A 72089-nucleotide genomic window follows, 5' to 3' on the forward strand; every position below is an offset into this window, starting at 1 on the left:
AAAACGAAAAGATATTCTAAATTTAAAAATATGGTAGAAAAATAACATTTAAAAGGATAAAAACATTTGCAAATTTAGACAAGAAAAACAAGTTTGAAAAATACAAAATTTGCATATTTATTTTTTGATAATAATTAAAATCCCCAAATTAACTAATATAAAACAAAACGAATATTAAAAAAACGCAATATATTTCATACCTAATTATACTTGGGGGGGGAGGAAAAGAAAACTTATTAATCTAAATAAAAACAACACTTGAAAATTATGGAAAGGAAACAAACGATATTTAAAAAAGGCACTAACATAAGTATTAAAACCTCGAAGAGACAGAATATTATAAAATAAACGGAATTAAAAAAAAAAAAAGCTTAATGATGAAATTTTTGAATAAAAAGAATGAATTTATTGAGTACGAAAGTTATCCTAAACGAAAAAAAAAAAAAAAAACGCAGAGGAATCANAAGAAAAAAACAACGCAGTGGAATCAGAAAAACAGAATCAAAATTTAAAAAAGAAAAAAAAAAACTGCTATCTTCTTTATAAAATAATCGCCTGCTTTTATTAACAAATAATTATATGCTTAAATTAATAAACAAACTTCTCCTTTTATTTTATTTTTTTATTAAAAGACTATTTTTAACGAAAGCAGATGTGATTGCACATCAAGAAAAACTTGCTAATGATATCGCATTTCTAAGAAATCAGAATTTATTCAACAAAAAAATATTGTTTTGCTTATTGATGTCAAATAGATGAATATAACAGGTGATTAAATAATGCATTATCCGAAATAATAAAACAATTCTCCATAATAAATAACAAAACTGAGTAACTGAAGTGGATGATTTAAAATAAATCTCACATTTCACCTTTAAAATCAATTACTCTTAGCCAGATGTTTCAAGTTCCTTAACTCAACATTCATTGCTATGCCTGTGCAATGCATTTTCCCTACCCCCATCGTAAATCAAAGAGAAAACGAAATCAGCTTGCCACTCCTTTAAATTTGATTGATGGCAGGTTATCAGAAAAAGAAAATAAACACAGGAGAAAATAAAACATTTGTCCCTTCCCTGCCCCCTCTGGATCTAATGATCTTCAAGGTCAGGGGAAGAATTGAAGTTCCTCTGGGCAAGTGAGGAGAATTCCCCCCTTTCCCTCTACTCACCTTTAAGGATGAGTCAAATTTCTGCTTTTTTTAAAAAAAATTTTTATAATCGTTATAGTACTTTAAAATAGAGGGAAAACCAAGCAAAATTCTTCCTGGATTTCTGGTTTCCCGGTTATCTGGATACCGGATAAATGGTTCTCTACTGTACAATTGTAATTTCACATAAATTTGAATTCAATTTTCAGCAGTTATTGTTATGCATTTCCACATGATTTTTAAATTCTCAATGTTTTTATTTCCCCTTTATTGGGACAATTAAGTTTCAAATTATGAATTTGAGCAATCACTTATTACACACCGGATCCGTTATTAATTCCAGGCAATTTTTTGTCGCTGTTTCTATAGTTCTTATTACAACTTTTCAAGGACTTTAAAAATTCGTATTTTGTTTATCAGTTTTTTCAGCAGTCAGCTATTTCATTTCCCTTGCCTTTTAGAATACCAAATTTAATACATAGCAACACACAAAATTAATAAAGGACTTACACATTTTTATAGAGAGGGAAATTTTTTTCCTAGAAATTATTTGAGACCTTTGATTTTTTTTCCTTATTTTTACTGTTCAGTGTGTTTTTAGCAATGTTTACAGTGTATATTCTTTTGTAATTGTGCATTGCTATCTCAAAATATGCTAATAAATTATAATCTGTATACCATTTCTGTGTTTATAATTGTGATTAGGTCACTTATCTATAATTTTTAATGCAAGAGAAGACTCTTTGCAAGTTCTGATGTTAACACTGTTCATATCTGAAGAGACTAGAGAAAAATCAGTTATATTTTTGTAGTAAATGAGATAAAGTAGTAAAAAAAATGAACTATTTAAGTTGGCTTTTGAGTGAAGCCCTGATTACATGTTTCTGAAGTTGTACATTATTATACTAATTTCAGTATTTTTTTAACTGCTATGTTATGTCGGAACAAATGAGTTTTATACAAAAATGTTAGAAGTACATAAATTTTAAATCCAATTACTTATGTTTTTCCAAAATAAAGTTCTCCATTTTAATTCAACAATATGGTGCTTCTTTTTTGGTTAATTTTTAAGTTGGAAAAACGCATCTACTCTATATAAAATGAAAATGTGGTATATAAGCTGTGTGAACACATTTTTATGTACATTTCTTTGGTTGATGAAAGTAATTTTTTAACTTTTCCTTGCTTAAATTTCTAGTTAATTTGTTTATTAATTTTTATTATCAGACTGTTCCTTTCTTATGGAGATCCCTTAAAACTAATGTCCCTGAGCTAAAACCCAGTGCTAAAAATAGCTATTTAATATTTTCAGGCAAAATATGTTTAAGTTTTAAGAGAATAAATTTTTTAATTGTCATAAATTTTTTACCTATTTAAAGATTTTAAGTATTAAGCATAGTTAAACTTACGCCATATTTTAATAATTTCAGGTAATGATATAGGCAGAAGTTCTTATGGAGCACTTAATGTGAAACTGGCGTTTGAATATGCTTATAAAATACTTAGTGAAGCTGTCCGTCCAAGCAACTTTACTCCTGATAACAAAAAAAGGTAAAATTTTCGACATATATTGAATTATTTTATAGGCAATAGGAGCAAGATTAGCGGAACCTTTTTAAAAAATGACCCTGAAAATCTTAAGAATAAACTATGTTTTTTCAGAGAGGGCTACATAAATATTATTTTCTTTTCTTTTCTTTTTTTTAGAAAACAAAGTCACATTTTGAGACTATTTTTTCAGGGACAGCATTTTTATGACCATAAATGCACTGAAACCTCAATTTTCCAAACCTCTTTTTTTTACTTTTTCAATATTGATAACTTTTGTAATTCAGTTTGAGACCCTCAAGATAAAGAACTATTTGTACTGCATGGCTAAACTGATCATTATATGTTATGTTAGGAAAAAATCATATTTTTAATTTTATTTAAACATAAATAAATATTATATTGTTATTTATATTTTTATATCCCCTCCTTTAATGATCCATTGTTATGTGCACAAGTTACTGATTTTAAAAGTTTTCTAACAAAATATTTTGCTGACATATATTTCTATTTACAGTAAAATCTCTCAATGATTATTTTGGATAACAAAATAAATAAAAGAAGAAACAAACTATATCAATTGTGTGTTACAAATAAGTAATTTGCCAGCTGAAGTAATTCTAGTAATTTTTAAATAAGCTGAAGAAATGGGCTTCTGAAATATGATTAAATATCTGCTTAGCATGCTATGTATACCACATAGTAATGCCTAGTATAAAAAGGTATATTGAACACTTTTTTTTTTAAATATTCAGCATTACAGTGTGGTATATATAAAATGTGAAAAGAATTAGAACACAATTTTGAAGTTCTTTGTCAAATAAATCCTTGAAATGTATTTTGAAAGCAGAAAATATGCCGTGTGAAAATTGTTGTGAACGTAACTAAACATTTTCCTAGAGCAGTAAAGTCTATGTATTAACAATTATTTTAGGAAAATTTCATAAAATTTTCAAACTAATTGTATTTTTGTCTAACTGGATTTATATTCTACCATTTTTTTGTCTGAGTCATCTTTTATTTATCTGATTTTCCCATTTTAAAGAATAGTTTCATACAATTTTTAAGTTTCAAAATGCTTTACTTGATATGCTTTTAAAAATTTTAATTAGCTTAAAATTAATTACTAGTAACAGATTGCTTTGAAAAATTATTATGAGGAGCCAGTGCTACTTATTTTTTTAAGTTTTAAAATAATTTAATAAATTTTTGAATTTTTGACCTCAAAAATATGTCTGCAATCTGGGTAAATATGGTCCCCATAGCGATTCAAAGTTTGGACCCCTTAATGTTAATTTAGCTTTTTGCATATTCCGCCATGTGTCAAGAACTTTTTACGCAAATTGAAACATTTGTGAATACAGTTATAAAATTCGTTTATTCAAAGATAATTTCATACAAAAAATAAATTTTAGCAAATGTTTATTATTTTATTAAATAATAGTCAACAAATATTTGAATTTTACGGTATACAAAGTTTTGCATCATGTTAACGAATATAATTTTGAGAGACAAAATACAAAATTTGAGCAAAATCAGTTGAATAGTTCCTGAGAAATCTAGTTTTAAATATCTGGACTTTTTTAAAATTTGATTTCTCTTATTCAACCGATTTTGCTCAGATTTTGTTTTTTACCATGTAAAATTACAAAAGTTGTTCAGGATGGTCTGCCTTTTTTTTTTTCGCATTCTGCCTTCAATTTTTTAAACCACATGCATAAACTGCATGTGTAATTAGTTCTTAAGGTAATATAAATTTTTTTAAATAATAACATTAAAGGAACCAAACATTCTACTTCTCTCTTGACTTAGCTATTATGACTTTGTTTTCAAAATTACTGCAGTTACTAAAGAAGAAAAAGTGTGTTTACTTAAAAATAGTTGTTTTATTACGCTAAAATCAAAAAGTTAGTCAGAACTTTAAATTGTTAAAATTTAAATCGTTAGGTTTCATTTTTTATACTTCATTTTTTTTTTCTGAGAAAAAATAATAATGAAGTTTTTTATACAAATTTGAGTCTGTGTTTATATATTAATAAAAAATTGATTTTCTTATGTTATTTAGCAGTTTTATATTTATTTTCCAGTATTTTGGGGCGCATTATCCAAATAACTGATGAAGTAATTGCTTACAGAAATTGGATTAGCAAAACATTTCCTGTGAGTTCGATTTCTATTTTGCAAGATTCTGAGTCGAACATTTCAAACAAATTGAAAGATACCCCGTAAGTAATAGCCTATTTTTTTTTGCTACTAGCATGGTTTGATAAACATACAAATTTTATTTAATTTATGCCTTTTACATAATTTCAGCATTGAATTTTTACGTGTATAACTTCAACTTTTTCAAATGTAGCATTTCCTCCACGCTTAAGTGTGTTTTCAACCCTTCTTTCACAATATTTTACTCTATTATAATTGTATCAAAAGAGTTTTTATCTTTAAATCATCGATGAAATGATTATTTGTTTTAGAACTTGGAAATCCACACGAGAAAGTGATTCTTCTTGTATCTCCTCTGCTTCTAGTATGGCAAGTGATACTGTAAGTCACTTCAATTTTATTTTTATAGTTCTTAGTCATTTTTCTATCAAAATATATATTTTGCACATACTTTTTAACATACCTTAACAAAAAATGAACCAAAGGCAAAGTTTTCTATTCGTAACTAAAAACTGCAACATATGTATAAATTTAATAGTGCTCTGGTAATTCTTAAAATAAAATTACTATCTCTTCACCTCTTCTTGATTATAAATATCCAGGTGGGAAAAAACCTTACTAAACTAGCAATGCCTACAAAGTTCCATATCAACAAACTCATAGTTTTAACAGTATTTATTCTACAATTTGATACATGAATGTGATCTCTTTATTTTTAAGTAAATTGACATTAAAATTCAAAAGTAGCACTTAGTTTTCGATGTAATCTTTTTAATTAAATGTTTACTTCGATGCAAGGGATAATATGCTATAGAAGAAAAATATTCCAAAAGGTGTAAAAGAAATTTAATGAATTCATTCTAAATGCTCAGATTGTAGCCACAAAAGTCAGTACGATTGCATGTCCCACCTCAAAATTTTCTTGGTCCAAATTCTTGAAATAATTTTCTGTTATTCTTTTTCCAACTTCTTTCACTCCAAATAATAGTTGAAAATTGGCAATAATTATTTACTATTTAAAATTGCAGTCTTTTTGTTTGGATCTAAGTAATTAAGTACCAAAATAGTTAGGTTTGAAACAAGCTAAAAATTAAAAGTATCAAAATATAATGTTGAAATTGATAAAAATTTACTACAAGTAAAGACAAGTGTTTTTCTTAAAAAAGATATTTAAAAAAGTCAGATATTTATTTTCCAAAAAGTGTCATTTTTAGCCATTTCCAAAAAGATTTTCCAGAAATGTTGAAAAATATTATCTAAATGCTCAAATTCAAATAAAATTTGTTTTCTTGTTTTATCACTTTGCTATGGACTGAGTTGGAAACCAAGAATTTCCTTACAAGCCGTAATCAAGGGTTTAAAACAATAATTTATTCCTTATATAGATTCCATGTAAAAATTTATGCTCATTTTTTTTTTTTAATATTTTCTCTAAAAACAACAATTTTTCTGAAATTGTCCATATATATTTTAAATGCTTGTTGCAGTATTACTGTTTAGAATTGAAATGTAAAGTAAGAGGCTTTTTAATAACATATATATTTTTTTCCAACATGTTTGGTTATCTATCTGTGTAAAAGTAGTGATGGACTGTGTTTTTATTCAGTATTCAGCTGCAGCTTTTATAACGTTCCCCATTATCCAGTCTTTTTAATGCTTCCAATTTCACTTTCAATGGAATGAATTTACTTTCACTTTTTTTAGAATTCATCTAAAAAAAGTGAAAGGAATGCTGATTTACAAATGAACTAAAAATTCCTATCACGAGCACAAATATTATATATACCTCAAATATTGTAATTAATTTGTGCAGGCGATATTCTAAGTTATGAAATCCGGCACAAAAACTTACTTTCTCTGAATAAAAATTTTTTATTTTTCAGATTTTAGACCCCTAAAATATGAGGAGAAGCTGCAATCTGGGAAATATGACATTAATTTTTAATCTTAATATTACTTTTTGCATATTTCACCATATCTCAAGAACTTTTTAAGAAAAATTTGAACAATTTTTTAGCACAAATTAAAAATTTGCATATACAAAGTTAGTTTCATGCAAAAATGATAACATTTGCTGCTTTTTAAGACTTTTAATTCTAAGTTAAGAATGCAATTAAATTTGTGACACTACCCAAAAATTTGACATTCAATGATCTGGAAAGTATGATAATATGAAGCACAAATATTTCAAACTTAAAATGTATAAAAAAAAATTCATTCGAATTAAAGTTTTAAATCAATATTTGGCATTTTATTATTCTCATAAAATTTCGTGAACGTTAATGAAATTTTGATTATTAAGCATTTGTCACTATTTTAAAGTGAAATCTGTTCACTATTTTGGTTTTTTATTTTGCATAGTGTAGTACTTATCAATATAATTAAAAGTGTGTGACTTCTTATCAATATGAATTATAATAACATTTAATACTTTATTGTATGGTACTGAATAAAAAAAGGAAATGCAGCCTATATGATAATTGAAAATTGTAGCAATTTTTTTTCACGGGGGCGTCGTATCTACCAGAAATTATTGTGATATAGTGTTAAATGCAATGAACTCTATTTCTTCAATTTTCAAATCAAAGTCTGTAAATAAAGTATATTTATCCCAATAATATTTTATTATAATTTGTTTTGTAAGACTCATCAATATTAACTTTTATTTCAGGATTCAGATGTTGATATATTTGTAAAGAGTTCTGAAACTGTTACCTCTGACTTAGAAACTATCAAGTGAAAACACTGATTTGCAAAGAAATCCTTAATGTCTCTAATTGAATGGTGAAGACATAAAAATCTTTAAAAAGTGATGAAAAAAATCAGAATTAATAGTAGTGGATATTTTCTTGTTTTAGCTACTACTACAATTTTACTTTTTATCCTGTACAACAGAATTTCAAATGCATTTTATATATATTTTATATTATAAATATATTGTGATACAGTCCTTTGCATATTTACCAATTACTAAAACTACTAGTAGCAAAGGTATTGCAGTTCTTATATTCTTTTTTTTATTGAAGATTATTATCAAGGAAATTTCACTTACATTTTTTTTAATTGACTCTATGGACTAAGTACTTTTCTTATGTAACGTTCAAGTACGTTAACAAGACAGAACATCACTGAGAAATTTCTAAGAAATATTTTTTTTCCTCTTATCTTATCGGTGTGCATGTTTAAGAACATTTTCTTGAAATTGTTCTTAATTTCTTGAATTGTATAAATAATGTTTAAGACAAGAAGGCTGTGACAAACTAGGCAAAAAAAAATGTGTTTTTAAATTATATAAATGGTATTGTTATAAAGTTTTAGTGTCTATTGCATTGAGGCTCAGATGGTTATGATAAGCCTTCTCAAAACACAGTCTTTCAACACAGTCTAAATTTACTTAATCTACCCCTTAATTTTTGCTTCAAAATAATGAGTTTCACATTTCTTGGATGCATAAGTCGATCAATGAATTTATAAATGCTAAAAAAGAATTTTTTAGCAATTTATAAAATTTTGCTAATATTATTTGTTTTTCTCTACCACCTTTATTATAAAATTAAATTTAAAACTTAACGATGCTACTGCAGACGAAGTGTTTTAAATTAATGCAGATAATATACTTTAGATTTCTCACTACAATGGTACTAACTTAAAAGATGTACTATATGGTGTAGAAAGTTTTATTTTTGTTATATTTAAGTTTTCATTGTGTTATTATTATATTTTTTGTGTGTGTTTGTATTTATTATATGGATCTGTGTTTATTTATATTTTTATTGCATAGCTGCCAATTCTTCTGGATTTTTCCAGATGATTTTATTTTTATATTTGAAGTGATAGTATGGCCTGTGTTTTTCTGTTTAATTCTTGAATTAAAGAAGTTAATTTATTTTAATTATTAATTTATTATATTAATTTTAATTACCGCAACAAATGAATGTATTAAACATGTATATAAATGCATGATAGTAGCTTAATGGTGTTCTTAGGCTCTGGTAAAATATGCCAAGATTTTTGCCTACAATTTATTTTTTCAATTTTAATTTCTTTACCACTTGGTAAAACCATGCTTGCTTGGAAGGAGCAAAAGTTGACAGGCATGATTCTTAATCTGTCTTCACCTGTCTCATAAAAAGATTGGGAAAAAAATCATTTCCTGGCATGTTGCCAGAGTTCAAAACGACCCCTACTATTATAGCAATTTAGGGTCAATAAAACAGACTAATTTACTAAAAAGAACTATGAGCATTTTGTTTTACTAAAATTCTTAATATGGTTTTAAACATAGAATATTGTGAATGTTTTTATTTATTTTTTATATAAATGAATTTAATCCCAGTGTTGCTTACCTTAAATTGTAACATGTATTACAAAAGAGGGGCAACTTTGTGATACCATTTTGTAACTCCTTTATACAGAATCAATAAATAATGCAATCTTGATGCTTTTTGTAACCAAGGAAGTATCTCCTTCTAAATAAAAGTTTTAATTTTAATTGTAGTTTCCTGTTTGAACATGATTTCTCGCAATTGTTATTGTTGCAAGAAGTGATATTTTTGTGGTTATTTGTTTTGATATTATATTAATTTGAAAATTGTCTAACTGCATGTTAGGATAACTATATCTAAGGTACGTAAATACACGGGAACATTACTTTTAAAATGTAACAAGTTAAGTACAAGTACTTTAGACGAAAGTAATGAGTAAATAGTAAACGAGAAAGTAACGAGTTTTGATTTTGAAAAGTACAAAACAAAAAAAGTAACTATTTTAAGGTATAGGGTGTTTATAATTTAGGTTATGATTTTAAAAATCGATAATTTTAAAACTACTCATCAGAATGACCTGATGTTTTTGCAAGACAATAGTGAGGCAATGGAATTTTGCTTGGCAAAGGGAAAAAAAATTCCAATGTCGATCGATAGGTGGAAAGACTAGAAATGGATTCGTTACACACATGAATGTTGTTAGTCTAAAGGAAATATAGAGTTCAGGGCTTTGCTAAAAATTTATTAGCGAAAATACCAGAATGTGTGTTTACAGCAATAATGCCAAACTGAAAAAAAAGAGCTTCAGGGAACTAACATCTTACTGATGATGAAGGCATAAATTCTTCGATGAGCCCCGGCCTTGTTCTGGTAACATATATATGTAATGTTCTGATTTGAAAACTTATATACTTCCCTTTAAGGTAATAAAATTCTTGATGCCTTCCTCAGTATCATTGCCTTTTTAATCTTAATGATATTATTCATGAAGAGAGCTGGAAATTTATCTTTCATATCAACCTGAACAACAACTATATTCTATTTATTGACTGTCTTATACAAATCAATGGTATCCCCATGGAATATAATTTTAGTATTTATGTTTGCAATATTTTCCCTAAGAATGTCGTTGAATCATTTGATAATCTTAAACTTCCTACAAATTTCTTCTTTCTCTGATTTATTAATGATCCTTTGGTTATTAATTTTGATGATTTTGAAATTTTAGCTTAGCAAATTTATCCATTTTAGCAATTAATTCTTAACAAAACTAATATTTTAAATTTTTCAGTAAATTTTCTAGATTTAACTCTTAAAATTAATGAAGGTAGAAAAATTACCTTTAAACTTTTTGATAAAAGAAATGATTTTAACTTTCCAATTAAAAGGAGTATAGATTTTAATTCTAACTTAGTCAATAAGGTTTTTTCCATGTTTTATTACAAATCAGATTTTTAGGTTTTACAGGAATAATTCCAATTTTAAAGACATTTTAAAAGAGACTGGTAAATTTAAAACAGATTTAATTAATAACCATTTTCCTTATTCATTCCTTCAATTTAATTTTTAAAAAAATTTAAATCATTTATTTTTTCTGATTATAGAATTAACTCTGCTTTAATTTTAAGGTAGGAACTAATTATTATAAGCTATTCCTAAAACTACTGGACGAAAGAGTTAGGATCTCTGACCTTTTATACCAAATCAATTAATTTATTAAGTGAATTTCTAAATGGTAGTCCTTATAAAATAATTTTAATTGTTCAGTGCAATAAACAACTTTTTTTAGTAAGTATGGATGGGGCTTTGATAATAAGCGTAGGCTTTACTGATACGGAAGAATGCAAGAATGAAGGATCCCTTAGGAAAATTTGCCGAATGTGTAAAATGTAAGAATGCTTAAGACAAATATCAACTTTTTTACGCTGCAAAAAAAAACAAAAAAGTATTTAAGTTCCAGATTTTTTTTCTCTGAAAAGACTCAGAGCTTGATTTATTGTGAGAACTGAGAGGCTTTTTAATAAATGTTTTCCCACCGGAAGGTAAGGTCGACTAGAAACCTAAGTTCGGTTAAAAAATGAATAGAAGGCCACTCCTTTGCAGAGGTCGCTCCGAGCTTCTGATTTCGGTTGGTAACGTCACGGCGGAGCAGCATCAACTTTTCTCTTTAAAAATAGTTTCAATACTTCCTTTATTTTGAGGAAGTTTTCTTCTCATCTGATTGCAAAGATTTAACAGTAGTAGTCAAATATAGCTAGCAAGAAATATTATACAACACAAAATGAGAAAGAGTAATTTTCCATGTTTTAACTCCAGAAGGTGACATCAAATGAATTATAAAATGTTTGATGAATATCTGTGAATAAAAAGCATTGTTTTTAGTTTAGACTGCTTAAGAACTTTTTTTTAATCGTTGAAATCGATACTTAGAACAACTAGAACAGAAAATGAAATATACAAAGAAAAGAAAATCCTGAACTTAAAAAATAGAAGGGAAAATTCTTCCAATTCCATGATGAATGTATTTTTTAATGTCATTATTCAAAATATTTATGCTTTTTAATTATAACTCCTTAATTTTAGATTCATGTGGGCAATATTTTCATTATTATGTGCTCAAAGATTATTTTTTTAGTAATTTGCATTTAAGGTTTTTGTTTCTTAGTAATAATGTATACAATTATATATATATATATATAAATTAGACATCCCAATTAATAAACTATTGCTATCAAACAATGTGTAACTATAAAAGTGCCTTGATATGCTTTCTTTTATTTAACAGCAAAAGTTAGAAACTGAAATAAGAAAACGATGACAATCATTGAGAAATTTTTCTAACTTTAAAATGTTATTTATTAATACTGTATGGAAATGTATGAACACTATATTTTTGAACAGGAATAATTTGTTAGCAGTGTAATGTTTGATAGCTATTATCAGAAAAGTGTCGAACATTCAACTAATTTCTTACAGCGAAAGTATAAACAGCAAAGTTTTCATATCTTTTAGTTGTGATTTTCGAGATCTGTGTGCGACGTGACGTCATGAGGTGGGGAATCGTAGCTTTAGCTTTGAGTAAGGAATGAACCAGTCCTTCTTTTCTCATTACCCCCTGGTTTCGGGCACCCGGTGAAAATACAATCGTTTACCCGGCAGGTGCCCGGAACTTGAAAAAAATTGTACTAGCTAGTTTCGGGTACCCGATAAAATTTGGATTTATTATCCGACCAGTACCCTGTCCGGAAATTATAGTATTTAAGCAAAGCAGTATAAAAATTTTATAACTTTCCATGAAACAAGTATTTTATTGTGCACCTAAATAAATGAAACACGTTTTTATTTTAGGATTTTTTAAGGCAAAAACTAAGTAGAATTTTCTGTCTTAATTATTTTTATATATATTAAATTGATGCATAAGTGCTTCAAAATATAATGAAATGACTCCAGGAAATTACGAAATAGGACCAATGAGCAATAAGCGAATCTTCATTATCAATCCATATGAACAAAAGGGTTATGACAGGTTAGATGGATTAGCACAGTTGGGCAGACTCCTAACCAAATAATATACATAGGGGAAGCAGGCTAGCTTCGGCAGGCATAATGTAAACCAGTCTACCAAGGTTTGATAAGGTCCCTTGGTATAAAGGAAAAAACAATACTTAGAGGCACAGCAGAAATTATAGACAGGGTTAGTCCTACGTCATCAACGACGTCACTAGCTCTCCTCGTTCCAAACAAAGTTCTGAACGGAGCAAACAATATGGAGTTTCTCATGTAGTTAAAAGTGGGTGAACTAAATCTTTGAATATATTAATATAGAGTCGAATTTAACCACTGACATGGCAAGAAAAAGTGTTGCATATATTAATATTACGTTAATCTCTTTTTATGATATTAATTGGAATAGCTTATTAATTGCAAATGATTATGAAAACTTTTTGTATATATGATTGAGAGAATTTGTATTTAATATTTACCATATAAATTGTATTTATAATCTGGAAATCGGAAATTTGTGAATTTTATTATTTGGAAAAAGTTATTTCTAATTTATGTTTAATTTTTCTTAAAATATGTATATTATATTAAATCAATTTTTTTTATAATATTGAGACAACTTATTAATTGTAAATAATTATGAGAATTTTAAAACAAATTAAAAAGTTATGTAAGAAGCATGAATAAAGTCAGATAAATTAGTGAAAATTATAAAGCATTTTAGATACACGTTTTTAAAATAGCTCAAATTAATTGGTAAATTTACTAAAATGATAGGAAGTAAAAAAAAAAAAAATTATATAAACAAAAGAGTTGACAGGTCTTAAAACATATTTACAACCAAATTATGAAATAAATATGGATGACTTGAATGTTACGTTCACTGCAACAAATAGAATATTACTATGAAGGTAATTTAAAAAATTTTGATTTAGACTGTCAAATGCAAATTTTATTCTATAAAAAGTGATAACAGTAACATTTGCCAAAATAAAAGCTGTATAACTAAATATGCATACATACATTAAAGAATTAAGTTTCTAAATTAAAAAATTTCTTAAAAATTTGAATTATATTTATTTGAAATGCATGCGAAATTAATATTATTAAATAAGTAAAATTTAAACATCTATGTGAATACATAGATTAATAAATATGAATGTTAAATAAAAGTTTATGTATGGGATAAGTATGTTTTAAAGAATTCTAAAAAAATTCATGTTGCACTTTCTTATCGAATAAAATAGGAATCTGAGATTTTAAGATAAATTCATATATAACACCTAAAAAAAATTGTTCCTCTCACATTTTAAAATGAAAATTAGAAATTTAAAATTCTAAAATAATTTAGCTATTCTATATATTAAAATTCTGGAAACTATACATAGTATTGACCCTTTTAACATAACACTACACTTTAACATAGCACTACACTAGTTACGTTAAGAAATAATCTAATATTAATTATTTAATAATAAGGTATCTTAATTTTTTCAAAAAATTAATGCATAAAACTACTGTTAAAAACTGATAAATACAAACAAGAAAAAATCTCAAGTCAAAATAAATCTGAGTTTAAACTAAAACTCTGTGCAGATTTAACTATATGTATACATATTAAATAAGTTAGTTACATAATTTATTCCTATTTAATAGTTAAAAACTAAAGCTTATGAGAATTAGCAGCAATAATCAGAAAATCTTAAGCAAACAAAGTTTACAATAACTACAAATTTAATCATCAGGTATAATTTAATAAACAGACATTAGTATTGATAAATACAATCTAATTATAGATTAAAAATTCATTTCTGAACGTTTTAAAACAATGCATGCCTTTCCATAACTAAAGAAAAAAATTAGATGTAGGTTAAGAATATGTAACAAATTCTAAATAAAATAAGGCATTATTATAAACATGAAACAAGAGTTAAAAATAGTACTGACGCTTAAATTTTTATACATCAAAATTAAAGATAACCATTTTGAAACTTTTTTATAGCATTTAATGCACTTAACTCGTAAAATCTACTGAATACCCCGTATAATGAAAACTACATAAATTAGGAATATGTCCCTTAGAAGCGCTATATAAATTTATTTATTTCAATAATTAACTAAAAGTCTTGCCGTCTTAAATTCACATAGGAAATGCCATTGAAATGGTTCGTCCGAAAAATTGTTTGGAACGCGTTTGGAAGGAGGCGGGGTGAAATACGTCATCACTGTCCCTGTCTATTGAAACGGGTTTCCACCCTCCTCCCCTCCCAACGAACGGGGAGAAGTTCTCTTTTTATTTATTATTGGTTTGTTCTACATTTCACGCTATTAATAAACGGTACTGTACTGTTAATAAATATTTTTTTTTTGAAAAATCGTTTACATCATTGATTAAATCAGCTAACATATTTTGACATAGAAAGAAAGAATAAAACGACCGTTGACGGGAGACAGCTTAACCAACCATAGATTTAGACAACCGGTGACGCACCTCCTGACAGTCACTTCACTTCTTACGCTCATGCACTGGATCTTAGTACATATAATGCTCTGTTAAATCTTCCAGTATTTTGCTCAGCCAGTAAGCTGTTTTCCTGGTATAGCATACAAAACCAAGCAGTTCCCCGCGTTAGTTACGTATTCTAAGAGCTGCACTTCTTCTCTATTCTATATACTTTGTCCTAACTATAGAGGAGGGAAGAATTACTTCTAGATACGGAGATACTTGGATAATAAGGGATACACCCCTTTTCTCTCGAAGATAGCAAATCCATTTTCGAATGATTTTGTCACAGCCCAAGCCATATGAGCACTGGTCTAATAATGCTTTCCTATAACATAATTTTTGTTCTCCTTTTCGCTAATTTCGATTGTAGAAATATAAAAATTAGTTAAGCAACGATTAGCAGCGTCGTTTTTATTTCGATATGTAAATCGTTCGCGATTGAGCCAAGATAAATGAAGTCATTGACAAGTTCAAATTTGTGTTAATAGTTTGAAATTAATTGAAAAAAAAGCTCTGCAATAGTAAAATTAAATGAAAACTTTGAAACTCATTGAAATAATTCAACATTCTAAGCGACATTTTGCAAAAATTAATTAAACCATATGTTCATAATAAGGAACATATGCTAGTAAACATGTTTTGATTCTAATCTATAATAATATCTGGCAGCCTAATTCTGTAAATCTTGAAAAGCTCTTAAATATCACCTAAAATATATATATATATATATAGTACCAATAAAATAAGTGAAAAATATAAAGAAAACAAGGAAAAAACTAATATATTTAATATAATACAGAAGAAAAATTCTTACTAAAAAATGTTTTTAAACAACGTTAAAAATTTTTGAAAAAAACCACAAAGCAATAAAACAAAATAAGGAAAATATATAACCTCGTCCTCAGATCACACAATTATATCCACAAAAAGAGTGCTTTCTAATATTGTATTAATATCGCCAAAGCAAAATATATCAATACAATATTGTATTACAAAATAATTAATACAATATTGTATTACAAAATATATTAATACAATATTGTATTACAAAATATATTAATACAATATTGTATTGATATATTTTGCTTTCGCTTGATACATTTTGCTTTGGCTAGATTAATACAGTATTAGAAAGCATTTTTTTTTTCCAGATATAATCGTGGGAGCTTACGAGATTATACCTTTTCCTTATTTTGTATTTCGGCTTTTTAATTTTTTTTCCAAATTTTTAACTATTTTTAAAACATTTTTTTTATTAATTATTTTTCTTCTTCTCTTTAAAAATGTATTGTTTTTTCCTTGCTTTCTTTTTTCTTTTTAACTTATTTTATTGGTTCTATGCAGGCCCGTAGCCAGGGGAGGACCGTCGGGACTAATCCCCCCCCCCCGAAATTCTGGGATTCAAACTTTTTAGTCTTTCTTTGAGCCTCTCAGTAAAATGAAGAACAAAAACTGTCGAATCAAACCTTTTTTTAACTAACTTTATTAAGCATATTTCGGGATATTCTGGTTTGTCCTAAAAAAGTAATCGAAAAATTTTCTTCAAATCCCCATCGCATGTCTTTGTAAACTTTGTTTACAAATTGATTATAATTATTATGTAATATTAATCAAAAAATAAGTATTACGTAATATTTTTTTAATTACTAGTGTAACTTTTGCAAACAACAGAATAAACAATATTTGTTACAATATTTTCCCCCTACTTTGCATGTCTGCAACTGTCCTTGCNCTTACCCCCCCCCCCCCCGAAAAAATATCCTGGCTATGGCCTTGGTTCTTATGTACTTGCAGCTCATGCGCAGTAAATAAAACCCATTTTTCTTTATTTTCTTCGTTATTCTTTTTTGCCTCTTTGTCTCTTTCTTGTGTTATATATATATATATATACATACATACATGCTCATTTTAATTTTTCAATAATGACTAGCGAGGCGAGTCACATCGTGTTACAGATTGGGCCATTCATATTAGAACCCTTTGACGCAGATGGGACACCTCTGTCCATTTTTTGTATCTTTTTAAGACTAATTACAAGCAAAAACATATTTGGTTCTTTTTTTAATTAAAAAAGCTAATCCAATAGTTTAAAAAGAAATATGTCAGATTATCGGTATTTAAATTTGTACTAAAACATAAAATCGAAAAACAGCAGTTGGAAAAAAAATTTTTTTTCATTATTCAAAAATTTATCAATAATTGATTTTGTAAATTAAAGAAATTTCATTCAACTGCCTCTCTTAGATCTAATTAATTGCAAATAAGTGCAAGTTTGAAGATAATTGTTCGGAAGTGAGCCGTATTTGGTAGAATTTATCTTTAGAACAGAAAAAAACAAAACAAAAAACACCTGTGCTTCTTGCTGTATTTTATAACCATAAATTAAATTGGTAAATAAAATATTTTTAACTTATTGTGACCTAAGTTAATGCAAAATAAAGAAAAAAGTATGAAAAATAGGAATAAAAATTTTGCGTCAAAAGGGTAAAACAAACGTACTTGATTTTATAATAAGACTTCTTAAAGAAATTGAAGCATGTGTTCCAAAATTTTTTTTGCACTAAAATTGAAACTGACTAGCTTTCAAACTATTATTTAATCTAATTTTTTTAAAAATTTTTATGTCAAGGATTGTCCATCCATATTTGTGCGAATATACTTACGTAATATTACATGTAGATTTATTTCATAAAAAAAAAAAAAAAAAAACGGAAGCATGTGCACCAAAACTTTTTTCGTGTCAAATTGAAGCTTTTCTAAGGAAATGCCCACTTATATTAAGCTATTTTGATCCCTTTTTTATTTAAAACTGTTTCCATTTCGTGCGATTTGTTCGACTTTAACACATCAAACGTAAATTAAAAATTATGTTTCCTCTTCCTTGTTACAAATAGTTTTTCATTAAATTCCCTCAAAAATGTTTAGAAAAATCTATCAAATAACGCTTTTATAAAATTTTAGATACTCTAAAACATTGTTTTCCTATTTTAAGTTTGTTGGGAGACTTTAATAAAAAAATTTTCGAATTGAAAGTTTACTCGCTCGCAACAAAAATTTTGAAAATACTTTCACAATTTTGTGGACAGCAATTAAATTTTTTTCAGCTGTAACAATTTTTTTTCATTAGATTTCATCCAAAAATTAAGAAAAACTTAATTAAATATAATATTATGTTATTAGAATTTCAAAAATGTTGTTTTTCCTTTTTAAGGTTTTTGCGAGACTTAACAAACAAAAAAGGAAAAAAATTGATATCGAAAATCTAATTATTCGCATTAAAAATTGTGAGAATACTTTCACAATTTTTGTAGCGAACAAATCTACCTTTTTTTAAATTTTAAAATTTTTTTTTATTGAATTTCGTCGAAAAAATAAAGAAAAAGTTAAATATAATGCTATTTTCTCATTAAACTCTCAAAAATATTGTTTTTCTTTTTTAAGATTTTTACGAGACTCTAATAAAACATGCAAACAGAACAAATTGAAAATATAATTGTTCGCAACAAAAAGCGGGAAAATATTTTCTCAATTTTTGTTGCGAATGATTTCATTTAGTTTTTGTACTTGATTCTCAAGTACAAAAAGTTAGTTCAAGTTAGTTTTTTTTTTACTTGATTCTCAAAAATATTGTTTCATCACTCGAGGTTTTTTGAGACTTAAATTTAAAAAAAAAATATGCAATTTGAAAACTTAATTTTTTTGCTACGCAAATTGTGAAAATAAAAATCGAAACTCCAATGAAAAAAATATGCAAAATAAAAATTTAATTGTTCTCCACAAAAATTCTGAATATAAAAATAGTGATTTCTATAAAAAATATGCAAATTGAAAATTTAATTGTTCGCAATAAAAATTGTGAAAATAAAAATCGTATGCCTTATTAATATTTTAAGATAGTGGAGAATGGCAGAGGGCGGTGATGTATCGATCGATGCAGAAAGGGATGCTGCCGTCCTCCATTTCTTCCTTTGATCACACACAGAGACATCATCATGTTGTTTTTAGTTATTGTTCTAACCTTTGGCAGAGGAATTACTTCCCATGAGTTATGTCCTGATTCGGACAGAGAACAACTTAAATGGAGAAATAACACAACAGAACTAAACTATCTTCTGCATTCACAAAATGTAAGTTCTTTAATATTCTCTACGATATAAACCGTTTTCTTTCAAGAAACTATCTTAGTTGATTGTAAAGAACAGACACAATGCAAAGAGCAGACACAATTTAAATGATAACATGTGAATAGTATTATTAGTATTGAGGCTTCTTTTAGCCTCTATTTATATTATTCAATAATATGACTACAGATTATAGGCAATAAGTCGAGGGTATGCATTGCTTGCAAATAAATAACTATTATGATAATTTAACTTTTTACAAACACCATTTCAACATTTTTTTTAAATAATTTAAATGTTTGAAATAATTAAGTTTAAATAATTCATTCAGAAAATGTAAGTTCTTTTATATATTTCATTCTTTAGTATATAAACCATTTTTTTTTAATGGAAACTCTTAGGTGATTGCTAAGAGCAGGCACAACCTCTGCAATTTTTAGTATTAATTCAAATACTAATTTGCCAATGTTATTTATGATTTTTTGTCATGTATTTAAACTATTCAAGAATATGATTAGAGATTATAGGCAATATATTAGAGATTATAGAAAAACTTTGCCTGTTGCGACAATTTAACCTTTCAGACCATCACCATTTGAATATTTTTTAAAGGACTGAAATCTATTCCTTTTTCTAGACTGTACACATAGTCTTTATATATGCTGATGCTTTAGAATATAGATTTTTTAAATATTTAGTAAACAGGTTTTTTTTTTAACAAAGGGACATTTTATCATATACATAAAGTAAACTTGCAACAATAACATTAAACGCATGACCTTTTCCTTGTTTATACATTTTTTATCAGATTGAATAAGTTTTTTAAAAAACTTTATTTTAAGATGTCTTGATTTGTAACTTAATTTTGACATATAACAACTGAAACAAACATTCAATCAAGCATTATTTCGATTTTTTAACAACCATTAAAAAATCGAAAAATGGTAAAGTTTTTGCAAAACTGCTAACTTAATCAACTATGTCACAATTGGCAAAAAATACTAGGAAAAATATTTTTGAACTATTGTGATTCTTTTAGTATAAACTACTCATTTTGAACATCTTTCTTTCATTAAGAAAATATTTAATCTTCAAAATTGCCAATGCTGAAAGAAAACAAAACCTGCATTAATAAAAAAGATCAACGTGAGTTTAAGTTAAAACATCTCCAAAGGCAACTTTGAAACAAATCTTTATTGACCATCAAACTTCAGATATTTGCATTTATTTTTTAAAATCATCTCAATTTTGTTCGTATCTCAAATAAATGTGATTTAAAAGGGGGGGATATTTATCTACATGTCAGTTCAGTCTCAAAACGTATTTTTTCGTAATTTCCTTTTTTTTTCTAAATGCATTAACTTAAAATCAATTTTTCCCATTTTGTATAAATGATCTTAACAAATATGTCTTGTAAATAAACTAAGCACTAAATATTCAAAATATTATTTTTTTATTTTACTGTCAAATTTTGAAAAAAAAAATACTTGCATTGTTTCTTATCATTTTTGCCATATGCCTTGCGATATTAACTGTTAATTAATTTATAACTAATATTAAATTGTTACAAATTTCTCGGAAAAATGATTAAATAATAATTTATTCAATTGTTATTTTACCATATTTAAACATAACTTTCAAATAACCAAAAATAAGATGGTATTCACTGTTAGAAAACCTGCTTATTAACTGCTTTCACCTAATACGATAAAACAAACAGAATTTTATTGCATCAACTAGGCCCACCTAATGAAGATAATAAGTTCCTTTAGATGGGTACATATTATAGACGAGAAAGAAAATCTGTCAATCTTTTGTTCTAAGAACGGGGGTTCGAGTCCCAGCGTTGATAATACAATATTTTCCTCCATTCCCTTCAACACAGAATTGGGGAGTGCAGGGTACTGGAAACAGTATCCAGTATCATGAATTTCCCAATTTGTGATCCTGAGCTATTAGAATACTGTACTCTCATTCATGCAAAGATGGTGGCACCATAAAGTTGCTAAACTATCTCCAATATCCAGTTAAATTCCTTTTTTACGGCTCTGAAACCATGCTAATTGTAAATAATTAAAATACCATGTAGTTTTGTATCCATGGTTTTTTAACCATATCAGTTGTAAATGATTTCAAAACCGTAAAGGTAAAAAATGTTCTTTGCCATAAACTTTATGGTTAATTGGATGGACAGACTGCTGTCTGTTCTTTCCTCATAATTTCAGAATGAAAACTTTAACAGTGTATGCCTAATGTGTAGTGTCTTTTATAGTTTATGTTTTACAAACATTATTGAACAAATTTTATTAAAAAATAATAATTTAGAACAAAATAATGTGTTTTTTTTCTTCTTTCAATTTCCCAGTCCTGTCCAATTTATAATGCATGCACATATCTGAGAAATTCTTAACTAAATATAAAAAAATTTACCTCCGAAGGTATGCATATACCTTGAGTGCTAATATTCTGGTCAGCTCCTGCTAATATTCTTTTCATCTATAAATCAATTTCACCTTAACATGACAAAATAACAAAACTTTTTTAAGATTTATCATGTAAATAAAGATGTCATATAATTCACACATAAATAAGGTCTGAAAACCACTCAATTAAGTGTGATGCCTCAATATGTTTTTATTCTTTTGATTTCTAACTGCTTATTTTCATTTGAATCACTAAGTAGTAAAGAGGTAAAAAAATTAAGATTTTTTTTAGTGAAAGATACCTTTATAAAAGAAATTTATTTACTATTAAATTGTTAATAATAAATTTCTGAATTATTCAAAAATTACATTATTATTCACAAATTACATTAAACAAGAATTTTATAAATGCAAAGTGAATAAATATATATTTTAAGTAATGAACATTTTATAGAAAATTTATTTGAAAGTTTTTGGACTGTAAAAAAAAATATTGTTTATTTATTTTTTTAATATCAAACCTTAAATAATTTGAGAACATAAATAAAGCTCGGTGAGTTTATTATTAATGTATATTACATTCTTCCTTTTTTATTACTATTGCTATTGTTGACTAAAATATAGCGAATCAAAATTTTCGTACCGTAAATTTCAGTAATTTCTATTGCACTAAGACTATTTATCTAAGACATATATAACGAATTTTTTTAGCATTTTAATATAAAGCTACTATTGCTGAATCAAATCATTACATTATATATGTTTCTAATTTTGAATGAAAACTTTAATTCCCTAATAATGAAAAAAAAGAACATCAAACTTTTTGATTTACTAAACATTACAAAATAAATTTTTTCTCAAATATATATTTCCTTTTCTTTATCACTAAGAAACTAGGCAGTTTTCTTCACATAAAAGTTGTAACTTTCTCTGAAATTCTAATTTTTGTTAATAATAGAATATACAAGTGTAGGAGTGTAAATATTTATTTTTGTGCTACAAAACCATTTTATATCTGTTTGATGTTTGCTACATTCGCCTTTCTCTACTACTACCCAACAATAGTGGAACTGATACTCTCAGTTTTTGATTTTTTTTTTTGAATTTCTCAAGAAATACTTCAAAGGCTATTTTGTAAATGTGGAAGCTCTTGTGAATTTTCCAACTTTGCAATAATATCTAAAGCTTTTAGTGATTTGAGAGACCGACAATAAATTACGAAAGAATATAAGTATTTTTTGAACAACCTTTTCCAGAAAATCAAGCAATAAATTTGTAACTTGCATCCATTACTTTGATTTTTATTTGCAATGACTGCATAAAATTTCGTTAATCTAGCTTGATACAGATATGAACATTTTTATAAAAAAACTAATTTTTTTGTCTCATTTTTTTTTTGCTATAATTGTGGAAATATTCAGAAAAATTAAGCAAAATTTTTAAAGCAATTTAAAATTAATTACAAAATTATTGTTTTAAAATTTGAAAAAAATATGTTAATAAAAGCTCAAAATATGAATATTTAAAGTAGTTTTGTACTGCGCATTGTCAGAGAAATTTAAAATTATCTTTTCATAATTTTGTAGCTAATCGTATTTGGCAACTAATGGAAAAAATCTGATTTCAATATCTTAAAAATGTGAAAAGTTTCAAGCAATTTTCAAAATAGTTTTTGTACTTTTTCAAAATAAAAAATTCAAAACAAGAAAGTTATCAGGAACAAAATTAAATCTGTGGAAAATCCTTTCTAGTTTTGAACTTTCTTCTAAAAAGTACATTATCTACTTAGAAAAGTGCTTGAAACTTTTTATTTTTTAGGATATTTAAATCAAATTTTTTTCATTAGTTGCCCAATACGATGCGCTATAAAATCAAGAAAAAATAATTTAATATTTTTTCTGTACACGCTCAGTACAAAAGAACTGCTTTAAATACTTATATCTTGAGCATTTCTTAACAATTTGTTTTAAAATTTCAAAACAATATTTTTGTAATTAATTTTGAATTGCTCCAAAAATTTTGCATAATTTTTAATGAATATTTTTAAATTTATAGCAAAAAAAAGAGACATAAAAATTAACTTTTTTTTTATAAAAATGATCACATCTCCATAAATATTTAAGCTAGATTTACGAAATTTTACGTAATTATTGCAAAAAACAACCAAAGTAATCGATACGAGTTGCAAGCTTATTGATTGAATTCATGTTATAGGGTGTTCAAAAATACCTGCTTTCTTTTGTAATTTATAGTCTTTGCCTAAAACCTCTGAAAGCTTTAAACTTTATCGTAAATTGTAAAACATTGCATGCACCAAACACTTCTAAAATTACAAAATAGTCTTACAAGCATTTCCTGAAAAATACTATTTTCTTCCATTATTGTACGGTAGTTTACTTGGAATGAAACCACAATCTAAATAAATGATAATTATTTTATCATAGCTAAAAAATTCTTCTCGTGTGCAACTAAAATTCAATTTAATAGTTATATATATATATAAATATATATNAAATTTTGAATGGCATAAAACTGCAGCATATAGCTCACATTGTGTATTTCAATATGATGTAGTCATGAATGATATTACTTAAGGACGATCAACTTTGAAGCTATATATATATATATATACGTATATATATATATATAGATATATATTCATAAAATATGAATGTATATATATATACATTCATATTCATATTTTTATGAATACATATATTCAATATCAAAAATAATATTATAAAATGAATGAATTTAGTGATGAAAATTTCACCAAAATATCAATTGAGATGCTTCTGTGATATAATCTATTGTTTAAAGTCATTTTTAGAAATAAAAATATTGCTTCTGTTGCCATTAGGTTTTAAGAAATAGCCACTGTTCTTAGGTGTCTAATGGTACAACAGTCGGTAGTACATTCAAAATATGATACATAAAAAATGTGACTTTTATCATGATTTTATTAAATTTTTTACCGTCGTTGAACAGCCGACCCAATTTTGAAGCTACCAATGTTCAATTCCATAGCCTTGTAATTTTAAACCCGATCCAGAAGACAAGGGACCTCCTGGATCAAGTATCGGGAGAAATTTTGCCTTCATGGAGGACGTTTTGATAGAACTAACCCACATTTGGGTTATATGGAGAGGAAAACCACGAAAACCTCACACAGTTGGCCTGAAGGCAAGGGGATTCTAACCCATGATCCGCCTACCAATGAGAATATTTTACGCCACCTCGTTGTTAGCGTATTTAAGGTCTACCCTAGAAATCATTCAGACTTTTAAGGACAAAACTCACTCAACAGATAAAAAATCTAGCATAATGAGGAACATCATTGCAACAATAAAACATTCAAGCATAATTTTCTAAAAACAGACGACATATTGAAACATTCTTTAGCATGTTCGTTGAAAATGTTGTAAAATCTAAAGAATGAATTTTTTTTTTAATCTAATTATATTTACAAAATGAGTTTATAAATAATTTCTTCATTTTGTATAGTGTGACTTGTAATAGAATAATATTTGAAATATTAGAGTAATTAAACATATTATTTAGAATTTTATAAAAAATAACAAAGACCATAACAATAGAAATTTTGCATTGTTAAACCATAAACAGGTTCAGTTGTTTTAAAATTATTTTGCTCTTTATTATTATGGTATTTCAAGGTAGAAAAAATGAAATAACGAAGGTTTGTAATCGATCAAAAATTATCAGACTCATTTTCTTTTCTTTTGTTCTGTACTGTGGGGGGGGGGCAAAAAAAACGGACCACCCTGAATAACTTTTGATCTAAAATGATCGATCTTCCCGGTTTAAGACTCAATCTTAATGGTTGAAGGGAAGGGGTACTCAAGTATGCAAATTAATTACGGGACTAAAGAGAATAGAAGGGCTAATTCATTCCGCTCTTACAGCTGAAGCTACGATTTCTCTCCTCATGACGTCACTGTATACACAGATTTCGGAGATCGCTAGCAAAGATATAATAACTTTGCATCTTTCTCTCTGTAAAAATAAGTTAGATTTTTTCCAATTATTAGATTTCAAACTTTACATAATTAACACATTATGTCCGTTCATAAACATAGTTCAAAAAAAATTTCTTGGCCATTATATTAAAAAAATACCATTTTAAACTTATAAAAATATTTCACTAGTTGGCGAAAATGACACTATAAATATTTTATTTTAAAAAGTTCAGTTTTAACTTTAATTATTAAGAAAAGCATATATCGACACTTTTTTATCTACATAATCTTTGGTAACTATAAGTTGGGTTAAATTTAGAATCCTGATTTTAAAATATGCCTTTAATAGCAATTTGTTCATACTTAATCATTAGGAAACATCAACCTTAAACGCTAATTACTGAAACAAAATAATATTGGTTCATAATGATATTTGAAATTTTACAATTGTTTATAGATATTTAAATTTAAGATAATATAATTTATAGATATTAAATTTTAAGAGAATATAATTTAAAAAAATCATAAGCATTTAGAATAACTTCATTAAAAAATATGTTATGAAATTAGGAGAATTTTAACTATATACTATATATTTTATTTACATTTTTTATTTACATTTTTTATTTACGCTTTAATTTTCTTTGACTTTATCCATTTTTAATTTTTTCGCTACCTTTCTTTTTGAAGTAACGAGGCGGTTTCTATTTAGATGGGGAATTTTTATAAAAGTTCTTAACGATAGAATAAACGTATTGCTGTTTTATATTAACTGTGTCATTTCGTTTGCAATTCGTTAAATCCATTCTTTACGTAGTTGTTCATTTACTTTAGGGAGCACGTGGAAAATTATATTTTTTCCTTTTGTGTTTCCATCAGAATTTTTGCAAATTGCAATCGCGCAAACTGGCATTTCATAAATAGTTTTAAATTTTTGTAAATTCACTGCAATAAACTGAGGAAAATCATTTTATAAAACAACAAATGTCTTGGAATATGTCACAAAAAGGAATGCTCCAATATTAGTTAGAGCTAGTTAGACAGAACGCTTCGTTCTTGAAGTAAAAGTGCAAGCTTCACGCCACAGTGACGTCACTGGAGAAAATCGGAGGTTTGGCGTGGCGAGAGTTTCTTCAAAGGAGTGAAACAGCCCTTCTATTCTCTTTAGCCCTGAATTAATTAGTGCAGACGATATTTTAAGTTACGAAATAGGACACAAAAACGCACTTTCTCTCAATAAACATACTTTTTTTCGAAAAATTCGGATTTCTGACTTTCAAAATATAGCCGCAATCTAGGAAATTTGGCCTCAATAGTTTGGTCAGGAGAGCGCTCTAAAGTTTGGACCTCTTAATATTAATTTTTACTTTCTGCATATTTCGAGAACTTTTTAAGCGAATAAAAAGATTTTTGCACAGAATTATAGAATTCGTTTATTCAAAGATAAATCCATGCAAAATATAACTTTTTGTAAGTATTAATTATTTTTCATTTTTTTTACGTAATAACAGTCAAGAAAATTTGTAAGGTATACATCTTTTTAGATTCTTTTTAAAGATATAATTTTGCATGGCAAAATACAAAATTTGTATAAAATCTGACAAACAGTTCCCGAGATCAAATTTTTAAAAAAATCGCATTTTAAAAACTCAGTTTTTCAGGTACTTAATTTGACCAATGTCACTCAAATTTTGTATTTTTTTCACGTAAAATTATATCCTTAAAAATGATGTAAAAATAGATCATATTTTTAAAAAAATCGTATTTTGAAAACTCAATTTCTCAGGAACTATTTGACCAATTTCACTCAAATTTCGTCAAGTAAAATTATATCCTCAAAAATGATCTAAAAAATTGTATACCTTACAATTCAAAATTTTTTCGACTGTTAATAAATAAAATTATAAAAATTAAAAAATATTTATTTAAAAGTTCCTTTTTGCATGGAATTATCTTTGGATAAATGAATTTTATAACTGTATGCAAAAATGCTACAATTATCTTGAAAATTTCTCGAGACATGGTGAAATACGGAAAAAGTGAAAATAGCAATAAAGGGTATAAATTTTGAACCGCTCTCCTGGCCAAACTATTAGGACCATATTTCCCAAATTGCTATATTTCGGGGGTCAGTCTATATATCTGTCCAAAAAAAGTTATGTTTGTTTAGAGAAAGTACATTTATGTGTCTGATTTAGTAACTTAAAATATCGTCTGCACTAATTAATTAGCATATTTGAGGTCACCCCCCTCTAACCATTAAGATTGAGTCCTGAAGATCCGATCTTTGATCAAAAGTTATTGTAGGTGGTCCGTGTTTTATTTTGCGCACTGTACAATTGTTTATTGAAACTCCCTATAACTCAACTACAGTAATAAATTCTAACCAATTGACTACAGATACATTAAATTTTAAATAGTCAAAAGTTGATTCGTTTATTTATTTTCTTCGAATAAATATTTTTCTGATTAAACATTACCTTCTAAGAAACTGGCTGAATTATTAGAGGGTTTACTAATCACATTACATTTATATTTTCACACAATTCCATCGAGCACTATTATAAATTTTTATGTCTATTTTACTGATCACAAAACTAATTTCTTCTAGATTGTTTGTTACTTTACAAGAAAATGCGCTGAAAGTAATCTAACGGAAGATGTTTTTATACAAGCAGATCACGTGATTCAACTTGAGCTTCAAGAAGGGGACTGGTTAATGTAAGTAATACTCTTCTAAATTTAAAATTTTCTATCTAAAAGGAAATCTTTAAGAAGATGTAAATAATTTAAAGTTTAAGCACGCTTCGTAGTTGTCCTGATGAAAAATATTTAGTTCTTATTTGTCCTGATTTCTTTCTTGAGGGTCTTGATTTTGTGCGTCTTCAGAAGATTCCATTTTTTACAAACGCAAATTTTAAAATAATCGATGTGAAGAATCTAACTTGTCAATTGAACATCTTTTTATTTTAATTAATAATGCTAGAAAGAATCACAAAATTCCATAGTGCAAACTTAGGGACAATTTGTTATTTATATACATGGTTTAGGTATATAACCTTACCTTTTGGGAATTCAGTCTTTTTATGAAGCAAAAACTCAACTATTTAACCTTCCAGCACGCGTGCTCAGTAATTTTACATGAGCGTGCCTGCGCTGTATTTTTTACGACAGCTGTTTTTTTTTACCGTTTTTGGCACAGTAAATGACAGAAATGAATATGCTAACAATAATTTTGTTAAGAAATAATCGTATCATATATAAGAATCCCATCTTTTCCACTATTAAGGTAATAGTACAGTCTGTATCTCTTGAGTATCGATTTTAGAAAATTAATATATTTATTTATATTATACACTCCGAAATTTCATCAATCATATTTAGGTCAATTATTTTTAGAAATGATTCTATTTCATCCTCTATATCCTTAGCATGGTGGTCTAGGCCAAGAGACACTATTACAATATTTCTCTTTTTCGTTTTTCAGCAGTTTGCATACTTTCCTCACTTAGAAGGTTTATCCTTGTCAACATGGAACTTGTCACCATCATTTCTTTCCCCTGAATTATTATTATCAAAATTGCCCAAAATATATATTTTTTAGATTCACTACTGATATCATTCATTTCTTTATCTTCTTCACTCCAATCGTTATCAATCTTAAATCCAAATGTTTCATTCTCTTCTATTCTTCGTCGAACAATTCTCGAAGAAAGCGAGAAAAAATTAAAGATCGTTATAAAAATTATAAATTCGATTTTGTGCAAATTAAAATAATACACGCCATTTATTAACACAAAATTACAAAACACTTGAAAAATAAATATTTTTCAAATTTCACCCTCGACCACGAGCGTGTCGTAAATTTTACGAAGAAATAATCACCTAGCACAAAACCTCGATTGAAAATAAAAATTGTCACATGACTTCCTGTTGGCACATTCCATGATTTGGGGAAGGGTTGAAAGGAGGAATAAAAATGATCTTTAGATGTCTCAGCTGCGATTCGCGAAAAAATTCATATTAAAAGACAAATTTGTCGTAAAATTTGTGCAGACGCGCACACTGGAAGGTTTACTCAAACAACAGAAACTCAATTACAAATTTTAATTAAATACTCGTACACTGTAAAAAAGGGTTTCTCACAATATGGCAAAAATGTGTCAAAATAGCTTCGAAGCAAATACAGTTGAACTTTGAAAACCTCTTCAATTCAAAAATGAAAAAGCTTACTATTCAATTTTAAGCTAAATGAATAGTGCAAAATGCCCGTTCAGCCACCTGGCCGGTTCAGTTCAGTTTATGAAATCAAGTTTTATTTTAAAAATTTCAACACGTTTTCATTAAATACTTTGAATTTTACTGATAACTTTAAAAAAAAGAGAAATAAATAAAAAAAGAAAAAAGAATTTTATGTCCAATGGTAGCATTTTAAAGACGAACTCACGTAAAAAGTTTACTCATCGGAATATTTGATGAATATAGGTTTCCCCGTGCAATTAATTTTGAAATTAAAAATAAATCATGCTTTCCAAAAATACTATTATTTCAACTGCTTCTTTGAGCAAAGATACAAATTGAATCCAAAGTGTATGGCTCCCGTAAAATTTTATTTATGTTCAAATTTGCATGTTTCTGTTATTGATTTCAAATGGTTTTTGAAATTTTTAAATTAAAACAAGTATGTATTTATAAAATGCTCCGATTTTATTTTGAATATTTATAAAAGCTACAACTCGAATGCAATGTCTATGGCATTATTTTAAGGATGGATACTTGAAGAAAAAATTTTAAGATCTAAAAATGAATATAGATTTTGCTGTGCAAATTTGCTAATTTATTTTCAAATGTATTTCTGGTAGGATTAAAAGTTACGATATGTTTGCAAAATGTAGGCATCATCATAAAAATGGCAACTGGTAAAAAACATTATTTTATAAAAGGAGTTTTCGCTTATGTTAAATTATGTTAACTTATTCTGCTTATTAAGCATATCAATACAACGCTGGAGTCTATGTGTTTTAAGCTTCTATTAGTGATTTCATTTATATGAATAATATAAATTTTTTTATTGTAATAAAAATTAGTCGTTACCAATATGCATCATTTGTTTGCAGAAAACTTATTTAAAATTGTTAAATATAACAAGTTCAAAAATTCAAGTTTTCTTATTTTATATTAATCATGCTATCATGTCTTTTTACAATGTAACTGTTTGTTAAAATTTAAAAAAATAATATTACGTGATACTTAGTATTTTCATTACTGCTATTGACTAATTTTTATTAATTTAACTTTATTGATTTTAACTGTTATTACTGATTAAAAGTTTAAATGAGTTTTAAGTAACTATTCCTTATATTTTTTGGTCCAATAACTTCAAAATAAAATCCATGGGCAAAAAATTTTATTAGTAAATAGCTGAAATTTTCATTATTTTAAATCTCCTTTAATCGATGTTAGATATAAACATTTATCCGAAAAACAAGAAATTTTTTCAATCACATACAACGAATAATATTGTTTTGTAATTAAAAATATTTAAAAGAAAGTATTAAAGATACGTTGAACTGTTCATTTATTAAAACAATGTTAAATAACTAGATTTAAACAATCATATCTGTAATGAAAAATGAGTTATGATCCTTTGTTGTTGTTTTTTTAACTTATAAAAAAATTCTCCGAATCTAAAAGTAACATCTTACTAAACTCTCCGATACTTATTTCGTAAAATTTAATAGCTTTATATTTTTATTTTAAAAGTTAAATAAACGCTCACTGCATCGCGTTTATTCATTGAAAACGTCTTTTAACTCCAATGAAAACACGTATTTGCTTTTAAAAATATATTAATTTCTTTTTCTTTTCTACATAGAGGAAAAAAGCAGGGTCAAAACTATCAGAATATGCAAAATTTACCGTGTTTCTTGGCAAACTCAAATCTCTTTACTACCAAAAATCTCGGTAATTTTTACCGAAGCGCTTTGGTAATGATTTTAGTAAAATTAATCATAAAATATAACTATGGTTTTATATGTAATAAAATTTGGTAAATGCAGTAAAATTTGATAATTTTAACATGATTCTTGCATGATGTAAAAATCATTTATTCTGTAAAATGTACATTTCAGTCTTACACTTTTACTGAATGTGTGGTAAAAACAAAACTATAACTAGGTTCCAGTAAATCATTACCATATGAAAGAAAAATTTACCAAACACATGGTTTAAATACCGTATATTTTGGTTTTATTATCAGAATTATGATTTTTTTGTTTTTACCAGAAATACCATTACTATACAGTACAGTAATTTTGATGACATTTTCTTGTCAATCGTTGAGGGGCACCTTAAAATTTTTGTTATTATTAAAAGAAAACTGATGATAAGAGATTTCATCCTATTTAAATTTTAAATATATTTTTTTTTCATCTTTAGGGTCATGTACCACAACTAAAATAAATCCGGATGAAATGTTTGATACGTATATTAAGTTTCACTTCAGTTTTTTTTTCTTAATTAATTGAACAATTAGTAAAAACTAATATCACCTTTACCAGAACATGAGATAGGAGTCAGCTTAAAAGTTTTTAATCCACATTAAATATTTATGACGATTTTTTTGTTGTTGAAATTTAAGACAATATTTATCAATAACTATGAAAATAACAACAGAAAGCTTAGAATGTGCATATTTATTTATATTATTTCAATTTGCTTTCAAGAGTTTAAATAAATGGATTTAGATTTTGATATTTATATTGTTATTGATATTTATATTGTTAATTATGATGTTTTTTGAAAATTAAAAGTTGTGATAAAACTTTCTGGAGTGAAAGCAAAGTATACATATTAGAAATATACGTTTAGAAATTGAACAAATAGAAAAAAAAATATTAATAACCTTGACTTGAACGGGGAATAAGAAATCAGTTTGTTTCGTATAGAGTGATACTGAAACACTTTTCTTCCATATTCATTTTTTTTTTGTCATTTTTTTAAAAATAAATGTTTATCAGCAACTGTAAAAAATAACAACCTTAAGCTTAGAATGTGCACAGTTATTTTTTAAATTTGCTTTCCGGTGTAAAAACAAATGAGTTTAGATTTTGGCTTTTAAAATTTCACGAAACAACAATGATTTTAAATTCTCTTTAGCATCGAAACAAAATAATAATAATAATTTATTATTCACTAGAGCGGGAGATAACAATCAGTTTTATTTTGTCTCACTATTTGAGGGATAATGAAACGTTGAAAACTTTTCTTTCTCTAATCATTATTTGTCTTCTTTTTTTTTAATTTTAAAACAATATTTATCATCAACTGTAAAAATATTTATCAACAACTGCAAAGAATAGATGAAGGTAATTTATCATTTTTTTCGCCGTTTCTCAGTATTAAAGGGATACTGAAACTTTGAATATATTTCTTCCATATTCGTTTTTTTTTTTTTGTCATTTTTTAAAAAAAATTTAAAACAATATTTATCAACAACTATAGAAAATAACAGCTTAAAGCTTGGAATGTGCACATTTGTTTTTGTTATTTCAATTGCCGGCCAGGTGGGCCGAGTGGTTGGCGTGTCTGACTGCGGAGCCAATGGCCGCGGGTTCGAATCCCGCTCTGGGCATGGATGTTTCTCTCTCTGTGTTGTCTTCTGTTGTGTGAATGAGTGAATGTGGCCCACCCTATGAACGGGTTTGTGGCAGTCAGGCGTGGGTAACGTTGCTCGTCTCCGTGACTTTGGTTCACAGGTGCCCACTGGGTAACGCTAAATGAGTAACAATCCCGGCATCTTCTAAGGCGAAGAGCGAAGAGTTCAGTGCCTGCCATTATAAAAAAAAATGTTATTTCAATTTGCTTTCAATAGTTATAATAAACGGATTTCGATTTTGGCATTTAACTTGTTAGGAAGGTAGAAAATACGCAGCTTTAACATATAAAATGATGTTTTTTAAAAATTAAAAGTTGTGATAAAACTTTCTGGAGTGAAAGCAAAGTATATATATTAGAAATATACGTTTAGAAATTGAACAAATAGAAAAAATAATAATAATAACCTTGACTTGAACGGGGAATAAGAAATCAGTTTGTTTCGTATAGAGTGATACTGAAGCACTTTTCTTCTATATTCATTTTTTTTGGTCATTTTTTTAAAAATAAATGTTTATCAGCAACTGTAAAAAATAACAACCTTAAGCTTAGAATGTGCACAGTTATTTTTTAAATTTGCTTTCCGGTGTAAAAACAAATGGGTTTAGATTTTGGCTTTTAAAATTTCATGAAACAAGAAATTACGCAGCTTTAGCGTATAAAATGATGTTTAAAAAAATTAAAATTTATGATAAAACTTTCTGGATGGAGAATACATATTTCATAAAACGTAAACTGGAAAAAGTAATGGATGGATAATACATAATGTTTTCATTTAATTAAAAAGGAGAAAAAAAGCTTAAAATTTGAAAAAATTTTAAATTTTTTTTGAAGTTTAAAATTTGTAGAAGTTTATTATTATCCATGCCCTGCTTAATTTAAATAGCACCTTATTCAGAATAGAATGTAAAACTAATTCAGTTTCTAATGAAGAAAAGCATCATTTTTTTAAGCTCAGTATGGAGAAAAAAAATTCTTCTTTTTCACTGTTTTAATTTTGTAATCAATGCAAACAAAATATCTAATAAGCAGGAAGGTCTCAGGTTCGAATCCCGCTCGGGGCATGGGTGTAATTTATCTTTCTGTTGTATCAGTTTTTCTTGTTATCTATAGTTTCATCAATTACAATAGAATGACGAAATGTTTTTTTAATTTTGACGGAATACGTTTCCTCGAAGAAGTGACGAAATTTTTGCTCGGAGCATATACTAGGAAACGGTTTCGTCAAAAACATAGAAGGTTTCGTGAAATTTGAGTATCCATTTATTATAGTGCATGTTTCAAAGAATGCGGCTACCCCCTTCATATTTTGAGGGTCTAATATTCGTATTCAAGGGAAACAAAATTTATATTTATTCAAGTTTATGTGTATGATATCGTAGCTAAAAATATCCTCTCTGCATCAAAAATAGCGTATTTAAGGTTTGCTCCTCAAACCATTCATAGGACTCAATCTTAATGGTTCGTTTGAGTGACTTCAAATATGTTAATTAATTATTGAAGACGATATTTTAAGTTACAAAATCAGACATAAAAACGTACTTCCTCTAAATAAACATACCTTTTTTCGATGGATTCGAGTTTTGTACCCACAAAATTTTGAATTTTGCCATAGAAAATTGCATACTTTAAAATGATGTAAAAAATTGCATTCCTTATCATTCAAAACTTTTTCGACTATTATTAAAAAATGATAAATATGTATAAAAATTTATTTTTCGCAAAGAATTATCTTTGGATAAACGAATTTTATAATTATGTGCAAAAATTTTTCAACTCACTCAAAAACTTCTCAAGATATGGCGAAATGCGCAAAAAATAAAGTTAACATTGAGGACTCAAACATTGAATCGCTCTCCTGACCAAATTATGTGAACCCTATTTCCCAGCTTGCGGCTATCCCCTATATCTTGGGAGTCAGAAATCTGAATCAGTTGAAAAAAAGGTATGTTTAAAAAAATAAGGTAAAGGTGTGTAGCTGATTAATATCCTACAGAATAGATGTGTGAAAAATTTGTATCTGCAACGAAACGCTTTTTGTACATAAAAATTATTTTTTGCTTAATTTTTCTACAATTGATGATTACATGAATGAACTGATATTTTAGTTAAAAGTATGAAATTAATTAAATATTTTAGTCAAAACAGTTTGTATAAATATATATTTATGCCTGAAATATCTTAATATAAAATACTAAGAGATTAAAATATTATTATTCGTATTAATAAAATATTTATAACTATATATATATTTGAATTTCTTAATTGTTTTTCTCATGACTTAGAATCATCCTAATTCTAAAAGAATGTTATGTAAAACAACAACAGAAAAAAATATGTCTTTTTCACAAATTCTTGTAGTTAAAAATTAAGCTTGTAGCAAAAACATAAAATTTCCTGACCATTTTAATTCATTTCAAAAAATAAAAAAAAATGCTTTGAAGACTTAGCACGATTAGTTTGAATTGAAAAGAATTTTATAGCGATAATAAAGAATGTAATGTGTAAAAAAACTACCCAATTATTTTTAAAAATTATTTCTTGACAAAACAGACGAAATTATAAAAGGCTGTTTTTATGCTAATTTTACACCATCTTATGAATTTAAAAAAAAAAATTTGAATTATTTATTTGATGAATTCTGAAGAGATGAAAATTTATCCTTTTTGCTATTTTTAGTTTGCAGATGAATCTTTCCGGTAGTACCGAAGAAGAAATGGAAGTATTTATTGATCCACTTCCAGAGAGAGAAGCTATTTCATGTAATTTAGCTGTTCTCCCTGTACAAGCTATGTCTCATTGGAAAGTAGGCATAACAGATAATATTACTTTGAAAGATGAGCTCCTTCTAGCTGGGACACACATCTTTAGCGGTATTTTCTTTCTTACTCATTAGAATGTGTAAGGATAGGAACTTAACACGTTCACGCCGGGGTGACCCACCGGTGGGTCACGCTATATTGTCTCACCTTGGCAGCGCACCGGAGTAAAAACTGGTAAAAATAAATTTCATTGTTTAGTTTTTTTCCGGGAATAATAAAAATCCATAACTACCAATTGTTTTTAACGGGTGCAATTTTTATATTGAATTGCTTCCTCGCCGTTATAAATTTCCTTACAGTGAATTGTTATTGTTGAGAATAGATTAACTCCTCTCGAATATTATCTAATATTGAAATAGTTCTTCTACCAGTATTTTCTCTTTTCCTGTACCAGTATTTTCACTTTTCCCGGCGTGAACGTGTTAAAGCAGTGTGACTTCTGTTGTTGCAGATTAGATGACAAATAACTTATGTTAGGGTAATAAGATGTTAGTTTAAGCAGAACTGTTAATTCATTTTTGCTAGTTATTTATTGTTAGCTTGTTTTTTTATGGTTATTAATTGCTTTTTTGGCATTAATTGTGTATTTTTTTGTTAATTTTTTGTGAATTTTAAATTAATTGTTAATATGCTTCATAGTGAACTTTGTGATCGGTGGCGTGCCCAAAATATAGCGTCACGTGCCATAAATGGTACGCGTGCCATTGGTTTGCCATCCCTGCTATAGGCCATTTCTTAAAACGATATAACAACACTCCTGGATGTTTAGGGGAAAATTTTCTTCCGCAAAATTTGTGGCAATCTATTCCGTGTATTGACGGAAAAAAACCAAAGAGTTTCATAAAATTTTTTTGTTTTGTCCAGCAACAGAAAAATGAACCATGAAATTTCTACTTAATGGTTGATTCTTTAAAAAAAATTTTCTCTATTCTCGGCTTCCAATGTAATCACAGCAAATAAAATATTATCAATGTTTCTTTTTTCCATTTCATTTGTTACTAAACTGATAGTCGGTTGAGTAGTTCAAATATTTGATTAATTAGGTAAATTATTTTTAGTTTGAACATGAATACCAGCGATAGGCTGTGAAGTTTCTTACATCTAAAATATAACAGTTCGAATTCAAAAAATGTTTTAGACAACTGGATGATGGCATGTTTTCCGGAATCAAGCATTTTATTAAATGCTTTTTGGTTGATTGCTTGAAAAAATGTCTGGGTTGACTTGACTACTTACAAGAAAAAAAATTTAAAAAAATAGAAATACGTATGATAAAATTCCCACCTTACAGTGGATTTTTAAATAAAGTTTTGACTAAACTCAACTTCCATTGCAATTTCAGGAAATAAAATATTACCATTGTTTCTTTTTTCTGTCAATTTAATCGAAGTCAATTGAGTAGTTCAAATATTTGACTAATTAGGTAATGATTTTTAGTTCGAACATGGATACCATCGACAGGCTGTGAAGTTTCTTGGATCTTAAATATAACAGTTCGAACGCAGGAATGTTTCCGACAACCTGATGATGACGTTTGTTCCGGGAAAGGTGCTTGCTTCACTGATCCCACAATGGTAGGTTTCTATTGTATTGTTATGTAACCAGCTCTTTTAAATATTTTTGAATCTTTGTTAGAAATGGAGTGAAAAAACATTTATAATTGGGATCGCAAATTCACTTATCTTTTCAAAAGATCAAGTATGGTCTAATAATGAAATAAAATTCCGAGACAAAACCAGTCACACTGTATTGATGTATATTTGGAAAATTACTTATATTTTCCAATCAAAAATATTATTTTAATTGAGAAGCACTAAAATTTTCACCAATATTTATGAAAATCAATGCGAGTAAAGAAAGAATCAACTAGAATATGATTATTGGTTAAGTGAAACTTGGATGAGTTTGCTAAACAACGTTTACGTTTTAGTTTCGTTCTCGAATTAATAAGTTTTATTATTAGCACTTATTTCTTGTGCTTCGATTGATTGTAATAATTATTGGCCAAACTTTGAGGCGTATTTTTATCACTTTAATAATAATTTGCAATCCTATTTCGCATTTTTAGATACTATATTCGATATAAAAACAGTGGAATTCTCATTTCATTATAAATATTAATATTAAATTAATCTTTGAATACAAAAAACTTAATTCAAACACCCATTTTTTGGCAATTTTTACCTCGTAAGATTTTATACGTTTAATACGTGAAAAATGTTCTGAAATTCTTCCACAATGCTTTATGCAGAGAAACTCAGCTGAAACAAATTATAAAATTTAAATTTTGAGGTTTCTACCATCATTTAGCGAACCTTTCAAATGTTTTTATCTTTTTAATTAAGATAAAAAACATCGTCAATAATTTTAAAATTGAATTTTTATTTACATTTGCATACAATTTTATGAATTTTTATTTACAGACAACATTTACTTGTCACTGTTGCCCAGGGTATGTTGGACGATTTTGTGAAGAAAAAGACGGTTGTTACGCTAATCCTTGTCAACATGGTGGATTTTGTGTAGATATTACAGAAGGACTTACAGGCTCAACATTTCAGTGTTTATGTCCACATGGTAATCACAAATATTTTCTTTCTCTGCTTAATAATGGAATGTTGGAATGCTTCTCAAACAGCTCAATTTTTTACAATCATGAAAACAAAGCACCGTAAAAAAGCGCTGGAAGGAAATTCAACAGAAAAAAAAGCACTATTCATTATTACATAAATTTAACGCCTGATTCTCTTCGAGCCGTTGAATCCGAATTTAATACAATTAAATAATTATTCGAAGATTATTAAATATTTTTAAAATAATTAATTAATACTCAAAGTTTAATTTGAAGTAGAATGAAAGTAATTTTTAATATTTTATGCAATTTTTTTCAATAAATAATATATATTGTATTATTATAAATAATGTATTAATTTACAATGCATTCATTAAATTAATGTATTTTGACTAACTTTCTTTATCTGAATATGTTTAAGATTAGCACATTTTAGCATCAATTGATATTTTCACTCCCTTAAATTTTGCTAAAAATAAAGGAATATTAATAATAAATAAAAAATAAAATGAAAAATAAAATAAAATTATAATTTTTTTTTCAAAATTGTTGAATATTTTTAAATTCTTCGATCAAATCTTTCAGAAGAAAAAGGACGATTCATTTCAGTGTAAAATTCGTACTTGCTACATGTTTGCGATTACTTATTGTTGGGTAAAACGAAAAGTATTTCTTTTTTTGTTCAGAATTTTGCAAGGTAATGAGCATATCAAAACAATGAGTAATTTATTCTCCATACTGAAAGGGGTACAGCTTGTACAAATTTTGTATTAAAATTTAACTGCTTTTTAAAATTTTAAATTTACTGTAAGGATTGCTGCTGCTTTGCTTTTTATGGATTATTGTGACTGATAGTTGGTGAATGAAATCAATTAGTCCGAATTTTTATAAAAGTTTCTTGCCTACATGGAAATCGTAGTCTTCTGAACCATCGAATGTACTGAGAATGAACTAGTTTAAAATCTTCCTTCTAGGATATCGGGGACAAGCATGTGATGAAGAAGTAAATCTTTGTGAAAGAAGACCTTGTTTGAACAATGGTACATGCAAAGGTAATCAAACAACATACTGGTGTGAATGTCCTCCAGGATATAGTGGCCGTCACTGTGATGCTAATGTTAATGAATGTCTATCAAGTCCTTGTGTCCATGGTGTTTGCGAAGATGGACTAAGTGGTTACAAATGTTACTGTCTACCAGGTAAAAAACTTTTTCTTTGATTAAATAAAACTATTACACACTTTATGTATTGGATACCAATTATTAAAGTTATTATTTGAGATGGCATAAAGTCTCTATCGAAATCTATTTCATGAAAATTAGGCAGCGACAGATTGAAAAGATGAATCTCACTCAAAAAAATAATTCTGAAAATTATTTCCCAACAAATTGACTTTCCAGACTTGAATCCTTCTAAATTTCAGACTCAAGGACATGGTCTACTGTCATTGTCACAAAATTAAAAATAACATAGCTTAACATTCCCCGGTACTATATGCTGCTTTTAACTATGAAACATGTGATTTCAAAATTTTTGATGGTGACTGACTGTGATTTTGAGTGTGTTTTGTAAAAAGGAGATATTTCAATTTTGCAGTTTCAATAAATAAATAAAACAACGTATGTAATACATTAGTGATTTTGAGAGAAAAAAAACTTTTTTGCTGGATTAAAATCTCATTATTTCATAAAGCCATTACCGAATTTTCTAGCATGCTGCATATTTTTTGCTAGAAACTCTAAACATGAATTCCCTGTATCAGAGCCACCCCATAAAAACGTTTCAACTTATTATTCAATTTTATATACGGTAAATATTTAGTATTTTCAATAAAACAAACAAACTCAAAAACTTAATTTTCTGCATCAATATACCATCAAAATTACTTAAAACAGATGTAACTAAGCAGAATTTCAATGATAAAGCACTTGATAATTTACTGCAAAGAGGGATAATCAACTATGATTATTTTTTTTACTATACTCTGCATCAAAATTATCTCTTACAAATTTTATTACGATTTGAAGACACAGGTTGGTTAAAGTTAAATTATTGGTAGTCAGAGTACTTTGGCTGGTATTTAAATGGTACTCAGACGCTCATAATTTTAATTGCACTGAAAAGGACTGGTTATATGTTAATTAGGTTAAAGAGTCGGTGATTGCGTTAAAAAGTTGTCGGAAATTTTGCCAATAGGAAAACTATTTGTAAATTAAGCATATTAGCAGTCATTTGCATATTGTTTACCGACAAAGAATGTACTCTTCTTATTCGCGATCACAATGAACTATAGGGGGCGTTGTTGTATGAGAAGAATTCCTGCGATTTCTATATGAATAGTCATTCAGTTGCTCTGGGGACGTCTTTAATGTAGCGTGCAGTATTATAACCTTCCTTCTTTATTTAAATTTAAAAAAGAAAAATGTTTGATATTCTTTCTTATGCAAACGAAAACAAAATGGTATCTCTTTTTTTTTTACAGAAGGAACATCCAAAGCACATCGGAAAAAAATATGTTTCTTCTTATTAGTGTTAAAACCATTGCCTGCGAAATCGTTTTGCTAAATTTAATGATGTAACATGAAATGCTTATTTTAACTTTACTTTTTATAGTTTTATGAATCATATTACTTCAAACACTGAAATATGCAGAAAGTATACAAAGTGCATAATTTTATATCATTTAATTTTGCAGAAAAGGTTTTTTGATAACAATTTTTATCAAAAAATTTTAAGTTTCAATAAAAATTATTATTTATAAACTAAGAAAAGCAAAATAAAGAATGCTTACGAAAAAAAAAAAAACGATTCGAAAAATTCCTCAAATTAAAATAAAAAACTTTCATGTTTTTTTTAATGTTAATCGGAAAACCAGAAAACCATTCTATAGAGAACTATCATCAAATTACAAAAAAAATTTTTTTGCAAGTAAATGTTTTATTATAAAAATCATAACACTTACCTGATTTATAAATCCGGAGAATTCCAAAATGATATGCTCTTCGTCTGAAATTTTATTCTCAAATAGATTATCCCTTACATAGATTATCCCTTTATTACTTTAAGATGGCATACCAATCAACAAAATTTTATAATTTCAAGCTGTCGATATGAATTTCAATATATAACTCGAAAACAGAATAACTGAATTCTAGTTGAAATTTTTCATTGAAAATTAAAAAATACTTACCAAGAAAATGATAAAAATGCATGAATAATCAACACGAATGATACTATTTCAAGTAATTTGGATGATTCTTTACTGCTGTTTTTTGAATTATATAGATATAGAAATATATACTATTCTATAAAGAAGAATATTCTAGAACTATTACTGACTACTATTCTATTCTATACTATTCTATACCGTTCTGAAATCGCATTTATAAAATTATTTTACTGTAATACACACATCTGTAACAACATGCGATCACGAAATCGAAAGTTATGCTATTGATAATGGAAAGATAAAAAACTATTGAGAAACCGTTCCTCAAATGTTGGGCTCGTTCTGTTTCAGAAAGGCTTACCAATGTTCTGGGCCGTTTTTTCAAGTTTTTCAGCCTTTTCCTTAAGGAAATTTTGCTTTTTATTTGCTGCTAAAAAATGGCGTCCTTCCTGCTAATGATTCTGATAGAACTAAATGAAAATTTAATAAAAAAAAGCCTGAAAATAACCTAATCGCTAGAGGGCTTACTCGAGCGTTGCAATTGGGAATTGCGTTATAACTCCACTTAATAGTAAAATTTTAAGTATAACCTCAGCCCCATGATCTCATAATATGCATTCTAAAATGAGGCGCGATGGTTCAGGGGATAGAGAGTTCACCTTCCAATGAGGTGATCATGGGTTTGAGTCCCTTCGCCGCCAGGCTAACGGTGGGAGGTTTTCGCGGTCTTCCTCTCCATGTAACGCAAATGCGGGTTAGTTCTATCAAAAAGTCCTCCACGAAGACAAATTCTTCCCGATACTTGATCCAGGAGTTCCCTTGTCTTCTGGATCGGATTCAAAATTACAAGGCTACGGAGTTGAATGTTAGCAGTCGTAAACCCAAAGATTGGGTCGTCTGTTCAACGACGGTTATGCAATATGCATTCTGAGTTCCGTAGGACCTGAGATAGAAGTAGATGAGTTCCGTCGTGTTGAATATTTGAGGTAAATTTTGTCATACTTTTTTTTCTCAACTTTTTATTTTAAAAATCTAGATTTTTTGCTCATATATCAGCAAAATCTATATAAATAACGAGTTTTGGCGTTAAAATGTCTAGCTATTGAGGTATACGATATACCAAAAGCAGAAAAGTTACGTAATGTCTCTCTTTACGCGAAAAAATCTTTTTAAATGAAACTATGTTTTATGCACTACTAATTAACTTTGAAACAAATTTTACTAAACTTTGTAAATATGTAATTAACATGAATAGGTTACGGAGGTGACCACTGTGAGTTTGAGTATGATGAGTGTGATTCCAGTCCTTGCATAAATGGAGGAGCTTGTGAAGATCTAGTTGCTGGTTATCGATGTCATTGTGGACCAGGATATCAAGGTCGGAGATGTCAAGTTAAAGTGGACCTTTGCCAACCAAATCCTTGTCCCACCCCAGCACGTTGCACTGATCGAGGAAATAACTATAGCTGCATATGTCATCCGGGATACAATGGTTAGTACTTTTTTTTGTGTGTATAATGTGTCACTATCATTTGCTAAGTCAGTATTTTTATAACGTTTAGGAAGTATTAGTCTAAAAACAAAGATATGCGTTAAAATGATTAAATAACGTAAGATGGTACGTATTCATTTTTGTTTCAAAAACATTCTCAATAGTTTTCTCTGACACGTTTCACAGAAGAATAGGATTCAAACTCAATAATACTAAAAAATATATAATTAAACAACTACAGTAATAGTTATTATACTGCAAGTATTACGTACAAACATTTGATTATGATTAAAAAATAATCTATTTTATACTGTTTCCCTCCTTTTTACCTTAATTTGTGATTCATTTCGCATTTTGGAAATCCGGCGTTTTTATTGTTAATTGCACATTTTTAGGTCCTGGGTGTACTCAAAAATATGATCCTTGTTTTCCAAATCCCTGCCAAAATGGAGGAAGTTGTTGGCCTAGTTTAGACTCGTTCTTTTGTTCATGTCATCAAGGATATACAGGTGACACATGTGAAGGTAACTCTTGTTTTACTTTGGATGCATGAATGGAGATCTTATTGAAACTATTTATTGTATACAAAGATGCAGTTATCGATTAAGAATTTTATTTAAAATACCATTTAATATACAGTGCGTGCAAAAGAAGTCGTATATTTAAAAAATTTCATATATATTGTATATTTAAAATTTAATTTTTCAAGAACTATTGGAACTATCGAATTGATCGATCTCAACCAAATTTGGTATTTTGTCATATAAAATTACGTACTTTAAAATGATGCAAAAGTTTTCATACCTCACAATTCAGTTTTGCTTCAACTATTATTAAATGAAATAAACTATTATTAAAAATTATTTGTTGTATAAAAGTATCGTTGGATAAACGAGCTTTATAATGGCACGAAAACATTTTTCGATTGGCCTTAAAAGTTCTCGAGGCATGATGAAATATGCAAAAAGTAAAATTAACATTCAGAAGTTGAAACTTTCGGTCTCTCTTCTAACTGAATTATTGAGACCATATTTCCCATTTTTCTATATTTTTTAATATTGTTTAGGGTGATGATGTCCACTGTTATCACCTTGAACAAAAACTGCAATAAATTTGTAAATAATTAGAGTACAAACAAAAGCAAAGTATTTTTAGAAAGCTAAAGTACAAGGATTCTAAATTTATAATAAACTCGACTTGGAAAATTTTAACCAAAATAATGTTTTTGCACTAGTCAGATACCTTAAAAAAAGTATAGTTAATATTAATAGGAGGTGTTTAAATTTAATAGTTATTGTTGTTACTAGACTAATGATATGTAGATTTAATATCCGTTTCAGAGCTACGCTACCCAGGAATGCCTTTAGCGCATAGCCTAGAAGATACATCTATTTATCGCAGTGCTACTATTGGTCCATCTAGTGCCCCTTTGAATCATTTACATAATTTGTACATTGCTGGTGCCACTCTAGCAGGAGCATGTTTGATAGTTTTAGGAGTTGTTACACTTTTCCATTGCCGAGTTCACAAGACTTATCGCAGATTTCGTCGCCCTTCTTCAACTAAGGAACAGATGTGAGTAATCTTTTAAATGAAAATTCGTCTCACAGGTATTCCGAGCATCATATTGTAATAATAGAATTCTTTACATGAAATTTTATAGCAGAACTTTTCTCCTTAATGGGTCACTCAGATTGTTCAATACGAGAGAGTTTCTTCTCGCTATCTAATGAGAAGAACGTTCTTGAGGTACAAATTTATTTTAATTCTAAAGATTTAGCTTATTCGGGGATGAGTTAAATTTTCTTAAATTATATTTTTTAACTTTCAGTAAGTATGTAATTATTGAATTCACGAACATCTTTCGTTTTAAACTAACTGTTATTAATTTTTTTATAGTTAAATTTCAAACAAACTAAGTTTCAATTATTTAATTCAAAGTATTATCTTTTAATAAAGTAGACATTTCACCACGTATTGTCATATTATATACTGTTCCCTTTTAAAATTTGCGAACCTACAAAGTACAATGACTGAATTTTTTGTTATTGGGATTATGGCAAAGTTAGAAAAAAAAAACACTATTACAAGACGGAACGTTTTGAAGATTTGACAAAGAAATGGCAGGATGCTGCATTTCATGGCTTTTTGCCATAAAATTCAGATATTCGATAGCCTGACGAATTCGATTAATTAGAATCACGCTTTAAAAAGAAAGGCATTTTTCTTTTCGTTTGACTCATGCTAATTACTCAAACCCAATGATGTAAAAAAAAAACATCATGGTTTTTGAAAGACTGGGAAAACCAGGGAAATTTGGAGATAAAACCAGGAATTTTGAGGATTATTGGAAATTTTAAGAGCAACAAAATTAGCTCATTCCCAATATAAATTGAGAGATAAATTTATGCAATTTAACTGCAGTAACTACAATATTAAAAAATTTAGCATTTGCTGCTGATCAGCTTGATGTATTTCAATTTACTTGCAATAGTTTTCAATGTTTTTATTCTAAACACTTCACTTCAAAAATCCAGTAATACTTTGTTAAAAAACAATTTAAGTGTAACATTTTCAAATTGATAAATTTATTTTAAAAAATTTCTAACTATAAATGTTCTTGATATTTAGTTATAAAATTTTAATAATTTTTGAAAATTAACAATTATTTAAAAAAAAAGTATGATTCACTCGTTTTGCACAGATTTTTTACCAGGCGCTAAATAATTATAATTGTCAAATCTTAATAAATAGGCTCAAAGAGCAACGCCCGAAACACACGAAATAAGAAAAATGGAAACAAAATGAAAACGAAAGTAAGTTAATACTAAGTTCGTGTGTTTGTGACGTTGCTCTTTGAGCCAATTTTTATGGATAAGAAATTACAAGAAATTTCTAAAATTAATAAAATTTTATAATTAAATATCACCTTTGCCATTTATAAACTTTAAATTACCTTGCGCACTTCCATGTTTGGGCCAATCCAAGGTAACTAACAAATCAAACGCGCTTCAGCACTGCAGTACGAACGCTCCATTAAAGCGATCCCTGTATTTAAGCTTCTGTTTTCATATTTTGTAATCTGGCAATCTTATTAGGTAAAGATTTTGAATCATTCTTGGAAGATTCCGGTATGTGCAAGTTCATTTGCATTCGCTACTCGCTTTATAGATTCAGTTTTGTGTTTTGTTCTGTATTTTCTTTACATTTTATTTTCTGTTTTTTGCTTCATATGTTCTATTTCGTATACATATTTTACTTAATGTGTTCTATTTTCTTTTCAATTTTTTGAGTGCTTCTCACACTATTGTATTGATATATTTTAAATAAATAAAAAATTTTTAAATGTTTTTAAAAATATTTTTTCTTCTCTTTTTATGAATCTTTAATATTTTCCATTTTTTCTCCATATATTTACTCACTAATTTTCTTCGTTTTTCTCTCTTTTCTTTTTGTCTTTATTTTGCTATCTATCTATGTATCTGATTAGTATTTTGCTATGTATTTCTCTTAGTTTGATGACAATTAATGCAAAATTTGTGTTTGCTTTCTTAGCAAGGGATGCTTATTAATTTATTTTAACTTTTGGATACTTTTTGGTATTTTTTTTTCAATACGAACGGGATATTGAAAAAAGCCATGGGGAGAGAAAACTGTGAGAGATATCCCCCAAAAAGCTAATATTCGCTGACAAATAAACTTCAAGAGGCAAAGTATAATAAATTGCGGAAAATAATTACTTCAAAATTAGTTGCAATCGTAGACTCTTATTACACGCAGTCGTAGTTTAATATTACTATTTATAATCACAATTCAAATTAAAGTTTGTCTGAAAAAACTTCTCAGTTTTAAAATGATGGTAAGTATCATAACTGAAATAAGGATATTTGTGTTGGATTTAAATGTTGTTAAAATAAAGTGGAAAGAACAGAACAGGGATACGATCGTTATGATGCTATAATGAAGCACCTTCTTCAGTGTTGAAATACAAAGGAAAAGAGAGAATCACAAAGATGAAGGAGAAATTATAGATAAGTTATAAGTAAAAATAGATTTACTGTTTCCATAAACCAGAGACGCCCAATCTATATCTGGTGGGCCAAAAGAGGCTTTCGAAGCTATGTGACTTGACCCTTGAACTCATTCTTTTTTTCTGCTGTGCTCTGTAACAATAAATTGCTTATCAAGTTCACAGACTAGCTCTAAGAATCGGATAGTAACTATTTCGTTTTACAAATTTTGTTATAGTAATGGATTTAATGTTTAAAGTGAAATGCAGTTTTTTACGAATTTGTATTTATAAATTGAAAAATAAAATTTCTAAAATTTATAAGAAACATAAATAGAAATTATTGAAAACTTTATAAAAAACTAGAGATAATTCATGTCAAAATACCAATGAGAGTCATCACATTTTTCTGTAATTATGAACACCCAATAGTAATTTAAATAACAATTTTTGTTTCATCTGGATAATAATTAAATTAAACTTTTGGGATGTAGGAACATTTTAATTTTCTGTATTATTTTTTCTTTTGTGAACGTGTTAATTTCTTATAATCTTTTATAATATTTTAACTCGTTTGTTTGGATATATTTACATGAAATCCGTTTACGAATTTTAAAAAATAAGTTAGTATTTTCTGGGTAAATGCCTATTAAGTCATTCATACTACTTTCATGTAAAATGTTAATTCTCCCGGCTATTTCATGATTATAACTTAATATTAATTATGTCATCCAACATAGTATTTGCTAGTTTTTTTTTTGCCCACATCCAAATGCGGTTGTGCATCTCTGCCGTAAACTATTGGTCAATCAGTTTTACTCATTTATAATTTATTTCGCATCTCTGTATTTCAACACAATAGAAGTTTCTTTATTATAATTGCAAAATGTCTCTTAATGTGTCATTATTTGTCCGAATCGTTTTAAAAATGATTGCGATGAAACACCGAGTGTTTTTTTCCCATCAGCATTATATGATATTAGTTATGACATTATTTGTGTGATATTATTAGTGCACATTGTTCTAAAAATGATTGTTATGATACTCAGTGTATTTTTTCCCAGCGAAGACCCAGACAAGTATTCACTGAAGTGGTGTGGGAACGTTTCTAAAGAAGAAATTAAGGACAGATTTCCTCTCATTCATGATGGTTTTGCAAAATAGAATTATGTATATTAGTGCTCTTGCATGTAAATGAAATCACTATAGCTTTCAGATACACCATTAATTAGCTCTTTTGTACTTATTTTCATCATGCCAAACATTTTCAAGAGTGGGAAAATATCTTTCAAAAGAAAGCTATTTTTAGTACAAATTCTTCGTGTCAATTATTTCTAAATTTGACTATTATATGCCATTTTTCTTGTGTGAAAAGGGATCTTTCTAGTAAATGGATTTATTCAGATTTTGTTCTCTTATTTAATGATAAATGAATTCATGAAATATAGGATTGCATTAACATTCGGTATCAAGTGAACAAAAATAAAACGTGTATTTTTAAATGATTAAAAAAGTATTTTTATTGTTTTTAAACGAAATGTGCCATCTTTAAGGAAGACTCGATATCAAGCGAATGACGTGTGTTCATAACAAAAAAGAAGTTCATTTATTTTATGTGCCAGATAATGTCATTGAGTGTTTTATAACTCAATCTTGTGTTTTTTTATGTTTGTAAACTTAATTCGACAGTGCAGGTCAGATACATAGTTGTCCTTATTCATCAATAACGCACTAAATGAATTTTCTAGAAAGGTCCATTTTCAAAATACAAATTGTTGTGATATTGTTAATATTAAAAGTATTTTAATGTTGAAATTTAATTATCCTGCTTCTAAAATACAGTTGTGATATTTTGTTGTCTTTGAAAAATAAGAATGCAATTAAAATAATGGGTCAATAATATTGTTCTTTGTATATACCATTGAAATTCATGAAGCAGAGGAAAATTTCATTAGCAATGAATGTTTTGTTAAACTGAATGTCCAATGTGCGTATGTTTTGTTCCACTTATTCATTATCATGCAATGTAGTATATTTGTATAAAGAGTGTGTATATATTAGTTTGGTGAAAAACTTCGAATTGAAAATAGGCTAAAAGATATGTAAATTGCGTTTAACTTAAAATCCTGTTTTTGAATGATCTGAAGGATCTTTAGGGAACGAAACATTATTCATTATGAAAAATCTCCGTCAAGGAAAAACATAATTTTAACAAAAATATCGAAACTTTATCGAATTATAATTGAAACAATATATTTTTAAAATTAATTTTTAATTATTTATTCCTGACAGATGTGCTAATTCAGGTTGCATAGATTAAAAAAAAACACTTAGTTTCACCAACACTAATATATGTATGTGTATTAAGATGCGTCGAAAGCCAAGAAGCCGAATTTCTATAGATTTTCTTCAAAAGTCTGGTTTATTTTCTCCGTACTTTTTTAAATCAGTAAAATGTTTCTTCTATCAGAAAAATCTTTAAAAAAAAATAGAAAGAGTTTTTATTATTAAGCAGTTGTCCAAAAGTGGAGAAATAACATCGATCTAAACTTAAAGCTCAGACGACAATTAAATTTAATCCCTAACTACCTCAAAAGACTGGGTGAAGTTTCATCCTCTATTTCTCGTGCCTGTGATATTTCCGGGTTTAAGTGTTCAAAAACAACGAGCCAAAATGACTAAAGCAATCCATTTCTTATGCCCGGAACCATATTTATTTCTCAATCTATATAAACCCAAATAGCAGAACCGGACTATTTGTAATGTGTTTAGAGGTAGTTAGTTTATTTTAAACTAGATGTCAACACTATTCAAATGTTTTCTCCAAAGTTTATCCAAAAATTAAAAATACATATAGTGTACGTATACTTAAATTTTAAGGATTTTCTTGAAAAAAATATAGCACTTTTAATGCTTTTCTTCAAAATTATGTGATCATTAAGGAGTTAAAGCTAGTTCATCGTAAAAAATTTTAAAGCAGCGTAAAACTTTTTATTTTTAATTTCAACGAAAAGTAGAATAAAAAATAATTTTTTTTATTTTGACAAAAAGATAAGTTCAAGTAAGTAATTTAACCTTATTTATTCATGCTAAAAATAATTTTTCAATAGCATTTTCTGATGTCTTTATGAAATATTTCAATAACAAAAGGCCATTTTCTTACGCGTGAAGTATGGAATTGTAGAAAAAAAAATTTAGCGGCTGTTAACGTTGTCTTCCCCCTTTTGAGAAATACCCCATTAAATTTAGTCTTCACAAACATGAAAGTAAATTGCCATTTTTTTTTTCATTTGGGGCATTTTTATGCCCCAATGTTGCACAGGTTTGAAAAGGCGAGAAATTTTTTAATTACAAATACAAAACTTATGTGTATAAAAGTAAAAAAATTTCTACCAATGGTTATTTCCACCAAATGGTCAGTGCATTACAATGGCCATAAATGATCTCCTCAAAATGGTCAACTTAAAAGAGGATAATATTTTTAAAGCATGTAATTTAGTGGTGGCAGACTTTTTTTGCTTCCAGTGGTTCCATGTTTTTTTTTTCTTTTCTGTAACCTTTCATTTTTCGCAAAATCTATCTAAATTCAAAATTTTTGGTTTTCGACTCCACCAAATATACATATCGCGTTCATAAAACGATTTTTACCAATGCTTTTGAGCAATGCTTGATGAAAATTATTATATAAATAAAATAAATCAAACAAAAAAAATCACTTAAAAAAATTGAAATTTTAATTTAAAAACTTTAAAGTTATGTAATCAGTAAATGCATCACTTGATCATTACTTTTTTGTAGAAATTATTTGTTATGAAGAAGTGTAAATATCCAAATTTCTCTGCTGTAGTTCCGTGCCAAATAAATTTGCATTCAATCATTTAACTAATTAAATGAAACTTTTTTACAAACTGTATAATTACAAGCTTGAAATATGTTTTGAGAAGCTTTGTCAAAATAAATGTATAGAAACGTACACATTGGGGATCAAAAAAATAATAATATTAAGGTAAATCATCAAACGCTTGTTTATTTGTCAATTGTATCACAACAAATGCACTTTTTCGGCAAATGTTTGCTGAGTTCCGTTCCACCATTTCGCTGATTGGGTTCGTATAAATCATCGTTCAATTCCACCATTTGGTTTAATTTCACCATTTGGTCCAATAATCGTCGATTTGCTTAGTTCAATTCCACCTTTTGATTAACTGAATTCCAATAAATCGTCGAATTTTTAAGTTCAATTCCACCATTTGGTTGACTAGATTCCAATAAATCGACGATTTGCTTAGCTCAATTTCAGCATTTGGTTGATTGGATTCCAATGAATCGTCAATCTTTGGGAGCTTTTTTTCTTTTCCTAAATATTAATTTTTGACCCCTAATGTTTGGGTTTTATTGAATTTTTGACAAGGATTTAAAAAATATATATTAAGTTTCACTACACCCTCCTGTATATATTATGAGCATCAATTGTTAGCCCAATAATTTGATTTTTACAAGGTGCTTTGCTTTTTAGTTTCTGCAAGCAAAGGTGTCCATTCGAAAACACGTCCAACACAGCTTTATGTATAGCACATTTCTTGTAATATTTTTTTTCTCATGCAATGAAGAACGCCACAGTGAAGTTCCAAAAATAAATAGAGCATTAATTTTTAACATTAGCTAAAAATTGAAAAATATATTTTATTTACTTGCAGATGGTTGGAATAAGCTTTATGTAATGTCCAAATAGCTTATTTCATACTATCGAAATTTTCTTTAATATTTAAATGTGCAGTAGCTTTCGTTGCACTATTTCGGGCATCAATTTTAAAAAATTAAGAGACCACATTACCTAATAAAAATGTCAACAGTTTTTATTGCTTTATTAAAAATATCATCACTTCATCTGTATGATTTCAAAAGTTTGAAAGGATTTCAGGTAGAATATCAGAAGTCTTTTCAGCAAAAACAAAATTGTAAGGTGCTTTTTCTCATGTAATCGTTTGAATTCTTACGAATTTTTTTTCAGTTATCCTTTTAACTATCAAATTATTACTTGGGTACATAAATTGTCAACTATTTTTATTTCAAAAATCAAATGTTTAGTTCAAAATAAAATATATTTAGCTGTTAAAAATTCATGTTTTGAATTACATACATACATAAGAAATTTAAGGTTTAGTAGCCACTGCATATTCGCCTGAGGCGGCTGCCACTCAACGTGGCAGTGGTAAAAATCACTTCTAGTGGAACATTATTTTGCAAACATTTAAAAAGAAAATCCAATTATTTTCTTAAAAAGCAAATTGCCTATATGTCGTTTCAAAGAACTGATCTCTATTTTGGGACAAAAAAATACCGCGCACTTAGAACATAAACCTTTATCCTTTGAAACCTTCAGTATAGTGCTGCTATCTATTGTTTTAAATTGCATCTAAATTAAATTTTCTCGCCGAGATGATCCGGGTTTGACAAAGAGATTAAACCGAAATAAACTTCTCGTGATATACATTTGGCTATAACAATACGATGCACTTCGAAAACACTCCGGCATGACAGTAAAAAGGTTTTAGAAAGAGCTTTGAAGTATATTTGTTTACAATCTGCATGGTATGTTTATTGAAAATAATAAAATGCACATGTGCATTTAAAAAAAAAACTATTAAATTATTTACAGCATGTTTTAACTGCGTATCATACGCCATTCCTTTTTTTTTTTTTTTTTGGCATTTAACATATTATAGAAATTTTGCAATTGTTTCAAAAAATGCTCTGATTTGTAGCCATGATCACTGACATCATTAAGCAAAATAATTTTTAAAACATATACACAAATTGTTAGGAGTTTTTTTAATTGCATTTGAAATTTAGAAAAAATTCAGAGTTTTCTAAAGCAAATTATAGATAACCCCACCCCGTCAGCGTGCATATTTTTTTTTTTTTTTTTTTTTTTAANTTTTTTTTTTTTTTTTTTGAGTGACATTTTCCACCATTTTGTTTAACTGTTTTATACAATCCAAAATGCAACGGAAGCTACTTCATTCAGACATGTATATTGTTAAAATTGTATGCTACAGTAATTATTAGTTCTTAACCATAATTTATTATTGATTAAAATGAAAGTAGTTTTTGAGCAGGTGTTTTTCAAATACCTCAGCAGCTATTCTAGTATGTAAAAAAAAGCTCTTTTTGAGACAATTACCGTCCCAAAAACGAGTTTTCTGTGCAATGCTTCTTTGTAGTATATTAGAATTTTTTTATACAAAAATATATTGCAAGAAATATCATTTTGCCAATATTCAATAAATAATTTCTTCACTAATCTATTGTACTTAATTACTTGTTTTGACAAAAATAAATAAGTTTTTTGCTTTAGTAAAATTTATACTTTATTATATTCAAAGTTCTCGAGGTCTTTTTTTTAAAAACATGTAATTCACAAAATACAATACACTTTCTTTAAAAAATTAATAAATTCGTCACTAATTCATTAACTTCCTGAAACTGGGTTTTAAGTGATGGCAGAAATTGCGATTTTCTACTTAGAAATGTGTAACTTTGAAAAGAGTAATTTCATACTTTCAAAAAATTCAATTTATTAAAGTTAATTTTTTTTGTTTCGGCATATTGTAGGATATTTTTATAATGCGTTTTTTTTAAATCTGAGTCTCAAAGTCCACAAAATTCAAATAATAAAATATTTATAGGTCATTTAACTCTCTAAAAAGTTTCTTGATTCGATTTCATACCTGTGTTATAAATTTTCTTTGTAATTTAAAGCTTCGACTCGAGGTTAACTCCAGTTATATTTTTTCATTTATATTTTGTTGCGTCATAAAATTGTACCAAATGTTGTCCAATATATTGGACGTTTCAGGAAGTTAAAAGCGTCTAAAGAATGACATTTTATTCAATTCTTAAAATAATAACAATAACAAAAAATTTCGCATCCATTTACTGACAATTTTTTTTTCTCAAACAAACAAGCATCATGTTTTCATGTTCTCTATAATACAGTAACAATTGCTTTAAATAAAAATACACTTTGAAGTTTGAGCTTCTATTAAAACATAAATGGTTACCTTTTATTTTAATTAGCTGCCCTGTCATAGTACATTGTAAAAAATTGTGCATAGAGCGGTAAAATTTGTATTTCGACGCTCGCTGTTTTTTAAACACGTGTGATGTTTACGAGTACGTTTCGAAAAAATACTTCGACCTTTCATAATAATTATTCAGTTGATTACTTTATATGTATACTATGTTTTTCCAACATATGTGGTGCTGACGAGTATGCTTTCTGAAAAATATACTCAATTGACTATTGATCGTAAACACAAATTTTATATGTGTGTAATACTAGTTTTCCAACACATGGGGGCGAAGTTTACGAGTACGTTTCCTAAAATATACTTTGATGACCATTAATGGGATGCACACAGAGCCTAACTAAGACATGGGCATACGGGGCAGTTGCCCCGACCCACACAGAGGGGGCCCCTAAATCGAATAGAGAGTTTTTAAACAAAATATCAGTAAAGTGGAAAATCTGTCAGTTTTATGTTAGCTTCTTCATTAATCTATCGTATGAATACAAAATATCTATTTTTCATAAATCCATGGCTTTCTAAAGCGGAAATAAGCAAAGTTTTCGCAATTACGATGGACAGATTTGGCCAATCAAAAGCCTGTATTTTTAAATTTCGCAAAATGCGATATGTTTACAAAAATACTGTCTTCTGATTGGTTTAATTGAGCTAGCGTAATTGCGAAAATTTCGCCGAATTTCGCCCTGATGTCAGCAAGGATATGAATTTTTCAAAGATAGATGGCAAAGTTAACTATCATTTTAGAAACTGCCTTCGCATGATGGACATAGAGTTGTCAGAAAATCAATAAAATGCACTGAACAATATTTCGTCTGACGATCAGAGTTGGGGGGGGGGGACTTGATGGCTATTTTAGGTTCGAGTAAATTTTCTTGTTATGTATGTATAGTGAGGTGAAATACCTCCACAGAGTTCGTTTCTTCATTACTGAAGTAGTGGATGGAGCATAGGGGGTCCCCAAAGAAGTTTTTGCCCCGGGCCCTGGATACACAATATTCAGTTGATTATACACGCTGTGTTTTTTCTAACGTATTTGATGTTTACGACTACGTTTTCTAAAATTTGTTTTGATGAAGTTAATCGGATACACAAATAATTATCCAGTTAATTACTTTGTATTTACGCTATGTTTTTCTAACACATGTAATGTTTTCGAATACACTTTCTAAAAAATTCTTTGATGACCATTAATTGAATACACAAATAATTATTCTGTTAATTATCTTATATTTACGCTTTGTTTTTCCTACGCATGTGATGTTTACAAGTACGCTTTTTAAATACTGCTTTGATGACCGTTAATTGAATACACAAATAATTATTCAATACTTTGTATAAACGCTATAGTTTTCCAACACATATATGTGATGCTTACAAGTACGCTTTCTAGAAAAATGCTCAAATGACCATTAATTGGATTCATAAGTGATTATTCATTTGATTCTTTTATATTTCTGTCGAAAAATATTCGTTTTTTGAAAAGATATCATTTAGGGATTTGTTTATTTATAAAAAATTATTGAAGGGTAATTTTTGTTATCCTTTTTGAGGTTAAACTTGGCATCATTAGAAGACCGCCTTTACGAGCCCTGGATAGATAAGACTTTTGTACAATTTGGCAAAAAAAGAAGAAAAAAAAAAAAGAAAAAAGAACATTGCGAAATTTTCAAATTATTTCAAGAAAATTAGTAAGTTTTTTGCTGAATAAAAACAATTTTTCGCTAAAATTGTCTACTTCATTGTTTTATTGGTTAAATATCAAATAGCAATAATATATTAAATATTTACACTGAGAAGAAAAGTGGTCAAAACAATCAGAATATGGTAACATTTACCGTGTTTCTAGCAATGACATTTTCTGGTAAATATAACAATACAATATGGTTATTGTCATGCTGTTTTAGTAGTAATATGATAAAATTTGGTAATTTTAACCAAACGTTAGTAATTTTAACAGTTCTAGTATAGTTTGAAATGACGCCGAAATGTTCAGTTTGATAACCTCTATTTCATCCAGTAAACACTGGTAAACTTTGTTTAACGTCTATTTAATTATTTTTATTTTCTTGTGTAAGTTGTAAGTTTACATCTACCATCATTTAAAACCATAAAAAATGTGCATTCGTTAATGTACAAAATCCTAGACAAGGCTAAACTAAATGAGTAGCTCAACTGTTAGGCATCAGGTCTGTCCCAACATCCTAAATCGGAAGCGTAGGGATAGCGGATCTGAATCCCATCCTAACCCAGGATACATCGATTTATCTATATTTATTGTAACTTATTCAGACATGCGCAAGTTTGTGTGGTCATTACAAAGCTCGGCCTATATGCCCTAGTCAAACCGAAATACAGATAACACAAGATAGAGAAAGACAGCCCAAACATATATCCTGAGACACGGTAGGATTCGAACCCGCTATCTCTATTTCATAATAGACACAATTTTGTAATGTCTTTCTCTAATTTCTTCAACTTGACAAGGTCCCGTAGTGGACTGATCGTTAAGACACGGTTCCCAGCAGATCACCGAAGTCAAGCATCACTGGCTACGGTCGGTGTGCGGGTGGGTGACCACTTGGATCAGCCTGCGTAGGGACCGAGGGTGTGCTGTATTGGTCCTCGTTAAACTGTTCTACCGTAAAGTGCTCGACTTCGCGTGCAGGTCGTCGGGTTACCGAAGCGGGGGTGCCATCCCCTCTGCAGAGGATCAAAATTGTGATGGCATGTCTTCGGATCATCCTCAAGGGTGCTTCCCAGACTGTCGCCAATAGCCCATTGCGCAGCTCTAGTGCGACGTAAATGAACAACAACAACAACAACATCAACTTGACAAGGGCTTAACCATATTTTGTAAAAATTAAACATGCATATGTAAATGTAACAATAAATTTAAAAAAAAGGAATCTGGGAATAGTAATGATTTTTTTTGTTGCTTTTTTTACAACTACCTTGTCTTATAGCCAAACGCTAATTAAAATGGAGGTAGCGGGTTCGAAAATTTTAAAGTCTATCAAAGCCCAACCATGAATGTACAAGAGTAAATCAATAGATATGGTTTAAATAATACAGGAATCTTGTGTTTATTGCAAAGAATAGCTTATCTCTAGCCAAATTACAGAACCGATGGCACAAACAAAAGACAAAAGCAATACAAAAACATTGAACCTCTATGCTTCAGAGCGTTAGGCGAAAGGATAACTCTCCCTAGCAATGGTGGCCGTTAAGTATATGTTTGATTTATTTGCACCTCGCTTTGCAGTAGTATTATTCCGCTATCCACTTTGAAGAGTAGATGCAGGGAGTTCGGATCACGCTATAACACTGAATATATATTCCTGCTGTTTTTCATAAAGTTATACTATCAGGTTTTTAAACTGAAAACAGTTATAAAGCAGTTCTTGTATTTAAAAGAAACTCACATATGTCTGTAAATAAAAAAATAAATCCCACTATCCCGTAAAAGATGTATAAAACGGTCATCAAAGTTTGATATATCTGAGTTTAGTATTTTTAAAAGCACTTTAATTAAACATTTGTAGCCATCATTCATGTTTCTTTACCCCCTTGTTAGAATTTAGAAATTATATTAGAAAAAGAAATAATTAACAATCATCTAACTCACCATTTAAATAAATTAATCATTTAAATAAACTGCCATTTTAAATAAACTATAGAAGTGTAAACAGATTATTACCATTCTATTTGGTAAAAGGCACAGACGTCAAAAGGTCAAAATTACCAATTAAATGGTAAAATAGGAACAGTGGTCTAAGGAACAGTTTGGTAATTTTTACGCGATACTTTTAAGCATGGCATAAAAATCATTTAGTTGGTTAATATGCGTGTGAATGTTGTTGTTGTTGTAGTTCATTTACGTCGCACAATGGGCTATTGGCGACGGTCTGGGAAACATCTCTGAGGATGATCCGAAGACATGCCATCACAATTTTGATCCTCTGCAGAGGGGATGGCACCCCTGCTTCGGTAGCCCGACGACTTGCACGTGAAGTCGAGCACTTTACGGTAGAACAGTTTAACGAGGACCAATACCGCACACCCTCGGTCCCAACGCAGACTGATCCAAGTGGTCACCCACCCGCACACTGACCGCAGCCAGTGATGCTTGACTTCGGTGATCTGCTGGGAACCGTGTTTTTAACGATGAGTCCACTGCGGGACTGCGTGTGAATGAATTTTTAAATTAGTTTGAAATTATATGAATATTGCATGGAAAATAGAAAATTATGGTTAGAAAAATGGTTAGGTTAGATACTAATGGTTGCAGAAATAGATACCAATTAACTGATTATTTATTAAGTTACTGTTTCTAGACATCATTTGACTGGTGATACACATTTAATGTTAGGTAAATAAACATTTGAGGAGGACCATATTTACTTTTGATATAATTTTCAGTTATGTTTAGAACTTCACATTTATCAACCTTATATAAATGTTTAATATATGTAAACCAATATCCTATCTCTATTTTCAAGTATTTAAGATTTATTGATGAAATTTTCAGAACTTAGACTTAAATGTATCAGTGTCTAAAGTATAAAAAAATCATATTTTCATCACATCTGAGAACAAAATTTACGTTTGTGGCGTCCACTTTCCATCGAGCTAGATCACTCAAGTTTTTATATGACTGAATGATAATCGAAGTATTATCGTTTCCGGACCGAATCAAGCAAATTTGAATGATGAATTACTGTCAATCGAAATTTCGACTTATTTCCGCCTAATTAGAGTGCCTAAATTTCCACAAGAACTCTGTTCCTGATGATAATACAGAGAGTTAGAAGCGTTTTCAAAAAGCGGTAAGTGAATTTTAGCTCCGTTTTATTTCCATCGTTACTTCAGTCGCTTTTCGATATAAACTAAAACTTAAGAACTCAAAAGAAAAGTAAATAATATAAATAAAAAAGTGCGTTTTTTTAAGTGGATTTATGTAGACTAAAGAAAATAACTCTATTTTTTCTACACCTAAAACATAAGATATGTGGCGCACAACTTTTGTAATAAACAGCAAAAATTCCCCAAACGTCTTTCTACGTTTTTCATTTTAGGTGTGACAAAAATGGATCTATATTCAATTCTTTGATCTATTTGCAAAATGCAGTTTTCAAAATTATTTCCTTCTCTCATCACTTATTTCTTTTTGTTAAATAATTTAAAATTCAACGGAAATTTTTCGTGCTAATTCAAAAAACCAAGAATGCATCTTACCCCTATCGTTATTTTGACCATTTTCGGATATTAACAAATTGACAAACACTAATTTAAAAGAAAAAGAAAAAAAAAGAATAAATTAAAAACATTGTTTTTGAAATAGACCTAAAAGGAGAAAATAATTCTATTTTTGTCACACCTAAAACGTAGAATAGTACATGGCATATAATTTTATTGTTATAAGCCTTGTTTATTACGAAAATAAAGTGTTATGTGGCTTCACATTTTTCCTTTTAGATATTTTTCCTTTTATGTGGATTCGCATCTTTTAGACATTTTTCCCTTTATGTGGATTCACATTTTTTCCCTCCGTGATTTGTTCTACTTGCAAAATGTCTAAAAAGGTAATTAAAAGCATTTCATTTTTACCTTACTGGTGATGATATATTTCTGGTAAAAAGAAAAAACATAATTCTGGTAATAAGCCTAAACCATTCATTTGCTAATTTTTCCATTCGTAACGGTTTACAGGAAATTCCGGTTTTCAAAATTATAGTTCTTGAATTTAGTAAAAATACAGAACTGAAAAGTAAATTTAACAGAGTAAATGGTTTTTAAGCAGTCTTGCTTTTGGTCGGATTTGATTTCATACATAGAAATCAATTAATTATAGAGTGGTGTCGCGTCAATTCATCTTGCGCAATTCATCGGTGTGACAGTTAGTGGTGGGCTCAATTTGTCGTGAAAACAATTTGCGTGAGCATAATTCGTTGCTGTGACAATTCATCGTGAGCACAAATCGTCGCAAGTACAATACCTCGCGCGCACAATTCTTCGTAGCGGCAATTCGTCGCGATAACAATATCTTGCGATTTCAATGAAATGCATCTATTTACGAAGACAAAACTCTTGATTCGTCTACAAGAGTTAACTGAATATTTAATTTTTGCGTAAGTAAACATTTAAAACTTTTTGAAACAAAATGTAAAACTGAATATTTAAGATATTTTTTGCTACTAATATCTGATTTTTACACCCTACATTTTCAGAGGAAGATTTTAAACTGAGCTAATTATGCGCTGTGGTCGGTAGATAAATTATAAGCATACAGTAAGGAGAAAAAGCATACAGTAAAAATTCCATATAGCGAGTGCAGCATATTACGATAAATCTACTATTTTGATGAATTTCCAATTCGCCGTCAAAATCCTAACACTAAAGATACAAAAATTGTAGGTTTATAATGATTACTAAGGCCCGGATTTTGATGACATTTGCATTTTTTTGCATTTTTTGCATTTTTGGACATTTGTCTTTTAGAGCATTTTTTTAGATTTATAGGGCATTTTTCTTTAAATTTTGGGGTGTATTTTGCATTTTAATGCATTTTTTAAAGTTTTTTGTTAATTTTTTCCTTTTTTTTAATATTATTTTTTATCAATTTTCCTTATTACACTGGCTTCCAAACAATGATGAAAATCTATAGGATATTAACAGGTGAAGCAGAATCTTTTCCAATTGAAGAAGAATTGTCAGTAAGTGAGACCGTCTTTTTCAAGTACACACCTATAACATCAGTAGACGTTTAAAGAAGCTTTTGCAGGAATGAAAGTTTACTTTCAGACAAGAGACGCTCGTTTACATTTCAAATTATCAAAAAGCATTTAATAATCCGACGTAATTCTGATATTTAGTAATATTATGAGATGGAAGTTGTTATATCCATTATAGTTTCGATACAAAATAAAAATATTTTGGTGTCAATATATTTTTTTTTGTTGTTATTTTAGGATGTAAAACATATTTTTCAAACTTTAATGAACGTAGAACAAGTATTGCATTGCTTTATATTTTTTAAATGACTCATAATAATTTTAAAGAGCAAAACATTTTTTTAATTCAATATTTTTACCTTATTTAAGGCATTTTTTGTGCAATTTTCGCATTTTTCAGGGCATTTTTTGCCCTTTTTAAGGGCATTTTTTGCACTTTTTAAGGGCATTTTTTTTGCATTTTTTAAGGGCATTTTTTGCACTTTTTAAGGGCATTAGTTGAGATTTTTTAGGTCATCAAAATCCGGGCTCTAATGATTACTAAACATCCGCTATAACTACATAATTTTTTAAATACATTTTCCTGCTGTTTAAGCATGCAATATCATACTAAAAAAGTTTAAAAGGAAGGCATTTTTACTTATTTCTGGTATCAATACAGAGAAGTGTAATACATGGTTTCGTTTTTATAATATTAGCCCCTTATTTCTATAAAACAATGCGTGTGCGACCACTGGGTAAGTCACTAAAGAAAAATTCGACTAAAGAAAAATTCTACTGCCATTTTTGAAATTTCCTCTATGAATTTCAAACGAAGGCACCTTTCGTTGACCACATCCCTAAACTACAACTCACAATTAAAATTATCATACACTGTAATCAAAGACGTTAGAAGGTATTACATTTTATTTTTTTATCTTTGCGAAAAAACTCTATATTTTGAAAAGTACAACAATTCAGTCTACTATCTGCAGACAAAAACAGTCGATTCTGGATAAAAATTTTAAATCAAAATAGTTGATTAATGTAAAAGAAAAAGAGGTTCGTTAAAACGGAATTTTCCCGCACATTCTGTAGAGAAACACATCTATTTTTTAGGACGAATTCATATTTTTTGAGTACTCACAGAAATCTGGTCCAAATAGTTTTAACTAGGAAAAGAGCACTCGAGCTTCTTTCTGTTAATTTCACTTTTTGCGTATAGGTGATTTTCGAATTTCAGGAATTTTGAAATCTGAAAAAATTTTAAAAACTAGATAAAAATTTAACATTTTTTGCGATTAACATTGGTTTTGGTATATGCTTTGTACCTTTCTTAATATTTAGCATCAAGATAGAATTAAAATTTAAACCTGTGGGGGTCTTAGAAGTCATCATTAAATTAAAAAATGTCAAGTCTATTGCCGAAAAAAAAATTAAATTTTGTATAACATTTCAATTTTTTGAACAAGTAAACCAATTTTCGAATAGATAATTAGTCTAAAATTATGTTAATATTATTGTAAGAAATACCGATCAATGGCCCTTTATCTTAAAAGAACACAAGTGTAGAAAATACCGCGCAAGTTTTTACCAAACAATGTCCCTCACATCCTGCTAAGTATTATAAATAATACAAGGTGATTACTAAAATTCTGCTCCTTTCTTATTAAAGGAAACAAAATAATGTATGAACTTCCTTGTTACCAAGGTAATACTTTGTACTAATACTAATAAATCATTATCATACCAACTAAATTCATATTTTATTCTTTGCCAATTTGTCATTGCTCATAATGTCTTAGCATTATGGAAAATGTTTAATCAATTCAGACTTCATCGATTTTCGGCATTGTATACAATGTAGGAGTTTTTACTTTGCTGAAAATCATCATTATTATTGCGGTGTTTAGTTCATAATAAATGTGGCATTTTAAAATAATTTATTTATGCATTTAAGTTGTATTATTGTTTAAAATAAAGTCAAGTCTGTTTTTTTTTAACAGGTAACAGACAAATGGTCAATTTTGTATATGTATTCATATTTTATTTATTTATGTTTCCTTTAAGACTTTTTACAGCTACGTGTATACTTCTTAGGCTAAATATATGATGGCTCAAATATGGCTCATAGACTTCCTTTACTATAACTAGTAGTCAAAAAAGCTTCACTAATTAATTTCAAAAAATTGGTATCAGACCGGATAACATAAAAACCTTTTGAAGACCCAAAAATCAACTCAAGATTAACTTTTAACTGAAGATTGCTTTTGAAAATGATTATTCCTACATATTGAATAAGGAAAGCAATATTAAAAAGTGGTAGTGACTGAAACATTTATATTACAAATAGATTATCTTTGGTAACAGACAAACATTCCTCCTGGACTAAGTCCTGATCGTTAAGATACGGTTCCCAGCAGATCACCGAAGTCAAGCATCACTGGCTACAGTCAGTGTGCGGGTGGGTGACCACTTGGATCAGTCTGCGTAGGGACCGAGGGTGTGCGGTATTGGTCCTCGTTAAACTGTGCTACCGTAAAGTGCTCGACTTCGGGAGCAGGTCGTCGGGCTACCGAAGCGGGGGTGCCATCCCCTCCGCAGAGGATCAAAATTGTGATGGCATGTCTTCGGATCATCCTCCGGGATGTTTCCCAAACCGTTACCAATAGCCCATTGTGCAGCTCTAGTGCGACGTAAATTAACAACAACAACAACATCCTCCTGGACTACACGAAATAATTAATATTCCAAAACAATTCCAGAAAATTTCAAAACAATTCCAAGATATCTTCTAAAATTATTATAAAATGAAATTTTTAAGTAATATTTTAAAGTTATTTTAGAGATTGGAAATTAGTTTTTGTCATAGGCCATTAAAGCAAGAAGTACGCTTGTTCTTATTTTCCAGTGGCGCCATCTATGATCAAGAATTCGACTTTTGCCACACCCATACGTCACAACCGTTTATACTGCGCATCCATTCATACATCCATTCAGATTTGATCAGGATATTGATCATAATATTAGAGATAGGAGGAATTTGATCATGATATTAGAGATACAACAACATCTCTAATATCATGATCAAATTCCTCCCCTCTACGCATCGCCTCAGCATCTTAAATATTTTCAACTATTGTTTAAACATGCACTACTTTTCCCAGTGCTGGAAGAAATCGAACGTCATCCTTTTCTCAAAACCGGGAAAAGACTCAGTTATCCCCAGTAATTATAGACCGATAAGTCTCCCTTCATCACTCTAAGCTTTTTTTTAAAAAATCATACAGAAAAGACTTTTCGAACACGCTGATTTCCCTCCGGACCAGCAATTTGGCTTCTGCAAAACCTTTCAACTGTCAAACAATTGGTAAGAATCACTGAGTTTGCAGCTAAAGGACTATTCAAAAATGAGACTATTGGCATGCTCATGTTAGATACAGCAAAAGTCTTCGAAAGGATTTGGTATAAAAGCCTTATCTACAAATTCCATCAATTTCCTATTCCTCATGATATCATCCTAATCACCGACCCACATGTTAGAGACCGGTCTTTCAGAATTAAGCTTAATCAAGATTTTTCCAACTATAAGCCTATTAAGGCGGGAGTACCTCAGAGGAGAATTCTCGGCACTCTCCTTTATATATAATTTACACAGCAGACTTTCCACATAATTTTGAAAACGAAAATGAGATTATTGCCTTCTACGCAGACTACACTTCTCTCAAGATCCACCAGGTCCATCCACACCATCACCCTACTGCAACGTAGTATTAAAGATATAGAAGATTGGTGCTGTAAATGAAGCACAGAAATCCAATCTTTTAATTATTCGCAATAAGAAGATAAATAAACACATCAACAATAACCTCATGATCTTTAACCAAGCCGTACCAATCGTCAAAAATGCAAACTATCTCGGACTAACTATTATTAATAAACTCAACTGAAAGGAACACATCTATTCTTAAAGCGTTTGGGGCGTTTTTTAAAACCTATTCTAAACCAATATTCCTATCTCAATATTAAAAATAAAAGATTAATCTACCTTCAATGCATCAGACCAGTTTTAACCTCACCTGTCTTCACCACAATACCTGACTCTCTCAAAAATCCACTGTAGAAGTCGAAATCATTCTATAAATGTTCGGGGATGCTATTAGTAATAACACTATTGAAAGAGAACTCAAAACTGAACATTAAATTCTTCAACGATGCTAAAAATAATCCAGCTGACAACTTCAATTTCATTTTTAATATTGATCTCCTAAACCATTGGTTCTCAACGGGGGTGCTATCGCCCCCTAGGGGCGGTGATCTTGTTTTGGGCAGTATGGGGGCGTTGGGCATGTTTTGGGCGGTAGGGGGGCGATGATATTGTTTTGTCATACAAATTTAATTTTATAACTTACAAATAAAATTATTAAATTAAAATTTATTTAATAACTAAAATTAATATTAAGGAAAAAAAGATTTATATAATAAAATTTATATAATAAATAATATTAATAAATAAAGACTATCCGATACACCATTTGTACCAGCAATAAAACGAACTTATACACAATTGAAAATTATTATAATAAATAAAGATTATCCGATACACTATTTGTACCAGCAATAAAACGAACTTATACACCTATTCTCTGATCCGAACTAGCTCAGCGCATGAGTCAGTAGGTTTAGCCTCTGACTCACTCAAGCCATATGGTGGAAACTAAAGTGCATGCGTTTACAATATGAATTTTTGATTTGACCCCTGATTCCTATAATGGTTTTTCGTTAGCTTCCTTACGGTTTTTTCCCCAGTTTCGATTAGATCTCATAGTTTATTTGGCCAGGTAAATGCGAGAATTAGTTCTTTATCGTAAATTATTTATTAATTTTAAGAAATAGTTGATTTTCTTTCATCGAGTGCCACGCACTTGAAGTAGGGATTTGTTCAATCACTGTTGAACTCTCAACTATAGCTCGTTCACCAGGAGTTGGCACTTGGCTCCGCCTTCATCACGTGGTATGCGACGATACTATTTCGCTATTTTTGGGAGAAGGTTGTGAGCAATCCTGAACAATCTTGCTATTTGGCGATCGTTTAGCAAAAATATTTATTTCGCAAGCTTTATGTGCATTTTTTTAACAATAAATATTTCATAAATTTGATGATATTTTGCACCATTTTTTATGATATTTCTTTCTTTTGAGTGAATACTTTTTCCTTTATGAGTCATTTCGCTGGGAGTACAGCAGTTTTTAAATTTAAACTATATTTAATTAGCTAGTGTAACAAAATGTATAATAGTAGATGATAAAGCAAAGTAAGTGACTGAAAAAGAATTCACTTTTCGTGTTTGGCGCAAATTAAGGGTTGTCTCAATTTCAACAACGGAGATGTTTCTCTTCTAACTCCCGCGCTGAAATGAACTCTGCGTCCCAGGAGGTGGAGCCAAGTCTCAACTTCTGGTGAATGAACTATACCCATGTGTTTATTCGGTAATAAAGTTTTATTAAGTAAACATTCGTTAATGAGGTAATGAATGCGTCTAATGAGGTAATGAAATCTTACCGTTAGCAGGAGCATTTGCAAAAAACTCATCCTGACAAACAAAATGAAGATTTTTCATTTTTCCCGAACATCTTTTTTCACGTTTCTAAAGGCACCTACGGTCTCTGGGTTACTAGCAACCTCATCACAAAAATGCGACGATGGTTTGATAGCTCAATTGGTCTAGGAGAGCTCATAACATTAGGGCAGAGTTGATATTGCCGGTTGACAAGGAAGTTTTAGAAGCAGTTTTACACCATCCAGCCGCATCCAATGTAATAAAAAAATATCCCATAAGCAACGATACAGTGCGGCGACGAAATGTTGAGATGGCTGAAGACGTTGAAATTTCTTTATACAAACTTTTGATATCCAATAAATTTTCCCTTCAAGTTGAGGAATCAACCTTGCCAGATAATGTAGGCTTTACTATAGGCATAGGTCCGGTTTGTAAAGGTGGGAAAAATTATTCAAGGGATGCTTTTTGCAAGAAGCTTGATTATAGATATCAAAGGTAAATCTAATTTTAATACTGTTAAAGATTATTTTAAAGAGAAAAACATTCCTCTTGCGAATAATATGTATATTGCTACTGATAGGCTCCTGCAATGGTGGGTCGACATCGCCCTTTTGGAAAGGGTGGTACCAGATATTCTAGCTGTTCGCTGCGTGACTCACAGACAGCATTTAGTAGGAAAAAATATCAGCGACCGTTTGCGTCAGTCATTGCAATATGCCATATCTGCTGTAAACAAAATTCACAGTAATGCTCTCTACGATTGATTATTCAGACAGCTGTGTAAAAAAAAACAAAAAAACAATGAGGATTTCAATCGCTTGCTACTATACACCGAGATTCGCTGACTTTCCAAAAGCTTCTGTCTTAATAGGTATTGGAATATTTTCGACTCTGTGCTTGAGTTCCTCGAAAACAGAGATGTAGCTCTGAGAGGCAGATTGCTAGAATTTAAGAAAGACTTTGACTGATTTATCAGCAAAATTTAATGGCGTTAATTTACAACTTTAAGGCGACGAGCTCAATTTGATTCCTACAAAATCAGTTATTTCTGCCTTTCTAAAAAAACTCATTTTGTGGAACTGGAATTTTGGTTGGAATGAGTTCAGCCAAGCAGGAGAAATTCGCTCTGATGATGCACAAGAATATTGTCAACACCTTGACTCTTTTCACATGGACTTTTTCTGATCGTTTTAGAGATGTTTTGTTCCCTGGAAGTCCCTCAATGAGTTTATGGGTTCTGAACCCTTGAGTGAATATTGAAATAGCAGAGGTTCAGATTTACGAGGAATTGGTCGAACTTTTAACTAATGAAATGGTGATCGTCTCGCAGAATTTTTGCTTAAAGGTAACATCAGTCGTCTCTATCTTGAACTATAGAATATCCTTAAAATTTTTTTAATTGCCTTCCTGTCCTTCTAACTTGTCGAAAGTGGATTCAATGCTGTTACAGATCTTGTCACAAAAAGGAGAAATTGACTCGAAATTGTGCAACGAGGTGATTTGCATCTTCTCTCACTAAAAGTATTGAACCGATCGTAAAGAAATTGGTTCTGAACCATTAAGTACAATCATCACACTATCATAGTTACTTGAATATTTCGTTGATACTACTTTTTAGGGTAAAAAAAATTTTTTTGGTGCTTTTTTAATAATCTAATTAAGAATAAATTATTCTTTTTAAGCATTGGTTTCTTTGTTGTATTTTTTCTTTTCATTAAACGTATTTATTTTGATCATAACAAATAGACTGCGATTTCCTGCCGGGGGAAATTTATTGAGTTGATGTACACATCATTTTTTTTAAAAAAAAAAAAACAACCAAATTTAAAGCGTAAAAAAATTGCATAAAAATGTTGCCTCTTATAATTCAGCACACCTCCCTACGTTTCCATACTCTAAGTAACTGGATTTTAACAAAGGGGGGCGTTGAAATGTTTTTTTGCTCCTTAAGGGGGCGGCAACGTTAAAAAGGTTGAGAATCTATGTCCTAAACGATAATATCAGCTATAGCCTAGTAACTGCCTTTTTGATGCCTGCCTCTCCAAATACTACACCATCTCATACTAGCTATTTTTATCCTCATATATCACCTCCTTATAAGACTTCGTTGAAGGTGTAGACATCCTCGGGGGAGAAGGGTCCACATGATAGACACAGCATCCGCTACCTTATGTTAGCATCATCTTAAGACCAGCTTTCAATCCTGCATCCTCGATTAGCCCGCATCTTAATCTTAACTTTAACGCTCTGTATATTCTTTTACTTTTTAATCAGACTCTCGTTTTATCCTTTTATGTAGCCCGATTTGTATATATTTTTTACTTTTCGCTTTTCATTTTAATTGTATTACTCACTATCGTTGACTTGTTTCTGTAAAATAGCCCGTCGATTGATTCTTTTATTATTTACTCGGATTTCTTACCTCATTCTTTTATTGTATCTCATTATTACCTTAGCCCATTGGATGCTTTTAATCATGACACTCGTAGGTGGTCTATAGACCTTTACGATTATGCTCGAGCACGCTTCTCCTCCTCTTTTTTTCTTTCAACTTATCTCAATTTGGCTCGCCTTTATTCACCGTCCCTTAATTCCGACGAATCGGTTTATTGCCGACACCGAGATGTTGTAATCTTCGTAATCGTGCCATTTATTAATCCACTGATCGTAATTTTGACCTGAACAAACGAATCTCCAATTCAATACTCCGAGATGCATACTTTCCATGGGAACAAGGAGGACTTGGTGACCCAACAGATTTAGCGTGCACTTGTCACCATTTACTACACGGGGAGCCTTCGGCCGACTGGATTCGAACACCCGCTCTCCCGAACTTGAGTCCCTCGCCCTGCCAACCTACAATCCTGGCCCCATTGGAAATTAGTAAAATATACAGAAATAAATTTGACTGTCATTTTAGCGAGCCGATTTTCTAAGATTTCTATTTATTAAAATTTTATATAAAATAAAATATTGAGCAAATTCTTATAATATTATACATAGTAACTCTCAATCGTATTTTTTTTTTTGTGGAAAAAACAAGCATCTAAGCCAGCAGTGCACTAAATTCCAAAATAGTTTTTTGTCGGAGATCGAAAATGCCTCAAATTTGAGACCCACCCGTATATCATTATATCTCTATATCTATTTTAACAAATCAAAAAATATCAGTACAGAATTTTCTTTTAAAAAATCATCTGTTGAAAAGTAATTTATAATAATTAACACTTTCGGCATTTTGAACATTTTTTGAAACATCTTTGATTCGTAAGGAAAAGAAATTTCATTGCAAGAGTTGCTGAACTCCGACTGAATTGACCATGTTATTCTACTCTCTCAAGGAGACCATAACTGGGAGCTCATAAAGATATGAGGCAAACAAGAAAATGTTCTGGAAAAGACTGTCAGACACAGGTTTGAAAAAGATTATTCTTTCATTACTCAAATCTTTTTTTAAATAAATCCGGAAAGACTAATTTCTATATATTTTTTGAAATTTTTATCACATTGTGAAATTCTTTTATTTTTTACAATTGGTTCACATGGAACAATCAAAAATTGCTTGTTAGATTTTAAACACTTTTTATTTATTTTCAAAATTTAAAACAGTATTTTACTCTCATTTATAAACTATTACGTAATTTTCATTAAATTACTTAAACCTAGCTGTTGCAGTGTCACACAAAAAAATAAAATAGTGGTAGATGAATTATAATAACCGATTTTCGGTTTAAAGGAAAATTTTTTAATAACTTTTGCACGGGCCCAGGATAACCTGGTAGGTAGGACACTGGGCCCATGTTCAAGTGGTTTTGGGTTCGATCCCCGCCTGCCAAAGACGTATTAATAGTAGACGTATTAATTATAGACGTGTATTAAATGGTGACTGATGCACATTAAATCTGTCGAGTCTCAAAGTCCTTCATGTTCCCGTAACAAATCGTACCTCTGGGAATACTGATCCGGGAGTTTCCTTGTCTTCTGAATTGGTTCAAAATTACAAGGCTACGGAGTTGAACATTAGTAGTCGTCATCCCGAAATCGGGTCGGCTGTTCAACGACTGATATAAAATAACCTTGGCATGTCAACAATTTAAGTAAAAATATTTAGTTTGATGACTGAAAATGGTGTTATTTTTAAACTAAAGCGAAGTCTAAAAAGGAGATGTTCGATTATTACGCAGACATGTTTTTAACCTCATCACAACACAACAAAAAAAACCTCTTCTCATGAGCCGTGGTAGCTCAAAAGATAGAGCGTTCGCTTTCCAATGAGGTGAACCTAGCTCGAATTACAGCATTGGCTGGTCGATACGAATTCCACACCCGGCTCGCACCGACCACAGTGATGACGTAAAATATCCTCAGTGGTAAACGGATCATGGGTTAGTCCTCTTGCCGACACGCTAACCGTGGACGGTTTTCGTTACTTTCCTCTCCATGTAATGCAAATGCTGGTTAGTTCCATCAAAAAGTCCTCCGTGAACTTCAATGCTTTTAATCAAGAAAGATGCTTAGGAAAAAATATTGTTATAACCAGTGCAAAGCCAATTGATAAAAATATTTCTTCTGCCAAAATTACCAGAATTCAAGAAGGTTATAGACAGTTTTTTCAAAATTCAAAAGTGCTAGTTTCAAGAACAGTTTACAAACAAGGAATGTGTATAGTTTCAAGTTTTGAGAATGAAGAATCTGTGTTTGGAAAAGCAATTATTATTTTGTGAAAAGGCCCCAAAGTTTTATTTGTGTGTATTCTTCTTAAATCATGCTGTGTTTTTTTACAATCAACTCAAAAATGTGATGTAATTAAAGTAATAGCACCAGAAAAATCTATAATAATAACTATTTAATAATGAATGTAATAATGAATATAATAATGAATATAATAATGAATATAATAATGAATATGTAATAAGAATATGTAATAAGAATATTGCTTTTTCTCAAATGTTTTGCTTTTTGTCAAATGTCTCACCACCATTTACTAATTTGTAACGAAAATGACAATAATTTTTTTCCAAACTGAGTGAAATTTTAATCTTTTTATCAAGTACTAAATTATGTTTGCAAAAAAGTAATTTATTTATACTGTAAATTTTAATTCAGATGAGGCAGAGTATATCAAGAAATTTAGTATCTTATTAAAATGTTGAAAATTACTTTTAGATGATCCCAAATTTCAAAATTGTGAACATTGAGGTATATGCTAACATATTTTTTATTTTAAATTACTGTAAATTAAAAAAAAGTTTAAATTGAATACACTCTCTCAGTAGCAAAAACATACTACCTATCATATTTTTGAGTGAATATTTTGTATTTTTTTAATGAATGCTGTGATATATATAAA

The 72089-nt window shown here is 28.9% G+C and overlaps 4 protein-coding genes across 8 annotated transcripts in view; all 4 read left to right on the top strand.

Annotated features, from left to right (window-relative positions):
- LOC107446301 (terminal nucleotidyltransferase 4B) overlaps positions 1–8136 on the top strand; it is a 34667-nt gene extending 26531 nt beyond the window's left edge. The window contains exons 8-11 of one of the 2 annotated variants that reach the window (XM_016060913.3): positions 2581–2701; positions 4786–4923; positions 5173–5242; positions 7533–8136. In XM_016060913.3, the coding sequence (XP_015916399.1) occupies positions 2581–2701; positions 4786–4923; positions 5173–5242; positions 7533–7601 (398 nt within the window). In that variant the 3' untranslated portion in view covers positions 7602–8136. The remainder of the gene's footprint in view (positions 1–2580; positions 2702–4785; positions 4924–5172; positions 5243–7532) is intronic. The other variant, XM_043045443.2, reaches the window with a different exon arrangement.
- A 10909-nt stretch (positions 8137–19045) lies between these two features.
- Positions 19046–51391, top strand: LOC107446277 (delta and Notch-like epidermal growth factor-related receptor). 4 transcript variants are annotated; one of them, XM_016060888.3, is made up of 10 exons: positions 19046–19263; positions 28269–28378; positions 35993–36186; positions 37573–37709; positions 38559–38712; positions 39682–39906; positions 43132–43368; positions 43764–43892; positions 44691–44943; positions 48442–49277. In XM_016060888.3, the coding sequence occupies exons 1-10, from the start codon at positions 19129–19131 to the stop codon at positions 48539–48541; spliced, it is 1674 nt and encodes a 557-aa protein (XP_015916374.1). In that variant the 5' UTR covers positions 19046–19128; the 3' UTR covers positions 48542–49277. The 4 variants fall into 4 exon arrangements, with proteins under 4 accessions (XP_015916374.1, XP_015916381.1, XP_071043504.1 ...); XM_016060895.3 differs by having other exon boundaries at positions 44709–44943; XM_071187403.1 differs by having other exon boundaries at positions 19047–19263; positions 44709–44943; positions 48447–51391.
- Positions 51392–58746: 7355 nt separating this feature from the next.
- LOC107446262 (A-type potassium channel modulatory protein KCNIP1) overlaps positions 58747–72089 on the top strand; it is a 93576-nt gene continuing 80233 nt past the window's right edge. The window contains exon 1 of the mRNA XM_071187664.1: positions 58747–59294. The gene's annotated coding sequence lies outside the window, so the exon portion shown is untranslated. The remainder of the gene's footprint in view (positions 59295–72089) is intronic.
- LOC122269960 (uncharacterized) lies at positions 67050–67503 on the top strand. The gene is made up of 2 exons (XM_043045445.1): positions 67050–67234; positions 67320–67503. Exons 1-2 carry the CDS (start codon positions 67050–67052, stop codon positions 67501–67503), a joined length of 369 nt encoding a protein of 122 aa, XP_042901379.1.

Source organism: Parasteatoda tepidariorum, chromosome X1 (genome assembly GCF_043381705.1).
Source record: "Parasteatoda tepidariorum isolate YZ-2023 chromosome X1, CAS_Ptep_4.0, whole genome shotgun sequence".
NCBI classification, from domain to species: Eukaryota; Metazoa; Arthropoda; class Arachnida; order Araneae; family Theridiidae; genus Parasteatoda; species Parasteatoda tepidariorum.

What these genes read in the sequence shown, in the direction of transcription:
- LOC122269960 (XM_043045445.1), top strand. Translation starts at nt 67,050, where the DNA reads ATGGCTGAAGACGTTGAAATTTCTTTATACAAACTTTTGATATCCAAT. An exon ending in CTTGATTATAGATATCAAAG is followed by an intron (nt 67,235 to 67,319) that starts GTAAATCTAATT and finishes TGCTACTGATAG; the next exon opens with GCTCCTGCAATGGTGGGTCG.
- LOC107446277 (XM_016060888.3), top strand. Translation starts at nt 19,129, where the DNA reads ATGTTGTTTTTAGTTATTGTTCTAACCTTTGGCAGAGGAATTACTTCC. An exon ending in ATGTCATCCGGGATACAATG is followed by an intron (nt 43,369 to 43,763) that starts GTTAGTACTTTT and finishes GCACATTTTTAG; the next exon opens with GTCCTGGGTGTACTCAAAAA. An exon ending in TACAGGTGACACATGTGAAG is followed by an intron (nt 43,893 to 44,690) that starts GTAACTCTTGTT and finishes AATGATATGTAG; the next exon opens with ATTTAATATCCGTTTCAGAG.